At 41.3% G+C, this 72,089-nt stretch overlaps 1 protein-coding gene across 1 annotated transcript; it reads left to right on the forward strand.

Annotated features, from left to right (window-relative positions):
• Positions 1 to 12,206: 12,206 nt before the first annotated feature.
• Positions 12,207 to 39,179, forward strand: LOC126161481 (uncharacterized). Its single transcript, XM_049917380.1, has 4 exons — positions 12,207 to 12,299; positions 25,298 to 25,487; positions 38,501 to 38,652; positions 38,737 to 39,179. The coding sequence occupies exons 1-4, from the start codon at positions 12,297 to 12,299 to the stop codon at positions 38,845 to 38,847; spliced, it is 456 nt and encodes a 151-aa protein (XP_049773337.1). The 5' UTR covers positions 12,207 to 12,296; the 3' UTR covers positions 38,848 to 39,179.
• The last annotated feature ends 32,910 nt before the right edge of the window (positions 39,180 to 72,089 follow it).

A 72,089-nucleotide genomic window follows, 5' to 3' on the forward strand; every position in this document is an offset into this window, starting at 1 on the left:
TCCTACGCACATTCCACAACCAGTGAAGTAGCTGCCGCAGATGTTTTTTGGAAGGACTAGCATCATCAGCCACCGTTTTCCTGCAGCCTGATCTTAATCCGCGTTACTTCTGGCTGTGGGGTTATCTAAAATATGCTGAGTTCAGTACTACGCTTGGAAAAATAGCTTTACTATAGCCACGCATTGCGCGATGTATTTTGATCGTGACTCCTGAGACACTCCGATCTGTTATGGAACAAGTTGTTTTATCGATTTAAACTTGTGTCTGAAAACAGTGGATAGTACACTGCGTGACAGTCTCGCGACAGTTAAAAACCGACTTCATTGTTGCATTTTATGTGGTTTTTGGCCACAGAACAATTAAAATCGATTTCATTTTTGCTTTTTAAGAGGTTTTAGGCCTCAGAGCAATTAAAAACCGATTGTTTCCATCCGACGTTGTACGACTTGGCTTGGTGAATGGGCTTACATAACTAGCAATGCCGAAACTGTTGAATGTCACATTCTGTGCCTTGGTGTACATTGCACGGTAGGGTTAGTTTAATGTGCAACTTCCACTACAGCCACCGTATTGAGACTCATCTATCACTTGTAGACGAACCCATTTACGTTAATGACGCTTAAAGCGCCATCTAGTGGTAAAATTATCGTTAACCTTTTGTTGTTTCCAAAACTTTTCTCCTTTCTTTGATAATATTCCATTTATACTTGACGTGTTTGCATTTTAAGCAGCTGTCCTTTATACAGCGTTTTGAAACTGTATTTGTTATTTGTTTGTATAATCCGTAGGTGCTAGCAAAGAAAAACAGACTACTCGATTACTGGTTTACAAATAACTTTCATTCTACACCGTTACCGCTCTGAGATTTTGGTAGACGTAGTTTCTATGTTATTTCCTCTTGCCTCTCTGTAAATGAGTGCCTCATACATTCCCAGAAACGAATGTGGTCGTAATGCAATGTATATAATCAAATCTTTCCTGAATCATTTACTTTCAGAGTTTTCAGCATAATTTTCGTTTGAGGAACACCTTATCATTGATGAAGGTGTGTATGGATTTACAGAAAGAGTTATTTTCCGTGTCTATAAGAAAAACAACCCTGACAATTACGATATCAAACTGTTTAAAGACAGGATATGCTTTTGATTTTCTAGGGGAATGTGCTTGCTTAAATATAGAGGACTTCCTAACCAAGGTAAAGACAGCAAAAGACAAAAAGTTGAAAGGTACGTGTACATTTACGACGAAGAAACATTTTTAGTGTCGGTAGTGGAGGGACAGAAAAGATGTTCTACGTTTACGTTTTTCAGGTCTTTATCAGATGATGAGAAACAGAAGCAGAAGTTAACACTAAAATAGGGATGATAAAGAAGATAAAACCTGATGCCATTCTATAGTACAATCTCAATAGGTAAGGTCTACACAGGAATGATCAACTCGTTTCCTATTATCCTTTCAACACAAGGCAAATGAAATTGTGCAAGACACTGTTTTTCCGCCTTTTTGAAATGTCAATCACGAATCCTTTCATCTTGTATAGAAAAACAAAAAATAAACTGGACGAAGACTACCATTTGGCAATTTTTTTTCTGCAATTAGGCGAGAAATTTGCGAAGAATCGGGGTGTACATCAACATCCTGCTGCTTCTCAAAATGTATGTAGCAATGGACTTCTAGGAAGACATTTTGTTGGCAGAATTCCTTCCACAGAAAATAAGGCGCATCCCACAAGAGCGTGAAAAATTTTTTTCGGAAAAGAAGTATGCAGTGAACAGTCTTCAAGAAAAGAACGGTATGGTGGTGCCCCGACTGTACATTCCCCTGTGTGCACTAGAATGTTTCAGATCACACCACACAAGAGCCAATTATTGCTAAATGTGGTAATAAGAATCATCTCTTCTTAATTAAACATATACTGAAATTGTAAAAAAAAATGTGCCAAATTTGTAGTGATTATACTTTGTTTTATAACTTTGTTAAAGAAGAGCCTTCCTACCCCCGAAATGGATATCCATATTTTCTTCTTCTTGCGATTGCGGTTCGTCTAATGCAACAAAATGAAAGGCGGTTTTTATTGTTTCATACATGTTTCGCTTCTTTATATTTGTGAAGCATTCCAGTGGCCTGTAATGCAATTCGTTTTTGTATGTAATATTTGCGTTACACAATAATTACATAGATGTTACCACATAAGTTTTTCGTTTTTCTTTTGCTATTACATGAGGAACAAATTAACAACCTTTTGTAGCATGTTGTGAAGTCTGAAGAATTCATTGAGGCCTTGGAAGAATTGCAGCGATAGTTTTATAAAGGTTTTTAGGACACCGTCAGTCTTACATCTGTTCTCGTGCTGTTTTCGAGACTTTTTGCCGTTTCAGTTGAAAGTGCCCCTGCGCATCTGTAGATGTAACTGACTGACCTGCAGCGTAATTTCAGTTTTAATTAAAACTCGTGTTACGTTAAAACAGTACAGGAAGTCTATAACGTTTTTCTAATGTAGATTTTCCAAGTCTCCATAATGAGGTTGCAAAAGTACTACAATATTTCTATCGACCATATTTCTGTGAAAGAGTTTTTTCGATTATGAAACTAAATAACTCACGATTACGTGGCAACTTGAGTCCGAAACTCGATGAAACTGTCTGAATCTGTCCGTGTGCCGACAGTTTGAACCAGATAAAAAATGATATTGTGCCTTCAGCGCATTAAAAATCATTTATTAATACTGAAAATTTATTTTATTTGTAATCTGTGTTGTTGATTTATGTGCAATATAAAACCGAGTCATATGCACTATGACAGTACTGCCATGCAGATGCAGCGCTTTCACTGTTTGCCCCTCTTTCCCCTCCTCTTTCTCAGATAGCGCGACGTGGCGTTGGGGGAAACGTAAAGCGAGGAGGACTGCTGTGGCGCTCGCGCCCGCCCATCACCTGCGAGTCGAAATCTTGGCCACCGCTGTTGTGGACGGAAACTGTAGAAATATGTGACATCTATAAAAAGGCCATGTTTTCAAACTTTGTCGTTAAATGCTTTCTAATCAACTGAATACAGTAACAATCAGAACCACTGTGCCTACAGTTGCGGGCAGAGTTGTGAGGATCACGGTGTGCCGCTCACTAGAGTAATGCGGATGCTAACGGTTTCACAATGTGAACATTGTTAAGAATCAGAATGTTGAGAAACTGGGACATTTAATAGTCCCGAAAGATGTAGCTGGGACACGGGAACTTCAGATTCAAAACCAGGCAATCCCAATTAATCGAGACACCTGGCAACCCTCGTTAAGATAAAACTATTGGATCAGACTTTGGGATAAGTTCCGTAGCTAGATGAATGTTTCAGGAGTGGTCCTGGAAAGTAAAAGCAAGGCATGGAGACAATCGTGCTGAACTTCGAATGCTACGAAGTGTTTTAGTTAATGCAAATACTTGCTCCTAGGTACCATTGCTTCACTGAATGTTTGAATTCACTACAATGTATAGTCCTTACAGCGGCTCATTTATTGTTACCGAAGTATCAACCGCTGCTGATGTCATATTCCCAGTTTTCTGCTGCAAGGAGAGTCAGAGAGATATTGCTTCCCAATTAAACTATACATTTTTCATGAGTATGAAGATTTAGATGTTGTGTACTAAAAATGTGCCTGTTGATTAAATTACATCTACCCTAATTTATACTGTTGTTTGTCACAGATGTTTACGATCAATAGTATTAATTTTTATCTTTCGCTATCAACATTTTCGTTGTCATAATATAAAGAATTTGTTGATAATATCACTGGCACCCTAACTTTAATGAGAAATTTTTATACGGTTACACATATCCAGCATGAATAGCTTAAAGATCTTAACGTAATACGCACCAAACGGTCGTGCTATAACTTCTTAAAGCGACAGTCATGGAAGCGATTGATAAATAATCTAACAATCTTCACATTACGTGATAGACTTAAAGCCTTACAGGAAAACAAGGAGGTTACCACGAAACTTATTTTAGGAAATAATACGTTGTTTCCGAGAACAATCAGTGATCAACAAGAAACTGTGTTGTCCAATAGTGTTGAAAATTTGGATAGCCAGATTATACCTTAGAGTAAAGATGAGTTCGTAAATCTAATGTACAAATATGCAGAGCAAATGAAAATGAAGTATCGGTTCAATAAACATAAGTGATAGCGGATAAAAGCTTTTGCTATGACTTAATGACAAGACATGACGACATAAGGTTGCGGAGAGCTGGCAGCGAGAAGCGTGTTGCAGCAAGGAACAAGTTGACAAATTCTTCGACAAACGATTGCAATTAATGGACAATTTCATGTTCTTAACCATTTGTGATCCAATTAAAACTTTTTGCAACAAAGATGACTTTTTTATAAACAATACAATTTTTTGTCTGATACATCCCTCTAAAAATGTAAATGTCCAAAGTCAAAGGGTGGAAAAAATATTAAAAATTCAGCGACATAGAGTTTTATTATCCTGCTGAGTAACGTATCACAGTATTGTCCTCTGTGAATGATGTTCCACAAGAAAACTTTCATGAAATACAATTATTTTAAAAATATTCCGTGTCGGATACTACCAAATGTCCCTCTAATAAATGAAGATGTCCTATAAACAATCAACGAGGAAAGATGGCTCAAAGGACATAATGAACTGAAAAGCTTGAATGCTTGGATGCAGAATACGGTATGAACCACTGCTGAAAATTTTAGTTGAAGGGATGATGCATGGAAGGACTGACAGGAACGGGACGAAATGTAAGAATATATGTTTGCTAACGTAGGGTACCGAGGCTATGCTGAAATAAGGATGGCTGACAAGTGACTTAAATTGAAAACTCTACCAAAGCAACTTTATGAGTGATGATGGAAACAACTATAGTTTTAATTCAAAGACCGCAAAATCTGGCGAGTAACGTGAATATTCTACAAGTTCGTAGTCCATATACCGCAGCTATTCGTTGCCAACGTACGTTTGTGGGTTGTAAAATTGTCCCGATGAATGACGAACTTTTGTTTTGCAATCCAGACACATCTCACGTAAATTTTCGATTAATTCTCCCAGGTTAGTGTTGCCATACGACTCGGAAAACCGGGACCGTTCCGGATTTGAGTGGAGCAAATAACGTTCCGTCTGGTTGACTACGGGTCCACGACTTTTAAAAAGTGATCCCTTTACGTAGATATCGAGTAAACACAATTTAAACGCTCGCTTGATCTTTCAAACTTCGCTTAAGCTGAATGGTCGAGTTTCAAAAGTTATCGATTACACTTTCCCTTATCTATGAAGCAAGTAAACAGTCGAACTATCACCTCTTTCTACGTCATTCAGGTGGTACAATTTTCTTTCCAACTCGAATACTGGAAAGAATCTTATTCAACGTTCCGTGATTTAAGTAGAAGGTGAATGCATATCATTTCGTGAAACAACTATTGACTCTCTGATGAAATGCAGTGAGTTTCTTCACCCGTCTCTTCCTCGGGTCCCTGCCCATGCACCCACATGGATGTCTCCTTCTCTTGTTAAATTGGTATACGTGTTTTCACGTCTTTATTGCATCTCATGAGGTACGTAATTATGATTCCCAAATGTCTGAAAGCACTGATTTGTTCTATATCTTCCCGTCCCAACTTTGTAAGTCGTTAAGTCTTTCATGAAAGTTGTAATTCATTTATGAAAAAATGTAATTCATATGCAGAATTCAGTAGTTTGTTAAGTAACAGAAACTCTTATTCAAAAGCAGTGTGTCAGAAGAGCAAGCTTCGAGCCGCTGATAATGGTCCAGTTTTATTTCTCTCTTTCCAGGCCAGAGTGCTAATGTAGAGAGAGTGTTCTCACATAATGAATGATCACTTGACTGAAGAATGAAATATGTTTAATTTGGCATCAAATAGAGCCATTCTTCAAATCCAGAATAATATGATGGATGTCAGCTATTCTGCATTCTATAAAATAACCTCCAGTGGCGAAATATTAAAATACCTTGATTCTCTACACTAATCACAAAAATACAGTTGCCATAATAAAAATAATATACATTGCAATTTACTGCAAAGAATTCCATGTTAAAACTGCGTCAAATAAATTTGTAATACTTATTGCACCGACAGTGCGCTATATTTCATCGTTAATAGTCATTTGTACCTGTTTTTTGGAAGAGAATTATAGTAACCTTACTCCAGGTGACTTTCTTCATATTCTCCAGTCATTGTTTTCCAAGGTAATCAATTAGAGGAGTCCCTTCCGCATCCCTGAAAGCACAAAACGAAACCTTTCCAGTAGTTGAATTTTACTTCACCTTTCTTGGTACTTTGTTTTTGCAGTCATAGGACTACCACCTCATTCATAGTAAGAAATCGATATAAAAACTCAGTTGGATTCGTTCTAAAACAAACATTCCTGATTCGTTACCGCATTTGTTCGAGGTCATCATTCAGTAAATGTGGCACTTGGATTACGTAGCGCTTTCTCACAGATCATTCTTTACGTAAAGTAAGTGATTTGTCTCTGAGCACTATGCGACTTAACTTCTGAGGTCATCAGTCGCCTAGAACTTAGAACTAATTAAACCTAAGTAACCTAAGGACACCACACACACATCCATGCCCGAGGCAGGATTCGAACCTGCGACCGTAGCGGTCGCTCGGCTTCAGACTGTAGCGCCTAGAACAGCGCGGCCACTCCGGCCGGCAGTAAGTGATTTCACAAACCTATCACCGCCTATCGCCCAGTTCTATATTGCGCACCTTATAAACTGTTTCGGTTGTGGCCGCAGTATCAGGATATCCCTCAAGTGGATCAACTTCAGAAATAACGACCACTTTTGAAGACATCAATTCATTTCTTAACTAACCGTATGGCTTTTTCCTAATCGTGTCAGAAGCATAATTACAGATACATACATATTTATACTCCGCAAGCCGACTCACTATGTGTAGCGAAGGGTATTTTGTGTACCACAGACACTCTTCCCCCAACCTCCCTTTTAATATTCCAATCGAGTGTGGCTGACGGGCAGAAAAAATGCTGGTAAGCGTCCGTATGAGTTCGAATCTGCCTAATTTTTCCACCTCGGTCTTTTCGTGTGGTATACGTATGAGAAATGTACGATATCTCAATTTTTAAAATACACCGTGACCCGCACCTCTTATAGCGCCTGTCTCTGGAGTTGAGCGAACTCTTTGACACTTTCCCGATTACTAAACGTCCATGTCAGGAAATGCGCTGTTCTTGTTTGGATATTCTCTATTTTATCTCTCCTATCTTTTAAGGGTCTCAAATACCAATGGAACATGTACATTGTAAGCTGTCTCCTTCGTAGGTAGGCTACGCTTCCTCCGGATTCATGCAACGAATCGTTCTCTGGCATCTGTCTTTCCTAAAATTAGTTTTATGCGATCGTTCCACTTTACGTCGCTCCGTGCATGAACACCAGATATTTTATGGCTATGACTGCTCCAAGTGAATTTTCCGGAATCGTGCGATCATATAATATTGGATTCTGCCAGCTATTTACGCGCAGTAAGTTACGTTTGTATATGTTGAGCGTCAAGTGACAGACCCCTGCACCAAATGTCTTTCCATTGGAGGTATGAAATGAACAACGCCTTCAGTCACAACTTTTCCGTGTTTTATTAACTACACGATGCATTTCGGATCCTGTGGGTTTATCGTTAGGTGTAATTTATCTTAATACATGTTTTATTTCTTCTTCTGAACGAGGTGAAATGCATATTCCAGTCAAGAAAAGGTTTACTGTTAGGTAATGAATTTCGTAAGTCGAACGTGGAAAATATGTAAAAAATAGTGGAAAATGAACAGTGTAAACTTACCACATAATCCAAGGAAAGCATTTTTAACGTTTTAGTACCGGCAAACATTCTTTTCTCCGTCGTTTTAGTACATGTCACTTCATTCAAGTGTTTATAAAGATGTGTGTGCAAATCTGCATCTTGTTCATTTTCCACTATTTTGCACATATTTTCCGCGTTCGACTTACGAAATTCATAACCTAACATTAAACCTTTTCGTGACAGGAATATGCATTTCACCTCATTCAGGAGAAGAAATAAAGTATGTACCGTATTAAGACAAATTACACCTGACGATGGACCCAGAGGGTCCGAAATGCATCGTGTAGTTAATAAAACACAAAAAAGTTGTGACTGAAGGCGTTGTTTAATTCATACCTCCAATGTTTTGAATACAGTCACTTTTTAAGCTGCAAAATATGGATAAAATTAAAATGTCCTTCCTCTGCATGACCTCCTGCATTTCACCACAAATTCTCTAGCGTTGCCGCGTCTCTATCCACAACAGCATCAAAATGTAAGAGTCACATGCAGATTCAGACGTAATGCAGTAGGTCACAGAAAACTTAAACAAAAGAAAGAACAGAACAAATAAATCAAGATGAACATATGGAGGTACGTATGCATAGAATATTACACAACAGATTACCAAAAACGGCCAGCCTCCACAGTATTTTCCGCTTCATTAAATGAATCTTCCTTGGTGTAGGACGCTGGAGAGAATCCACAGCAAAGTAAATAGACTGAAGCGACAAAGAAACTGGCATAAGCATGCGTATTCAAAACAGAAATATGTAAACAGGCAGAATACGGCGCTGCGGTCGGCAACGCCTATAGAAGAAAGTGTCTGGCGCAGTTGTTAGGTCGGTTACTGCTGCCACAATGGCAGGTTATCATTTTAAGTGAGTTCCAACTTCGTGTTATAGTCGGTGCACGAGCGATGGGACACAGCATCCCCGAGGTAGTGATGAAGTGGAGATTTTCCCGTACGACCATTTCACGGGTGTACCGTGAATATCAGGAAACTGGTAAAACATCAAATCTCCCACATCGCTGCGGCCGGGAAAAGATCCTGCAAGAACGGGACCAACGACGACTGAAGAGAATCGTTCAACGTGACGGAAGTGCAACCCTTCCGCAAATTGCTGCGGGTTTCAATACTGGGCCATCACCAAGTGTCAGCTTGCGAAAAATTCAACGAAACATCATCGACTCGTGTACCCTTCATGACTGCACCACACGAAGCTTTACGCTTCGCATGGTCCCGTCAACACCGACATTGAACTGTTGATGACTGAAAACATATTGCCTGGTCGGATAAGTCTCGTTTCAAATAGTATCGAGTGGATGGACGTGTATGGAGACAACCTCATGAATTCATGGACCCTTCATGTCAGCAGAGGACTATTAAAGCTAGTGGAAGCACTGTAATGGTACTGGGCGTTTGCACTGTGAATCCTAAGGACTTGGTCAATTCCAGCAGGTCAATGCGTCATCCAACACGTCCAGAATTGCTACAGAATGGCTCCAAGAAAACTGTTCTGAGTTTAAATACTTCCGCTGGCCACCGAACTCCCCAAACATGAACGTTATTGAGCACATCTGGCGTGCCTTGCAACGTGCTATTCAGAAGAAATCTCCACCATCTCGTACTCTTGCGGATTTATGGACAGCCCTGCAGGATTCGTGGTGTCAATTCCCTCCAGCACTACTTCAGGCATTAGTCGAATCCATGCCACGTCGTATTGCGGGACATATGCGTACACGCAATGGCCCTACACGATATTAAGCAGCTGTACCCATTTCCTTGGCTCTTCAGTGTAGATGGTTTGCGCTCCTCCGCAGTCGCAGGCAGTACTGACAACTGGAAATGCCCATTTTTGGAAATTGCATCTGGATTCTCGTGCTATTGACAGACCGCCACATATGAGTTCATATTTCCTTCCAGCCATCCATATTAAGGTGTCACGTGTTTTCTGTAAGTCACTTAAACGCATGCTCGGATAGCTCTTAAGAAAACAACACCTTTCTCATCCTTGCTAAGCCCGAGCTTGCAATCCGCTTCTAACGACTTCATCGTCGTTGAGATATGAAACTGTAACCTTACTTACTTCATGGTTGATGCTGAGCGAGCAGTGCCATCTCAAACATACGAGAACTACGTGTAAATTTACGTTGGTTATAAACCGCCCGAAACAACACGCTATTCACTGGAGTTGGTTCAGTTCCTTGGCTGATCTTCCATGTTCAGGTTTTTCGTGGTTTCCGTAAAGCGATCGATATTCTTCTCCATCCTTGTGAAATCACAGCTTTTGCTGCATATCCAGCGAACTCGTCATCGATGAGACATTGAACCCTATGACAGCCACCTGTTACAGCCATCTTTCGTAATGTGTATTCATATGCACATAGATAAGCACTCGTATCTCTCAGAGAACGTACAGTCATTCATCTGTCTGTTGGAGTAGCTGAAAAGGCATGTCCTAACCAAGCGATTTAAACTCTGAGATTGTCCAGCCAAGTAGCATTGCTTGGCGCGGAGAATTAGAATACGAGGCCCTACAAGGCTTGTGGTCAAAGGGAACTTTCGCTTCCGCCTGCTACTGTGAAAACACTCTGCTTTCGTGCTTGCGCGTGGTGAAATATTTAGTGTAGAAGCCAGTCTTATCATTTTGAAATGGCCACACTGGAACGACATCGTCTAGGATTATGGAGAGATGGTTGCTTGCTTAGGTGGCCTTAGTGCAGCTATATGTTACGCGGATTTCCACATTTATTCACATGATATAATTTTTAATTCATGGGAGAAATATTAGTTTATTTGTTCCGTTTCACAACATTATTGGAACATTTGGGAATCACTTCATTCATCCGCGTCTGTAATCTGTCTTTCCCACTGGTTTTCCACTCATTAAATAATATTATGCGCGCAAATATGAATACCGAAATGGGTGGTCATGTAAAATCACACTGTCCATTGAGGGGCAGTTGTATGTAGGATATGATACTTTGTATTCATTGTCTGTACAATATATACATGTTTACTCAGTATTCATATAACTTGCGAATCTTACGAAGTCATTATCCACTCCTCGGATCTTTGTTTAAATCCTCACTTGTGGTCACTTAAGAACCTCGTTCACAAGAGAATCACATTCAGTTTCATTATGTCTCAAGACGGAATAGAATAATCTGCCTTCCGCAGAGAGAGTATTTTTAAATGGAATTATCAGTTAACATGGTAAGTGGGTGTAGCAGTGGAACTATAAAGCACTTGTTTGCAGTGACGGAGACGATATTTAGCTACAGTACGAGGACGCTTCACTTCATTAGGTGTTGTGGTATACCACGTGTACTTCCATTTTCACTGGACGAATTACTCTTACAAGGAGTGATTCATTAACTACTATAAGGATTAGCTATAGCAAATTGGTTGCAAAGATTATGGTTTCAAGTTATGTTGATTTAGCCTATGTTAAATCGCCTTTCATTATTCTGTTGCACTGTCAGAAAGTTCCTTGTCGCTACAGTATATAAGGTAGAAGTCAGATCGCGTTGTTCATCACTTATAGGTCGGATTTCATTAAAAGCGCAGTCTTTCAGAAAACTGAAACTGGGGTCAAAATATTAGCTCACAGGCCTGAAGTTTAGATGAAGTGACTGCCATTCATGTAATCACCCCTTTCTACCCAATTACCAAAGATACACTTAGTGCGTCATGCTATGTAGCAAACACATCGAAGATTATTCGATTACATTTATATCAGTCATTGGTACCATTTGAATGTAACATACTATATGGCAATCTTTGACAACGTTGGCGGTTTCCAGCAGGGCAGTGAGACTTCATGGCTCCCGAAAAGTCTTACGTGATCGTTCCTAGGGTAGTATAGAGCTTCGCATTTACTCTTTGAGTAGGCTCTGTACTGTTTTACGTCTTCCGCAATGCTCATTTTATTATCATTTCTTCTTCTTAGTCCAGTTTTCGGAATCACCTAAATAAAAATAAGCAGGAAACAAATGGACAATATTATGATAATACTACTTTGCTTACATCTGAATTTTTTCCAGTTATGTGGTAATGTATCTTCGTATTCTTATCTTTGTGTACATAATTCATCTAATGCAATAATTATTTTCGCCAGACGGTTTCAGCAGGATTCAGAAGTGCTGCACTACTGACTTCTCAAGTTTCGATCATCCATTTAAATTAAAACGAAATTATCTGGAACAGCATCCTGAGACTTTGATGCATCTCTGCCGTCAGTGTGGAAAACACAACAAAAAATGATTCATAGCAGTTGCGACAAAGTGAGACAATTTATCATCACCCGCTCGAGGATAACAGTAACAGAGTGCATTCGTTTTGTTTTTGCTCTTTTGTGCGAGAGATAACGTAGTGGGGCAGTCCGATGAGAATATGCGTCGCATCGAAACGTCAGTCGCTGAAGTAGCAGAAAGCGGACGGGCCAGTGCATCATGGTGAGTTCTGCACTACATCTTCCCACTGTCTCTCTTTCCAGTCTGGAGAACAGACACTGTACGAGAATATTTTGGCGATACTGAGACTGTCACACCTAGCAAGAAAGTCTGTTTATGTAATGAAATATTAGTGAATAACATCTAAATGTAGGCAGCCTCCCGCTGTTTCCAGTTACTTAGAAATCAGCTTCTTTACACACTAATTTGTTTCTAAGTAGTTAATTTAGAGTTGCACAATCTGGATAGGTAGGCACTGTAATGATTTCTTTGCTGTAACAATGACTAATGGAATTAGAGATAAAATTTGCCTAGCCGTCTTCTACACGGTCCACTCACGTTAATGTGACCACTGCCTGTGTTCGACGTCAACCGCAATAACCACTTACAGATGACAGGTGGCAGCACTAGCAGTGGAGGGTATATAAAGCGTCTCGGGTGGACGCGACGCAGTACGCCGATGACACCGCCTTCCTTGCCCTCGCCCCCACCCTGCAACGCTCCCAACACCTTCCCCAATCCCACCTTTACCGGTTCACGGCTTGGTGTAACCAATGGTTGCTCAAGGTCAATCCTTCCAGGCGATCATTGTAGGCAAAACCACCCCTTCCTTCCGTCTCCTAGATTTCTATATCACCATTTATGGCCGTCCTATCACCCTCACGGCCACCCTCAAGTACCTTGGCGTCACCCTTGACCTTTGCCTCTCCTGGACCCCCATCTCCGGGCTATCCAAGCCAAGGCACACTCCCAACTCCCAACTCCGTCTCCTCAAGCTCCTTTCTGGCCGCACATCGGGTCTGGACCCCTCCACCATCCTCCACACCTATAAATCCATCCTCCCAATTCTCTGCTACACCCATCCTGCCTGGATCTCTGGCCCTCCTTCCTTTTATAAATCCCTTCAAGCCCTGGAACATCATGCGACCCGCCTCGCCTATCACATCCGCCTCCCCTCCCCCATGCGGATCCTTTATGACCTCATTCCATTCCCACACCTCCTCCTTTTCTTCGAACGGATACAGATCCTCTACATCTCCCGTAAACTTGATTCCCCTCACCCGCTTGTCTCTCCCATTCTCTCCCACCCCCGTCTGCTGCCACTCCTGTATTTCCAGGTCCCACCTGCTCTCCATCTCTCCACTCTCCATACCCTCACCTCGCCCCAAGGTGGCTTCCGCCAACTCCCCCTAACTGATGATGCCTTCATCCCCTCCACCTACCCCTCCTACCAACTTTGATCCTCTCCTACCAACCCTGGGTCTTTTCCCAAGGGCACCCTCTCTCCCTTCTCTCCCTCCTCCCTTCCTCCCTCCCTCCTCTCCCTCGGACTTCCTCTACCCCCTACCTTCTTTCCTCCCCCTCCCATCTCCTCTGCCACTGGCATCTACACCCTCCCCTCTCCCTCCTCCACCACCTTTTCCACTTTGGCAGGTCAGTGAAAATTCGCGCGCCGGAGGTCGTCGCCAGTGTTTGTGTGTGCCATCGTGTTAGTGATTCAGTGTTTCGTCGTTTGTGCTCCTTCGTTCATATGTGTCATTTCTGTCGTCTCTGTTTCGTATCCGAGTGCTGAACGTTTTTTATTTGGACACTGCACCTGTGAACAGCTTTATGTATTTTAATTTTGTCTGTCTACTGTTGTTTATCCACTGTGGTTGTTTCGTTTTTCGATGTCTCCTCTTGTACTAAATGTATTACCTGTGGTCGAAGAGCGACGTAGTTTTGCCGCTTCCAGCCTACCTTGTATGAGGTTTCAAAATGACAATAAAGAAAAAAAAAAGACGCTGACACAGTGCAGTTGTTGTCGTAATATAGAAACGGAGTGGTTTATCTGACGTCCAAAAGGACATGATCTTTGGCCTTTGGGCCAAGGAGGGAGACATTTCCGAAACGGCGAAGTTTATAAACTGTTCGCGTGCCGCCATGGTTAAAGTATCTCGTGCATGCCAAAATGGCGCTATCCAGAACCGGCGCCTAGGCAACTGTGGCGCAGCACATGCAGCAGACGACATGGTAGGACGACGGCTGTGGAGATGTGTACGGGGGAAGCGGCGTGCAGTCATAGAGCAACTAACCACCAGATGAACCAAAGGAAACACCTCATCCACCGTTCAGCAACGCCGCCGCCTATGGGTCTCCGCAGCAGATGCCTGGTTCACACACTCGTACTGACGTGTTCACCGGCGACGAAGGCTCGAGTTTGCATACCAGTACTGCAACTGAGTTTTATGCAGGTGGCTGGTGGCGTGTATGGCGTGAAATATATGAATGCAAACACCCTGCATGGGTTATGGTCTGGAGAATGTTTGCGTTGCATTCATTGGGTGATCTCGTCGTTCTGGAAGACTTAATGGGTCCGCTGCAAAACGTGGCTATTCATGTTTCTGACAGGTCGTCACATTAACGTGACTGGACAGTTTATGTCTTCCACTTCTGGGATATATTCACTAATGGCCATTAAAATTGCTACACCACGAAGATATCGTGCTACAAACGCGAAATTTAACCGACAGGAAGAAGATGCTGTGATATGCAAATCATTAGCTTTTCAGAGCATTCACACAAGGTTGATGCCGGTGGCGACAACCTACAACGTGCTGACATGAGGAAAGTTTCCAACCGATTTTTCATACACAAACAGCAGTTGACCGGCGTTGCCTGGTGAAACGTTGTTGTGATGCCTCGTGTAAGGAGGAGAAATGCGTACCATCACGTTTCCGACTTTGATAAAGGTCGGATTGTAGCCTCTCGCGATCGCGGTTTATCCTATCGCGACATTGTTGCTCGCGTTGGTCGAGATCCAATCAACTGTTAGCAGAATATGGAAACGGTGGCTTCAAGAGGGTAATACGGAACGCCGTGCTGGATCCCAACGGCCTCGTATCACTAACAGTCGAGATGACAAGCATCTTATCCGCATGGCTGTAACGGATCGTGAAGCCACGTCTCGATCCCTGAGTCAACAGATGGGGACGTTTGCAAGACAACAACCATCTGTACGAACAGTTCGACGACGTTTTCAGAAGCATGGACTGTCAGCTCGGAGACAATGGCTGCTGTTCCCCTTGACGCTGCATTACAGACAGGAGCGTCTGTAATGGTGTACTAAACGACGAAGCTGGGTGCACGAATGGCAAAACGTCATTTTTTGGGATGAATCCAGGTTCTGTTTACAACCTCGTGATGGTCGCATCCGTGTTTGGCGACATCGCGGTGAACGCACATTGGAAGCATGTATTCGTCATCGCCATACTGGCGTATCACCCGGCGTGATGGTATGGGGTGCCATTGGTTACACGTCTCTGTCACCTCTTGCTCGCATTGACGGCGCTTTGAACAGTGGACGCTACATTTCAGATCCGTTACGATCCGTGGCTCTACCCCTCATTCGATCCCTGCGAACCCTACATTTCAGCAGGATAATGCACGACCGCATGTTGCAGGTCCTGTACGGTCACTACTCTTGATGAACTGTGGATTCGTGTTGAAGCTGCATGGGCAGTACCTGTACACGCCATCCAAGCTCTGTTTGACTCAATGCCCAGGCGTATCAAGGCCGTTATTACAGCCATAGGCTGGGTACTGATTTCTCAGGATCTATGCATCCAAACTGCGTGAAAATGTAATCACATGTCAGTTCTAGTATAATATATTTGTCCAATCAATACCCGTTTATCATCTGCATTTCTTCTTGGTGTAGCAATTTTAATGGCCAGTAGTGTAGTAAATTAATGTTAGCTGTGATGGGTATGCCCTATTTATCTGACTTCTCAAGCATAAAAAATCGTAATTCCTTGTTAAAATGAGGAGATAAATAATATCATAAGGTAATTAAGCTGGAAGACCAGTTACTTGACGAAATTCTACTGAAAATATAAATCAACTTAAAAAGATAATGCTCGCCTGAGAGTATAATTTAGTGTAAGTCAGGATATTGTAACAATTATGTAAGATGTGCGCGTCAAGCCGCCGAACCTCATGTGTATCGTGAATAAAACTCAGTACTGTCCTAACAGCCTGCCTAACAACACAGAGTATACAAGCATATTTCAATGCCAATCAGCGGTTCTAGATTTTCTTACAAGTTTTGCTCTGTCGTTTATCATTACGGTCATGTTGACCACAGTCATATAATGTCGGCTCCTGAACACACACCTCCTCTATAGTTTTTCACGCACCATGATCTTCAGCATGCTTTCTGTTGCCATCCATCCGTCCTCCATTAGGTCGTCGTACGGTCTTGGCTTATCTTTTGGAATCCAGCAAAGAATTTGGTAAATCTATCTAGCATTCATATGCCTGGTTAGACTTTCCGGACACATGATTAACTTTTCATTCCAATATGATCACTCAGCAACGTATTTCTTTTCTTGCCTCACCTAGTACGTAAATCCTAACACACTTGTCAACATTGCTCGCAGCCCCCTCTCCTTTGAGAGGTTTTAGCATTAAATATTAATCACGCAATAAAAGATTTCGTGACCAGTTGTTTCGGTTGCCAGTGAATCGTCCGGGTAACCGAAACCAAGAAACAGCGGAACATGGAGATATTCTGAAGATGTCCAACGCAGCTCTGTGCTAAAAGTAAGGAACGAAAAAGTCCACGTTTCACGACAAAACGACATAAATGATAGAAGGAGGAGGAGATTAGTGTTTAACGTCCCGTCGACAACGAGGTCATTAGAGACGGAGCGCAAGCTCGGGGTAGGGAAGGATGGGAAAGGAAATCGGCCGCGCCCTTTCAAAGGAACTATCCCGGCATTTGCCTGTAGCGATTTAGGGAAATCACGGAAAACCTAAATCAGGATAGCTGGAGACGGGATTGAACCGTCGTCCTCCCGAATGCGACTCCAGTGTGCTAACCACTGCGCCACATAACTGATAGTACTCTCCGATTGCAAACTTTCAATTTCAGACATATAGACATCATCATTTTTTAAATCCTGTTTAACTTGCGCAATAACAATCTACAACTACATCCATACTCCGAAAGCCACCTGACGGTGTGTGGCGGAGGGTACCTTGAGTACCTCTGCCGGTTCTCCCTTCTGTTCCAGTCTCGTATTGTTCGTGGAAAGAAAGATTGTCGGTATGCCTCTGTGTGGGCTCTAATCTCTCTGATTTTATCCTCAGGGTCTCTTCGCGAGATATACGTAGGAGGGAGCAATATACTGCTTGACTCCTCGGTGAAGGTATGTTCTCGAAACTTCATCAAAAGCCCGCACCGAGCTACTGAGCGTCTCTCTTCCAGAGTCTTCCACTGGAGTTTATCTGTCATCTCCGTAACGCTTTCGCGATTACTAAATGATCCTGTAACGAAGCGCGCTGCTCTCCGTTGGTCTTCTCTATCTCTTCTATTAACCCTATCTGGTACGGATCCCACACTGGTGATCAGTATTCAAGCAGTGGGCGAACAAGTGTACTGTAACCTATTTTCTTTGTTTTCGGACTGCATTTCCTTAGGATTCTTCCAATGAATCTCAGTCTGGCATCTGATTTACCGACGATTAATTTTATATGGTCATTCCATTTTAAATCACTCCTAATGCCTACTCCCAGATAATTTATGGAATTAACTGCTTCCAGTTGCTGACCGGCTATATTGTAGATAAATGATAAAGGATCTTTCTTTCCATGTATTCGCAGCACATTACACTTGTCTACATTGAGATTCAGTTGCCATTCCCTGCACCATGCGTCAATTCTTTGCTGATCCTCCTGCATTTCAGTATAATTTTCCATTGTTACAACCTCTCGATATACTACAGCATCATCCGAAAAAAGCCTCAGTGAACTTCCGATGTTATCCACAAGGTCATTTATATATATTGCCAATAGCAACGGTCCTACGACACTTCCCTGCGGCACACTCTCACTTCGGAAGACTTCTCTCCATTGAGAATGACATGCTGCCTTCTGTTATCTAGGAACTCTTCAATCCAATCACACAATTGGTCTGATAGTCCATATGCTCTTACTTTGTTCATTAAACAACTGTGGGGAACTGTATCAAACGCCTTGCGGAAGTCAAGAAGCACGGCATCTACCTGGGAACCAGTGTCTATGGCTGTCTGAGTCTCGTGGACGAATAGCGCCAGCTGGGTTTCACACGATCGTCTTTTTCGAAATCCATGCTGATTTCTACACAGTAGACTTCTAGTCTTCAGGAAGGTCATTATACTCGAACATAATACGTGTTCCAAAATTCTACAACTGATAGACCTTAGTGATATCGGTCTATAGTTCTGCACATCTGTTCGACGTCCCTTCTTGAAAACGATGATGACCTGTGCACTTTTCCAATCTTTTGGAACGCTACGCTCTTCTAGAGACCTACGGTACACCGCTGCACGAAGAGGGGGCAAGTTCCTTCGAGTACTCTGTGTAAAATCGAACTGGTATCACGTCAGGTCCAGCTGCCATGCCAGTTTTGCTCTTAAGTTTATTTTTTTCCTGTTAATCAGGTTTTTGTCTTCAGCTGCTGGTTTCAGTTAAGAAATTCTCATCGTCCTAATGAAGTCTAATGCGTTGATATATATATACTGTCTGATCAAAAGTGTCCGGACAATCCTGTGTACTGCGGAAATGACCACTAGAGGCGCACCCACCAGTATAAAAGGTGAATTTTGTAAGCACAGAGGCAGCCACAGAAGAATGGGTCGATCAGTAGAGCTCATTGACATCGAACGTGGACTAGTCATCACTCTATCTCACATGAGTAACAAACGCGTTAGCGACATTTCAACCCTTCTAAAGCTGTGCAAGTTGACTGCTGATGACGTCATTGTGAAGTGGAAATTCGAAGAAACAATCACATCTGAACCAAGCCCAGACATTTCTCATGTTCTGATGTACAGGTGCCGTCGAGTAGTGTGGAGGGAAATGTAAAGAACCGCGCGAAGCCAGCGGAGGGAATCACTCGAGTTAAGAAGTACGACCATAGTGCATCTAGCACAATGACTGTGTGAAGGGAGATAAAAAGAATGGGGTACAGTGGTGGAGCAGCTACTCATAAACCGTTCAGTTGATATATGGAACATGTAACTATAACTAACAAATTAACAAAAAGTTTTTTTTCTTTTTCAACTTAGTCACGTTTTCATTGTTGACCTGTGTTATTCGTTAAGTATACTTCAGTCTCTGCCTTTCCCTACAGTTAATTCCATTACATTGTTTCATCAAGTACCATGGAAGTTTTTTCTTGACTTCTTAACGCATGACGTATCATCACGTCTCTTCTTCTTGTGTAGATTATGTCTTCCACGTGTCCCTATCGTCGCCAGTTTGGCAAAGAGTTTTCTCGTTTCTTATCTTGTCACCCCACCTAACTTCCAACATCGTTCACAGCTTCTGTCTACACACAATAAAGGTGCGAGAGTAAACAGGAAATTTGGCAACTCTGAAATTAATACGTTAGGAATCAAAAAACGGAAGTGGTGCCATCTGGACAACAAAGCTCTGCCATTGATCTTGATATCGATGTTCAATCGAGATGTCGCAGTGTGTATTTCGTGTTCGTTATAATCTCGCACGCCATGCTCCAGTCCCGTCGATACATACTATCAAAGTGTGGGTGCGGAATTTCGAAGAAACGGGTGATACGGTGCGAAAGAGGGTTCGAAGTGCAAAGCTCATGTGCACACCGGAGACTGGAAGATGCCTTCCGCAGAAGTCCCAGGCGGTCTGCAGGCAAGCAGGCGCTGCAATCTGATGTGTTGGATCGCAGTGAACGGTGAAAATTGCGTAAGGAACTGCAATACCACACATACAAAATTCAGAAAGTGCAGAAACTGAATGCGGACGACCTCCCAAAGATACTATGATTTGCTGGGAATTGTTGGACCTCATGACGGCATCTCAAGCCTGTTCGGCAATCTGATCTTGAGCGTTTAGGCCAATTCTTATGTGTCAGGCTTTACTAACAAGCAAAACCTTGGACACTGGTCACGCGAAAATCCCGAAATGATTCATAAAACACCACTCCAGAGTCGGAGAATTGTAGTGTGGTGCGGCGTATCACCGTTTGGAATCATAGGGCCTTACTTTTTTTTAAGACGATCGCAGCAACGCTCTTACAGTGAATACAGAATGTTATGTTCACATGTTGCACCATTTCCTAGTGCGACAGCTTGCTGACTTCCCTGTAACTGCAAACATGTGCTTCCAAAAAGTATGGAACCACACGCCATACCTAGCAGCATTCCATTAACGCGCTACAGAGCATATTTCCCGTCATCTCATTTCAAAAAACGGGTACATTTCCTGGCTTCCAAGATCCTCTGATCTCTCAGCCTGCGATTTCTGCCTTTGGCGTCACTTGAAATGTCAATCGGCATCTACATCTACATGATTACTGTCCAATTCTCAATTACACGCCTGGCAGAGGCTTCATCGGACCACCTTCAAGCTATTTCTCTACCGTTCAATTCTCGAACAGCGCGTGGGACAAACCAAATCTTAAATCTTTCCGTGCGAGATGTGATTTATTTTGTTATGATAATTATTTCTCCCTACGTAGCTGGGCGCCAACAAAATATTTTCACATTCTAATGAGAAAGTTGTTGATTGAAACTTCATGAGAAGTTCCTGCCGTTAAAAAGAACGCATTTGTTTTCATGGCTGCCACCCCAATTCGAGTATCAGATTGTAACACTCTCCCGTATTTCGTGATAATACAAAACGAGCTGCCCTTCTTTGAACTTTTTCGTTGTCCTCCGTCAGTCCACTCTGATGTGGATCCCTCACCGCATAGCGGTACTCCAGCAGAGGGAGGACAAACGTAGTGTAAGCACTCTCTTTAGTAGACCTGTTACAGTTTCTAAGTCTTTTGCCAATAAATCGCAGTCTTTGGATTGCTTTCCCTACAACATTGCCTTTGTGATCGGTCTAATTTAAGTTATTCGTACTTGTAGTCACTAATCATTTAGTCGAGTTTAAAGTCTTTGAGTTGTGTGATTCATCGTCTAAATTAAATTTAGATGATTGGTTTTAGTGCTCATGTGGACGACATCACGCATTTCATTATTTAGAGTCAATTTGCACTTTTTTCACCACGCAGATATCGTGTCCAAATAATTTTGCAATTCTTTTTGACCATCTGGTGACTTTTCATGACGGTAAATAACAGCATCATGTGCAAGAAATATAAGAGGATTTCTCAAATTGTCTCCTAAATCGTTCACGTAAATCAGGAACAACACAGGCCCTTTAACACTCCCTTGAGGAACGACAGATATTGCTTCTGCTTTATTCGATGAGTTTCTGTCAATTATTACGAACTGTGAGCTTCCTGATAGGAAATAACGAATCCAGTCACACAACTGAGACGACACCTATGCAATTTAATTAAAAGTCGCTTGTGAGAAGTGGTGTCAAAAGCTTTCTGGGAATATTTTCTGAATTCGTGTTATTCGAGGTGAATTCGTTTTATTCGAGGTGATTCATAATGTTGGAGCACAGTATATGTTCCAAAATCCTACTGCAAATCAACGTCAGTGATATGGGCCTGATATTCAGCGGACTACTTCTGTTTCCTTTCTTGGGTATTGGTATGTTTTGTGCAACTTTCCAATCTTTGGGTACGGATCTTTCGCTGAGCGAGCGGTCACATATGACACTTAAGTATGGAGCTATTTTATCAGCATACTCTGGAAGGAACGTAACTGGTATGCTGTCTGGAACGGAAGCCTTGTCTCTTCTGTCTTAAGCTCCTTCGCTATACCGAGGGCATTTAGTTCTAAGTAACTCATGTTGCCAATTCCTCTTCATTCGAATCCTGGAGTATATACTTTGTCTTCTTTTGTGGAGAATTTAAGGAAAACCAGGTTTAGAAAATCTGTTTTAGTGGCATTGTCATCAACAACATCACCATTGTTATCGCACAGTGAAGATACTGATTGCGTCTTGCCATTGATGTACTTTACATGGGTTTTCTGCCAGATTTAGACACAACTTTTAAAAGCATCTCGTGTTGAAGTTCACACTAAATTTCAAGCTTCTGTAAAACTTCGCCACTCTTCCGATGTGACCCACCGCACACCATCCAAGAACTCCAGTGCCAGTACTGTTAGATCTGTTGAGTAACTTCCGTAGAAGACTTGAAATATGCGTAAAGGGAATTGTAGGCTACCTACTACACTCCTGGAAATTGAAATAAGAACACCGTGAATTCATTGTCCCAGGAAGGGGAAACTTTATTGACACATTCCTGGGGTCAGATACATCACATGATCACACTGACAGAACCACAGGCACATAGACACAGGCAACAGAGCATGCACAATGTCGGCACTAGTACAGTGTATATCCACCTTTCGCAGCAATGCAGGCTGCTATTCTCCCATGGAGACGATCGTAGAGATGCTGGATGTAGTCCTGTGGAACGGCTTGCCATGCCATTTCCACCTGGCGCCTCAGTTGGACCAGCGTTCGTGCTGGACGTGCAGACCGCGTGAGACGACGCTTCATCCAGTCCCAAACATGCTCAATGGGGGACAGATCCGGAGATCTTGCTGGCCAGGGTAGTTGACTTACACCTTCTAGAGCACGTTGGGTGGCACGGGATACATGCGGACGTGCATTGTCCTGTTGGAACAGCAAGTTCCCTTGCCGGTCTAGGAATGGTAGAACGATGGGTTCGATGACGGTTTGGATGTACCGTGCACTATTCAGTGTCCCCTCGACGATCACCAGTGGTGTACGGCCAGTGTAGGAGATCGCTCCCCACACCATGATGCCGGGTGTTGGCCCTGTGTGCCTCGGTCGTATGCAGTCCTGATTGTGGCGCTCACCTGCACGGCGCCAAACACGCATACGACCATCATTGGCACCAAGGCAGAAGCGACTCTCATCGCTGAAGACGACACGTCTCCATTCGTCCCTCCATTCACGCCTGTCGCGACACCACTGGAGGCGGGCTGCACGATGTTGGGGCGTGAGCGGAAGACGGCCTAACGGTGTGCGGGACCGTAGCCCAGCTTCATGGAAACGGTTGCGAATGGTCCTCGCCGATACTCCAGGAGCAACAGTGTCCCTAATTTGCTGGGAAGTGGCGGTGCGGTCCCCTACGGCACTGCGTAGGATCCTACGGTCTTGGCGTGCATCCGTGCGTCGCTGCGGTCCGGTCCCAGGTCGACGGGCACGTGCACCTTCCGCCGACCACTGGCGACAACATCGATGTACTGTGGAGACCTCACGCCCCACGTGTTGAGCAATTCGGCGGTACGTCCACCCGGCCTCCCGCATGCCCACTATACGCCCTCGCTCAAAGTCCGTCAACTGCACATACGGTTCACGTCCACGCTGTCGAGGCATGCTACCAGTGTTAAAGACTGCGATGGAGCTCCGTATGCCATGGCAAACTGGCTGACACTGACGGCGGCGGTGCACAAATGCTGCGCAGCTAGCGCCACTCGACGGCCAACACCGCGGTTCCTGGTGTGTCCGCTGTGCCGTGCGTGTGATCATTGCTTGTACAGCCCTCTCGCAGTGTCCGGAGCAAGTATGGTGGGTCTGACACATCGGTGTCAATGTGTTCTTTTTTCCATTTCCAGGAGTGTAGATATCACTTTCAAGTGCTGGGCACTGTCAATTGCAAGCATTGCAGATTAATTTTGTATTTCTTTCATATAGCTCTGATGGAGGTTTCAGAATCGCCCGTTTCACTGTCAGTCGTGCTATACGCAGTGTGTTCATTGTTTATGTGACGACTTTAGAATGAGAATGGGAGCCTCCTTTCCATAACCTACATAGAATCACACGACGGAAGATCTGAAAGTAACGCACAATAATTTTACTACCAAAAAGTTTAATAGATAATAAAAAAGAATCGCAAATGAGCTTCATTTGTGCCGTCGTGGTACCTTGTTCGTACAAGACCGTTTGGTGGGCATATTTCCACCTCTGACTGCTTATTTCACTTCCGCCAACTGTCACAAAGCGTCAATTGGCCAGGAATTGCTTGATTGGACCAAAGAGATGGTTCAAATGGCTCTGAGCACTATGGGACTTAACATCTATGGTCATCAGTTCCCTATAACTTAGAACTACTTAAACCTAACTAACCTAAGGACATCACACACATCCATGCCCGAGGCAGGATTCGAACGTGCCACCGTAGCGGTCACGCGGTTCCAGACTGAAGCGCCAAGAACCGCACGGCCACACCAGCCGGCCCCAAAGAGATGAAAGTCCAACGGTGCTAGGTCCGGACTATATGGTAGATGGTGGCACACGTCCCACCCAAATTTGGCGCTACTCTCGCGAACATGGGGGCAAGCATTGTGATGACGAAGTCTGACATCGTCAGCATTAATGTTGTTGAGTACGCCACGAACGTCGCGACGTAACTTAACCAAAGATTTAATGTAGTCTGCAGCATTCAGAGTGGTCCTATTTTTATCGAAATCCACCAATAACACACCATGCCTATCCCAAAACACTGTCACAAACACTTTGTTAGCAGAGCGAGCCACTTTCAGTTCTTTACCAGGGAACCAACATGTTTCCACCCCGTTGTAGGGGCCTGCTTGGTTTCATCTATATAGTGGTACGCCCTGTGACGATTCCTTTCAGAAAGTCATGCCCTTCGGCGGCGTAACGAGTTAAGTGATCCTAGCTTGTCATCATTCGCTGGCCCTTGTGGTTTTCTGTCAGTTTGTTCGGCAACCTGTGAGCGCTAACTTTACGAAATTTCAAAGTGTCATGAACAGTAGCGTACACTCCACCATAGGATATTCTGAACTGCTGCGATAACGTTCGCAGTTGCACACGCCTGTTGTTCGGAATTCATGCCAGTAACATGAGCGCCATGTTTGTTTTGTAGTCCAGGCTTCTCTCGTAAGAGCTGCACATGAAAAAAAAAGAAGAAACAAAACTTCTGTGAATCGTTGTGAAATTTCAACATTCCAGCTGCAATACCAAGCGAGGAAAAAAAATAATGCTTTACTTTCCTATCCTCCCTGGTACAAATATGTGTTTGGTGTGTGTTTTTCTCATTGCAGAGGCTGCACGTGTTAACTTTGGTGCTGGCGGCGGCATGCGTCGCCGCCCTTGTCCAGATGCCACGAGGTGCGTGCCGCCGCGGCTGGAACAGCAGGCGGTGCCTCTCCAGTCTGTGTAGGCGGAGGGGCGGCGTGTTCCTGCCCAACACTAGCGGTTGTCGCGGCTGCGGCGCCTGCGTCAAGTTCTTAGGCAAGTCCTTCAGAGTTCCACCTACTGGAAGTGCCAAAGTCAAGAGAGCTGCCTCGTGGGGTACGGGCACTCGCGAGCGCCCATGGCAGGTGCAAGTACAGTCCGACTGAACTTACTAGTTAGTCGTCGTTTGTCGCTTGCCGCTACAGTGTTGCCACAGTGGCTGCCACGTACCGCTCGAATACATGGTGGATCACCTAAACTTGCACCGGAAATATCGCGGAAATGGAAAGTGCTATTGAGGTGCGGTTTTTTCAGAATGGGCTGGTAGTCAGGGCTCGTATTGTTAGCCAACTAACACACAGTAATACTACTGAGAAAGTATATTTTTTGTGCAGACATACATTATTTAAATGGAACATTACCTACTGCCGGCCTGTGTGACCGAGCGGTTCTAGGCGCTTCAGTCTGGAACTGCGCGACCTCTACGGTCGCAGGTTCGAATCCTGCCTCGGGTATGGATGTGTGTGATGTCCTTAAGCTAGTTAGGTTTGAGTAGATCTAAGTTCTAGGTGACTGATGACCTCAGCAGTTAAGTCTCATAGCGCTCAGAGCGATTTGAACCATTTGAACAATGCCTACTAACACTGACAAACTAAAAGTACGGTAAATTAGAACGTGTGTTTGTTCCAGGATTCGGGCACGAGTCGTTTACGAGATACCGGATTCCGAAAGAGTCCCACATCATCATTTGTACAACACAAGTGCATTTTCTAGTTATGTAGATTCTGACTTGTAACGAAACAATTGACCATCACAGGTTGTGTTCCAAATGACTACCAGCAGCTGCAACACAGGCTTCCAGTCTCGTAAAGAACGACTGCTGCACATTTCCTAGCACTTCAGCGAAGATGTCCGAGCAGGCTACAGTAATATGTCGTTGCTTATCACCGGCTGTAGATGGTATGTTCTTGTAGACAGCGTCTTTCAGCTTTCCCCCACAAAAAAAGTTTACAGGCGTCAAATCTGGACAATGGGCCGGCAAAGGTACAGGTCCTCTGCGTCCAGTCCAACAATTTCGAAAAAAAAGTCGTGAAAACATTCTGTAGTACTTCGTGCACAATGGGCTGACAGCAAGGTACCACAGGTTTCTCCTAGGCTGCAGAGGAACGTCTTCTAGCATCCATACATGATGGTCTGTTAGGAGCCAGCGATTCTTGTCGGCATTTAGTGTTCCGTCTATGAAAAACAGCAACAAAAATATAATAAACGTGAGCAGTGATTCAGCAAACATCAGAACGTGCTCCCACGTTGACAAGATGACACCGTGAATTGCGATTACAGTAGGTACAAGATCAAAGAGACTTCACCGAGGATCAACATAAACACGTCGATTGGTCGGATGAATCGAGTTTCTTGTTACACCAGGTCGATGGCTAGGTCCTGAAAAAACGGTGCTCGAAACAAGAGTTATACCTTGGACGCAGGTTGGTGGGGACAGTATTATGCCATGAGATACAGTCACCGGAGTTTCGATGGAACCTGTGGTAATGGACAAAAGCACCACGACAGCTGTAGACAACGTGGACTCTACTGTAGACGCTCCGCATCCCTTTATGCTTGATGTCTCCCCCAACGGCGATGGCATTTTCCAGGATTACTGCCTGTGTCGTAATACCAGAATCGTGCTGCAGTGGTTTCAGGAACATGATAGTAAACTCACGTTGATGTTTTGACAACCAAATTAGACTGTTCTGAACCTGGTGGACTACATCGGGCGCCAGCTCCATGCCTACAAACTACCAGTCTGTAAATTACGGGAACTAAGTGACTTTTGCGTATAGACATCGGGTACCACATACCGCTGGAATACCTACCTAGTACTTGTCGTTACAGGCTACACAGAATCGCTTTTGTACTTCGTTTTAAAGGTTGACCAGTACCAAGCAAGTAGTGACAATGTTTTTGCTCATATGTAAACACAGAGGCGGCCTGTTATGTGTAAATGTACTACAGCACACTAACAATCGCACAACAATTATGCCATTTCTCTTCAAATGAGAGCCAAAAATTTCATTAAAAGTAATCCATTTTTCTTCAAATGTTTGCTACTATGCAAGGAAAATGGACGAAAACATCTTTCGAAGCGCTCTCTCTCTGGTAACTAGCAACCAGTGTCGAGTGTTGAAATGATGATTAGTCGCTCTACCATCAACACAGAGAAGGAACATACATGTTTGTTTTCAACTGCACTTGCTCTGATGTGACGTCATCCCTTCTGGCACTATAAGCGCTTCGTTCCTCATAGCTCCAGGCCAATATTTTTCTTTGAAAGTGCATGTAAGTATGAGGAATTTTCAAGGAGAAGTTGACACAATCTTGCTGTTGCACAGTATTTCACGCCACAGTTGAACGAATGCCATACTACTGCCGTCAATTTGCTAATTACTTACGCAGTGTAATTTATGACTTCCTCTCACGACAACCGTTTTCAGAACGGTACCGTGTGACAGCCTAGCCTTGACTAGAGAGCGTGAGATGCGCTCGAAGAGGTGCAGGCTACATCTCCCAAACAACCCTTGTTTTCTGCTTTAATCCTCCTTTATTTGTTTCTATTTCCTGTCATGTCCTCATTTTTGGTGGGTCTTGAGCAGTTAGGGAAGACTTACTGAGCACAATCAGGACAAAAAAGTTATTTTTATATAATTAAAAAAGAAAAAACATTCTAAAACAAAAAACAATATTCTATACATTTCCTAGCTTGACACAGCGCTCGCCGCTGGTGATGAGGACTTCGTGGCCAGTTCTCGGGTTGCGACACCTGTCCCTCTACCGCCTAACAATCGTCGTGCCTCCTCTTACTTAAAACATAATAAATAATAATGCGGACTTGCTAGTCTCCTATCGGGCGCCCTCCCCAGGTGGATAGGGGAATGCTCACCAAATATGGTGGGTACCGGGGAAATAAAATACCCGGGGTGGACCAAGACTAGCAACTGCTGCTTTGTAGTGTGATACTGGTTTATCAAAGGCTAAAGGAAGAAAATCTTGAGAAGAAAAAACCACACAGACGCCAGAAAACATCTTGAAGCAATCTCTAGGGCTAACAACTCTAGTTGCAACCAGTATGTGGATGCGTCCTAAACAAGTCAAGAAGCATGATGGCACAAAATTTCAAGAAAATTACCCCAGTGGGTAAGTCTTCGGATGAATCCCTCGTCGTGAAAGCCACGGCACACGAGTCTGATTCGGATACTGGGGGAGACCCGGCATCATGTATGAGACGAATTGGAGAGTCTTGGTGTATTCCGCGCAATCAAAAACTCAGAACTAAATCAAAAACCTTTCTCACATAAACTGCCAAGCTGAAAACCCTCATCAAAGCCCTACACGAAAATCAGATGTCCATCATTGCCCTACAAGAAACAAGGTAACCAGATGAAGAGATTTTTGAATCCGACGGTTACCGATTTTTCAAGACTGGAGTTCAAAAACGGATCCTCAATTGAGCTGTGATGCATTTACCGTGAGAACCACAATCGGTCACAATTTTTGAACCAGTGAATGACAGAAGTATCCATACTGACAGTCAAATGTGCCAACAAAACATATGCCCTAGTAAAAGTGCATGCCCCTACCAATGAAAAAACAGATCTGACCCAGAAGAAGTGGATAACTTCTGGGACCTACTGGATGAAAACCTATCTAAAATTCCTAAACACCATGTGAAACTCCTTATGGGTGACTGCAATGTTCGACTTGGCCGAAAACGAAAATGCAAGAAAATTATAGGAAATTACCCTGCGCATAAGAAAACCAACCAAAACGGCAAAATATTTGTATCCATCTGTGAAAATCACAACGTGCAAGTAATGTCGATCCACTTTCACCATATACTCAGAAAGCAGACCACTTGGCGATCTCCCGTCCAAACCCTCTAAAAGTTCCGAATAGATCACGTCGCGATCTCCAGGAGGAACAGCCCTAAAATTATGGATGTTAAAGTAAAGAAAAAGATAAATGTGGCTTTAGATCTTTACATGCCCATAATTAAATTCAAATCTATACCCACAAACACCAGAAAGACCACGAAAAAATTATACTCATTGACAATGATGAACAAAGGGTCATAAGTTCCAAGAAAAGGCAAGACCAAGCGACCCTGACTTCAATACCACCAAAGAGCGCCTTATCGAGGCTGCCAAAAAAGTTGCAGAAATTAAAAGAAGCAAAAAGCATGCCCGGTGGAATGATACATGCGAGTCAGTCGCGAAGGAAAGGCTCAGTGCATCAGTGCATGCAAACAGTATTACTCAACTACATTGGAAACTGACTGGGAAACTAACAAAATCCAACGTGCCCAAACGGCCAGGGCAATCAGAACTGAGAAACGTAAATACGAAAAATCACTCATTGAAATGACAGAACAAAATTTTAGAAAGAATGAAACCTCCGTCACTATGCTTTCAGCGAAAGAACGGTACACTAGCGACTTCAAATGAAGAAAATTGTCAGATTCCAGCAGACTACTTTCGAGACCTACTGAACTGTAATAAACCCCCAAACCCCACTGAGACCAAAGAACCACTGTTCAGGTGCCCAGAGTCCATACCTCCTGACAAAGATGGAATCAAGCGCCACATTTCCCATTTCAAAAACAACAAAGCACCTGGAGAAGACTCAGTCGTAGCATAACTGTGAAAATATGCCCCAAAGGAATCACTTGAAATCTTTCAAAAACAAATAGAAAAAAATTGGAATGAGGAAACACAACCCGAAGATTGGAAAACGGCCCTGATCCATCCCTTGCACAAGAAAGACAGCATGAAAGACATTATCAACTACCGAGGAATATCCCTGCTTCCGGTAACCTATAAAATTCTCTCACTCGCCATTCTGGAGCGTTTAGAAGCCCAAGTCGCACAAAAAATAAATGAATACCAAGGGTCTTCATAAAAAGTCGCTCAACAGCCGATCAGACCTACAACCTCAAAACAATAATCAGATGCTATACTCTAAGATTTAAACATTACCTGTCAGTATTTGTGGACTTCCACGGACCGGGAGGTCCTGCTGAACATCCTAAATGAGCTTGGAGTTGACCTTAAACTGCAGTTATTAATTAGTGAACCGTAAAATTACTACTGGTTCACTAAAGGTTATTAATCAGAATTAATAAACAAAATGTAAAGTGGAAGTAGGTGCCAAGGAATAACTTGTGAAATTACAGACAATTTTCAGTAACACTCTTTATTCAAATTTGGTGCAAGACTTTACGATATAAAAAAAAAACATTTAACGAATAAGTCACAATTTACGATAGGAAAGACTTTTAAATTATTAAACTATTATAAAAAATTTCACGCCAGTAAAAGGCAAGTACAAGCAAGCAATTTAACATACTCAACGTGACACTGTATAGTATTTCAAGCTCAGCTAAATTACAGGTGGACTTCACTCCATTAATAAATTAATACAATTTGAATATATAACTTCACTTTTGGGCAGACAAACAGCCGTAGCTATGGCCGCCCGCAACAGCCTCACTTAGGCTTACTAAATGGCGCAGAATCTAACTTGTCTGCAACATAAAAAGACAATCCTGTTTACAAAAGTTCTTAAAATAGAAAAACCAAAACGCATGAGTTATGCACACGGCGGGGGAACACTCACAGTTAATAACATTAACATTTCCAAAATATATAAAAACAAATTTTACAAATTTCTGCCAGTTAACTTGCTGCAAACACACACGCTCGCCAGGTAGGACTTGCGAACTTTTACAATATTCTCCTTTCAAGGCAACAATTTCTACCCGTAGTGAAATGGCGAATTTTTGCATGGCAAGTAAACACACTGATAAACAACTACCTGTATAAAACACATAAGCACGTTGAGTAAAAGCCTTAAAAGGTATTGAATTGGAAAAACACACAACAGTTTTTGCTGACTAGAAACAATATAAAAAATCAACTACAGCGTACGTTAACAACCTTGATTAATTATAGTCAAATATACATAAACACAAATTTAATTCAGTTACAGCTTCCAGATGAGCAGGAATTCGTTATGCAATTGACTAGTTCTTACCACGAGGCAAAAGGGATTTTTCTTCTTTCTTAGAGTACCTTTTACACGTGAGTCTGATAATACTAGTTATGGCACGCGAGAGAATGGGTCAGGCCTTAGTGCCTTGCATTTTAAACACTACAGTCATTGGTGCCTTAGACTTTCACAGACATGGCAGAGGCTAACAGTCGAATAAACCCGTAGGTAAGCTGGAAGGGGAAAGAAGCAATCCGAACCACAGATTTGCTCTGACTCCCCCTCCCTTTCGTCCTCAAAAGGGGACAAACGGACCACCCTTCCTAATATTACCACCTTCCCGCGGGTGGGCAGACGAGAATGAATGGCGGGAAACCCCCCAAAATATACGGCTGGTATAATTAACAAGAATAAGTAAATTGAATTCAATTAAACTTCATAAAATTTGTTAACAGACAATACTCAATTTCTGGTGCATTACGATTACCAGGACTGAACCAACGCAGCACCTCCAAATGCTCTGCCGAGCCGCCCGCTGCCAGCCATTTCAACGGACGCAGGAAGGCGCGCCGATTTTCGGAACCTCCTCGCCGGTCGACAGCATACGGCCGAACTGCAAATTAGGCCCTTGCGGACCCACACTCAGGAAGATTCCTTTCGCGACGAGCAGTTAACGCCCCATACCACGGAGCCGCTGCTCGCGTCGCTTACGCTGATGCCACGGTCTGCGTGCTGTCACTCTGGCACCGGCAGAGAAGTCGCTTCTTGATGCCCCGACTGCGAACTCTCCACGAGAGCCCATACAGCCACTTCTTAATTCATCTGTCCATTCACCCAACATACAGCCTGTTTCCACAGTATCTTTACCATCATCAACATGTACTACAGAATCAGTATCAAAATATATAACAGATTCTTCTAGTTTATCTAATATATCATGTAATTTGAGTCTTGCATTTGATGTAGTGAATGCAACTATGAAAATATTTGCAGCCACATTATTTTCCACATAATAATCCCTGAAATTATATTTCATCTGAACTATCTGCTCTGTCATAAAATTTACATCTAAATTATCTAATCGGTCATCCAGCAGTATCTCATAAAAGCACTGTAAATTGGTTACATATTCTGTTTGACTCATATTTTGCCTTTGTTCAAATTTGACCCATAATGAATTAAGACAAATGTTAGCAACAGCTCGTTTTTCTAGATTTTCCTTTATTCTGCAGCGATCTAAGTCAATATCCATCTTCTCTTTAACTGTTTTGATATATTCTTCATCACTTTCGAAATTATGCGCACTGGTCTCTAATTTTATCTTCAGAAAGTCTTTTACACAATTTTTGAACAACTTGTTGCTTTTGTTTCTGAACTCCCATACTTAATTGACATTTAAAACTTTATATCCTTTTTCCACAGCCAACTTTACTTCATATGTCACCAAAGTTTGAATAAAACTTCTTTCTTCACCACTGTGATTGTATTTACTTATTTGTTCTTCTGCACATTTGACACACAAAGGAAACAACAATTTTTCATTTTTATCGTTTTCCATATGTACAGGCAAAACAGGGTGATACAATCCTCTAGGAGCCAAAACTTTACATTTTATTAAACCATACCAATTTTTAGAATAATATCTTGGTCTATATATTTTTCTCGGATGTTGTTCAGTATAAAAGTCATGAAATTGCACAGTAGGATAAAGACTACATACGTCAATATATTTTATTTTTGAGCTAACACCATCTGCTTTAGCTCTTAATTTTATTGCATTTGTTCGACCACCATAAAAAGCATCTCTTGGATTCAATGGTTCAACAATTTCAGGGAATTGCTTTAATTTCTTAAGCCTTTTATACTCTGCTGAGCTCAGCCAATCACATTCCCACATCTCCACCAGATTATATCCGGCATTTCGTATTTCTGCACTTCTTCTCAAAGTCTTTTAATAAAGTTCATCCATTGTCTCCTTATTCACTTTTGAAACATTTTTTACACCCATGCCAATAACAACCTTGGTATTGATAGACAGTATTACTTTCTTTATCAAATCCATCTACTTTTGCACCAGATATTCTTACTTCAGCGCCATTAAGAGCGTGCAAGATGTTGTTACTCTTAACCAAGCTACGGATTCTTTACTATAACTATCTCTCAATTCTTTATCCAATACAGCGATAGTTAAATAACAGATTGGATCAATGTTAGCTATCTCTAGAAATTGTTTTCTTTATTCCAAAGAGCCTCTTCTTAATATATCTACATCAGAATTACAGTAGTCGTTAACTTCTTTCTTCATGTTGAACACATAATTTCCTTTGACTCTGGAGCTATGCCATTTCAGAAATGCTTCTCTATCTTTTGGCTTCATAGTGTCAACATAGCAATATTCAGTATAAGGAATCGGTCCTATGTAGTTTTCATTTTCTGGCGTATTGAATAAACGTGGGAAGAAGCCTTTCTTCAATTCTTTCAAATCAAAAGTTTTTTGAAAGTTGCTAAGCGGACCTTGTACAAAATTACTGCTATCTATAATTTTTATGTCCATTTTCTTGATCTCCAACAACATCAGTTTAGTTCCTGTGTAGATGGTTTATGGCCTTATTGTATTTTCAACACAGTACTTCAAAAAGAATTGGGAATCGTAACCTTTACCATAGTGAGCTATGAATGTGTGATAACTGTTCTATTCAGGTATCATCCACCTACAGACTTCATTTGTCTTAAATTTATAAACAGTATCGCCTTTAAAATTATAAACAACTATAAGATTTGGAATATGTATGGCTGTTTATTGGAACTGGTGGTACAGATTATCCAACTTACGATGAAAAATCCAATAAAAAATTAATCGATAATTATGTAGCAAAACTGTTCAATGTTATCACCATAAAGAAAGGTAACAATATTTTGCCTACAGAGGAATTTCCATTTATTTCTTCATTGGCACTTATTTGATTGACTTCGACTCTAGCCAATGAGGTATCCATGGAAGGCCATATTCTTAATAATGGGAAGATAAAAAGTAAGAAAAATAAAATATTTTAACCATTAAAATTATTCAGTCGATTTTTTAAAGATTATAAGGAAACCCTGTGGGAAGGGGACTTACCAGTAATTTTTACATGGTCATCTAGTGCTGGAGATTCTATTTTTCGTTGGTCAGAACATAACCAAGCTGGAGTTGAAGATGTGACCACGCTTCCAAAAGAGGGAAAAATTGTTGTAGAATAGATGGAAATTCGTGTTCCTGTTGTTAAATTTGAACCAGAATATTCGTTTGAATTAGAACAGGATAGACTTAAAAATCCAAAAATTCCCATATCTTTCTTTGAACCATAAACTGTAGAGGACGAGAGACTGACCCAGACTGACCGAATGGCGCGCTAATAGCGCCCCTTAAATGCACGTGAACAGGCAACCTTTCCCCTTTCCCACCAGAGGGGAACACCAAAGCTGCGACTGTCACAGCGGCGCCACCGCCAGAAACGGAGGGCGACCGCTTCACACTACGCGCTGCTGCGCGCTCTTCAAAACAGGAATTTTACCACGGCACTTAAATTACAGCTACCAGTCACAAACTTTGTCAACTATTGTATTACTTATTTATTTGGCGATATGTTTCGAGGATTATACCTCATATTCAGGCTAAATGGCGTTACATAATCAAGTTTACAATAAGGTCATGCTGATATTACATAGTCTTTTCGTAAATGCTTTTTCTCTTCTTCCACAGGATGACCACAGCATTTACGAAAAGACTATGTAACATCAGCATGACATTATTGTAGAGTTATTTTTGTAATGCCATTTAGCCTGAAGATGAGGTTTAATCCTCGAAACATGTCGCTAAATAAATAAGTGATACAATAGTTGACAAAGTTTGTGACTGGTAGCGGTAATTTAAAAAAAGCCTTTACATATTAAACATCAATTCACGTCGTCCAAGATCAAAGGTAACTAGCGTCCACAACCGTTACAGCGTGTATTTAAAGCCAGCCTGATATGCATCCTCACAGTAACGGTAATAGCTCCACTCACATGCGACTGGCGCGAAATTTGAGTAGACATCATCTTTCAGATGTAAAAAGAGGCCTACAGTCTTTCGTTTATGCCGCACAATTCCTGCTTAGTGTTGAGATTTTTTTACCTTCTATGTTGATAGACCTATTTATGAGGAAGATTTTTGCATAACTTTCGGCTGCTACCGCTAAGATGCTGGTGCAGACTGCTAGTTAGAATAACAAATTTAAGAATGGAGTCGTTTTTAATACAGTGGGTTTTGTTTAAATTTATATAATGGTGAATATTTATAGATGATTGCAGTTTTTCAGTTACACTTGGAGAGTTATGTCCTTGATCACATGGACAAATGTGGGGAGAGTGAAGGGAAGGTAGATTTGTTTGAGTTTGGAAAGTTGTAATAATAGGAGCTCGAAACTTTCTGGACAGATCTGAAAGCAAATGTCTCCTTGCAGATATGACTGCTTCAGAGGAAGATTATTTGTGAGGTGTGTAGAATATTTTAGGTGAGTGGGGTAATATGTAAGTGGTAAAGTGTGGTAAAAAAAGTATGCTTGATTACGCGTGCCTAGGAGAGTGAAAAGCGTCACGTAACGTCCAAAACAGTAAGCTAAGCCGAAGCAGATTTGTTCCATGTTTCAACGAATACGCATGCAATGTTAGTACAAGTGCATCAACTGGCGTTCGTTGAGAAAATTAAAATGTGTTAATGACTGGTCAGAACACGTTCGGAACAAATCAGAAACTGTTCGTGATGTCACGTTTCTCTTGCTGTATGTGCTCCTCTATTGCACTGACCACACTTTACCACTTACATATTACCCCACTCACCTAAAATATTCTACACACCTCACAAATAATCTTCCACTGAAGCAGTCATATCTGCAAGGAGACATTTGCTTTCAGATCTGTCCAGAAAGTTTCGAGCTCCCATTATTACAACTTTCCAAACTCAAACAAATCTACCTTCCCTTCACTCTCCCCACATTTGTCCATGTGATCAAGGACATAACTCTCCAAGTGTAACTGAAAAACTGCAATCATCTATAAATATCCACCATTATATAAATTTAAACAATAAGAAAAAAAGGCACTGTGAAGAACAGACAAGGTCATCTGTCTTGTTTTCACCCGAGAATTCGAGAAGAGGTCTCCCAGCGTCACAAGTCTAAGGTGTCATCTGCTACGTGAGTAAATGTCTGCTGATATGGCTGCGAAGTTGCTGTAGTGGCCCTCAGGTATCTAGGCGGGTCAGAGTTATCTCTGCAACTTACATCACTGCCAGCCAGTGATAATTTCAAATGTTGGTAAAAATTCCGAAGATATATCTCTATTTTTATTCTGGAATATGGTGGAGTGTTTACCAAAAGAACATTCTTGCTGGGCGTTATGTAAAAACTAGAAACTAACGATACAAGGTAGTCCCAAGAAAAAAAAATATTTACTTCAGTCTGTGAAAAAAGCCAGAACACTGACATATTTGGACTGAAAAAAACTATGAACATTATCAAAATTTATAGGTGAATGCGATACCAATTTTACTGTGAAAAAATAAAATTCTTAAGTGATAAAAAATAAAATACCATGAGAGGTATGAAACTGCTTCTCGTTCGTACTGAAAAATTTCGCAGGTAATGAATTTGGTTTCTGTTGGACCTTATAGACAGTGGTCAAGTTGTTAAGAAAACCATACATTTAATTTTAGCGACATCATTGTATCATGCCACGTAAGAATACAGGTTATTTACGAAAGGTTCCGTGCGCGACAACGTGGATGGACCTACACGCCGCCAGAAAGATTTGTGTTTCGACTGCTCGCCTTAAAAGGATCGAGAATATTCCTTACCTCACGAAATGATTATATTGTCAGCTGTTAAAGGCTCTTCATAACTGTACTAATTATCCAAAACAACGATGAACACTAGAAGAGATACAATAACCATTACAGGACAAGTTAGGCAATGGTATCGAGACTTTAAAAGTGACTGTATAAATGAAAAGCTGAGTGTCAGGTCTAGCATCTAAACCTATGAAGCGATATAATTCAAACAGTGGTCGAAGGGTAGAAAATTTTTGTGATTAGGAGAAAAGCACAAAGGAAGCCCCGCAGGGTTCAATTTTGCATACATTCCTATTCCTTATACACGTGAATGAGCATCCATGTAACATTCAACAACCGGAATTGGTAGTTTCAGCAGGTGAAACTAGGTTTATAAGAATCCTATTAGATTGAAAGCAACGGAAGCCATTATTATTATGGCCCAGTATTAATGCTGTAGGTGGATGAGAAATGAGTTCAATTTGTAACAACGAAAATCTTTGGTCATTTCTCCAATAACATAAAATGTCTGACAGTTAGAAGAGTAAATTTGAAATACAATGTAAAATCATTTCTCCTGGACTACTCCTCTTATTCCATGGACGAGTTTCTACGTAAAGGTGATAGCCTGTAAACAAAAAAATAGAAAAGAAACTTTTTTAAGTTCTGTTGCACGGGAAGGATTAAAAAAACTACTGTGCTCTTTAATGTTAACACTAATGATGTATCCATATCCTGTAAACTGATATTTCGATACATTATTAGCACAAATTATCTGTGTAACATGTGACTGTCTAACTAATGTGAAAGAATTAACTTTCTATTTATATTCTTATCATATCCATATTAATCGATGTGGAAGACCTATTTCCCACAGTTTAAGGGTAATATTGTTTTTTTTTATTTCTGTGGGAAGTCGCAACATGAACAATTTCGGAGGAAATGAAGTTTCATTTTCTTTTGTGGCGAATTTCGTGCTTTCAAAGTGCTTTGTTTGTTTCGTGGTTTGAGGAGCACATTTCACTTTGCGTACGATGTACATCTGTACATGTGTCTCACTGCAAACTTTCCCATGACATTATTATTTGCGAAGTAAGACACAAGGATGTTACAGAGAATGATATGTGTGCACAACCGCTGTTGTTTTATACATGTTTTCCTCGCTTCCCACTTGTTGCAGGTCTGGGCGAGTCCTGTGCTGAACGAGGAAAGTCAACTACATTTCCACAGCTCGTGTGCAGCAGACGCCTACAATGCGACCCGGAGACCAAGAAATGCGTTCCCCTTCCTGTCTCTACCGCTGCCAGAAACTCTACGGTACTACCAATGAAGGTAAAACCGTAATCTCAAATGATCAGGTTGTTGCAATCGGCACACAGTTGGCAGTTCTCTATATCTGACTGTCTCTTCTTACAGATCAAACCCAGATGTGGAAGGCGGAGGACGTGCTTCAGATGCTTCTGCCAGAGATCCCGAAGGCCAAAACTTAATCTGTCTAATTCCACCCTCCACAGGCAGTACCGTTAAAATAAGCACAAGTGTTTACTTTCTCGATCGTTCTCTGAACATTCAATGAGTCGTCTTTTTGGAGGCCAATCATCGAAATTTGACGCATCTACAGCCATCCTATAAGAAAAAAAGGTTGTTGATACAGAGTTGAAGATATCTGCCAGTCATTCTTGCTAACGTTTAATTTCCTTTGGTAAATGATATGCAGATTTACTGACATTTATATCGTTCTACATTAGACTCCTAAGTGGAAATAAAGCGTTAGTTTCGCCACTACCAAAATGGTGCACTTCGATATGTTACTATTTTAGTGGTATGTTCCTTCGCAATAAATCGGAAATATTAATATACCAATGACTAATTAGCATTTTTATTGTGAGAAGTGTGATGTCATCAAATAAAGTGACACAGAAGTAAATGCTTATGCGTGAGGGGTAGTGTTATGAAAACATAATTATTGCGTTGGTGCATAAGTTCGTAGCGCTTTTCCAACACACACACATACACATACACACACACACGAGACATCAGTCATCGATAATATGTTCTACTTAACTATTTACAACAGCCTGCCAACGCTGGGGTAACTTTGCGATTCCGAGACTGTAGAAATCACATGGTTTTGAGGCGAGCCACATTCGTAGCGCATTTCATCCGGATATGAAGTTCCTTGAAGATTGTTCGATAGAGAGCGGAAAAGGTGAAAATCTGAGGGAGTATGATCAGGGGAATGAGGTGGGAGTGTGGTGACTTCCCAACCCAACTCCTGTGTAGTGTTTTTTTGTCAGAATGCAGTTAGGTGCTATCGTGGAGTAGCATCACGAAGTCTTCCTCGTCGTTGTTGTTGAACTGGGTCAGCAAGACGACTCAGTTGTTGACAAGACATGTCAGCAGTGATCATTACACCTCGGTGAAGCAAGAGTCACTGTTCTACGAGAAGCGTAACATTTTCTTTTGTAGACTCGTGCAGGTCTTTGTACGGCGAGTTGCTGCTTTGTCTGGGTTCAACCGTTTCCTATGTTAGCGTAAAGACACCATTCCTCGTCACCAGGAACGATAAAGCATAGGAATGGTCAGTATTGTTCACTAGCCAATTGATGACGAGCAAGCAGAGACAGACCACCCAGATACACATATAGCCAACCACAGATTTTTGTGATTTTGGCTTCGAGCATGCAGAGCCCATACACCCAATTTTTTAAACTTCCCCACTGCATGCAAATGTCGCACGATGGTGGAATAATCACAGTTCATTACATTTTCCAGTTCTCGGGAACATTGTGGATTAATGCTTTTAAACGATCTTCATCAAATCCCCAAGGTCTTACTGAACTTGGAGAGTCACTAACGTCGAAACGGCCCTCCTCAAAGATTGGAAACTATTTTTTTGCTCTGCTCCAACCAATAGCATTATCCCCATATACGAAGCAAATGTTTCTGGCTACCTCCGCACCTGTCACCCCTTTATAGAACTCAGACAGAAGAATATGTCGTTTCTCTGCCTCGTGATGACTGGGTGTTGTGTTATGTCCTTATGTTAGTTAGGTTTAAGTAGTTCTAAGTTCTAGGGGACTGATGACCATAGATGTTAAGTCCCATAGTGCTCAGAGCCAAGAATATGTCGAAAATGTTCCGATTTCTCCACTTGGCATTCCATTTTCTAGCGTCAACAGGTCCATTCACTATCTCCAAATGACAAAATGACAATATGTAAACTCAAATAGGAACAGTGAACAACTAAAAAGCTCGTAGTAACCGGAATATCAAGATACAAAACAAAAACTCTACGAACTTACGTACCAACCTAATAAAAATCAGCGCAATAATAAATTAAATTTGAAGTATTTTGTAAAAAAAACCATTTCTGCCACTAACAGATACCATGTGATTTATTTATTAGGAAACTTTTGGTACATCCACAGCCCTACATAATCAGTAAACAAGTAACTGGTTCCAGCCACGAGTGTCCTCTAGATCTATGTTAATAAAAATCAATTACCGCATGTATGAAAAATCACCACCTGTGAACGACTGACCTATTTCGTTTATTTATTTATTTTTTGTTTTGCACTGTTCATTATTGTCAGGACAAAGTTTGTGTGAAAGAAAATTTTTGGATAATCCAACGTAAAATTCGGAAATTAATATCCAAAATCGCATGTATGAAATACCATCAATTAAGAACTGCTCGACAGATTTAGTTGACTTTTTGACTTTGTTGTGTTGATAACTGTCAGGAGAAGGTTTGCATGAAAAAAAAATTTTGAAAAATCGACCGGAAAAGTTGGAAATTAAAATAAATGTTGGAAGTTCATCTCTTGAGAACTGCTCGGCTGATTTGGTTGATTTTTTTTCCCATTTTCTTCTTTTTTCGTAATTGTAGATGTTAATATTACTTTTGGTATGAAAAAGAAAATACAGAAATTGCATTAAGTTTGACATTTCTGCTGTCACATGTTTTCATAGCAAAAAAAGTTTGACAGTTGTACATATAATATATTAATATATATGTAATGTATGAAGGGGAGAAGTTGCTACAGAGAAACTCGAAAAGTTCTTGACCAATCTACTACAAATTTTATACGACACTAATGAACGTTCGTACATACATGGGTTATGTGTTTTTGCAATATATACATCTACATCTACATCTACATCCATACTCCGCAAGCCACCTGACGGTGTGTGGCGGAGGGTACCTTGAGTACCTCTATCGGTTCTCCCTTCTATTCCAGTCTCGTATTATTCGTGGAAAGAAGGATTGTCGGTATGCCTCTGTGTGGGCTCTAATCTCTCTGCTTTTATCCTCATGGCCTCTTCGCGAGATATACGTAGGAGGGAGCAATATACTGCTTGACTTTTCGGTGAAGGTATGTTCTCGAAACTTTGACAAAAGCCCGTACCGAGCTACTGAGCGTCTCTCCTGCAGAGTCTTCCACTGGAGTTTATCTATCATCTCCGTAACGCTTTCGCGATTACTAAATGATCGTGTAACGAAGCGCGCTGCTCTCCGTTGGATCTTCTCTATATCTTCTATCAACCCTATCTGGTCGGGATCCCACACTGCTGAGCAGTATTCAAGCAGTGGGCGAACAAGCGTACTGTAACCTACTTCCTTTGTTTTCGGATTGCATTTCCTTAGGATTCTTCCAATGAATCTCAGTCTGGCATCTGCTTTACCGACGATCAACATTATATGATCATTCCATTTTAAATCACTCCTAATGCGTACTCCCAGATAATTTATGGTATTAACTGCTTCCAGTTGCTGACCTGCTATTTTGTAGCTAAATGATAAAGGATCTATCTTTCTGTGTATTCTCAGCACATTACACTTGTCTACATTGAGATTCAATTGCCATTCCCTGCACCATGCGTCAATTCGCTGCAGATCCCCCTGCATTTCAGTCCAATTTTCCATTGTTACAACCTCTCGATACACCACAGCATCATCTGCAAAAAGCCTCAGTGAACTTCCGATGTCATCCACCAGGTCATTTATGTATATTGTGAATAGCAACGGTCCTATGACTCTCCCCTGCGGCACACCTGAAATCACTCTTACTTCGGAAGACTTCTCTCCATTGAGAATGACATGCTGCGTCCTGTTATCTAAGAACTCCTCAATCCAATCACACAATTGGTCTGATAGTCCATATGCTCTTACTTTGTTCACTAAGCAACTGTGAGGAACTGTATCGAACGCCTTGCGGAAGTCAAGAAACACGGCATCTACCTGTGAACCCGTGTCTATGGCCCTCTGAGTCTCGTGGACGAATAGCGCGAGCTGGGTTTCACATGACCGTCTTCTTCGAAGCCCATGCTGATTCTTACAGAGTAGATTTCTAGTCTCCAGAAAAGTCATTATACTCGAACACAATACGCGTTCCAAAATTCTACAACTGATCGACGTTAGAGATATAGGCCTATAGTTCTGCACATCTGTTCGACGTCCCTTCTTGAAAACGGGGATGACCTGTGCGCTTTTCCAATCCTTTGGAACGCTACGCTCTTCTAGAGACCTACGGTACACCGCTGCAAGAAGGGGGGCAAGTTCCTTCGCGTACTCTGTGTAAAATTGAACTGGTATCCCATCAGGTCCAGAGGCCTTTCCTCTTTTGAGCGATTTTAATTGTTTCTCTATCCCTCTGTCGTCTATTTCGATATCTACCATTTTGTCATCTGTGCGACAATCTAGAGAAGGAACTACAGTGCAATCTTCCTCTGTGAAACAACTTTGGAAAAAGACATTTAGTATTTCGGCCTTTAGTTTGTCATCCTCTGTTTCAGTACCATTTTGGTCACAGAGTGTCTGGACATTTTGTTTTGATCCACCTACCGCTTTGACATAAGACCAAAATTTCTTAGGATTTTCTGCCAAGTCCGTACATAGAACTTTACTTTCGAATTCATTGAACGCCTCTCGCATAGCCCTCCTCACACTACATTTCGCTTCGCGTAATTTTTGTTTGTCTGCAAGGCTTTGGCTATGTTTATGTTTGCTGTGAAGCTCCCTTTGCTTCCGCAGCAGTTTTCTAACTCGGTTGTTGTACCACGGTGGCTCTTTTCCATCTCTTACGATCTTACTTGGCACATACTCATCTAACGCATTATGTACGACGGTTTTGAACTTTGTCCACTGATCCTCAACACTATCTGCACTTGAGACAAAACTTTTGTGTTGAGCCAACAGGTACTCTGAAATCTGCTTTTTGTCACTTTTTCTAAACAGAAAAATCTTCCTACCCTTTTTAATATTCCTATTTACGGCTGAAATCATCGATGCCGTAACCGCTTTATGATCGCTGATTCCCTGTTCTGCGTTAACTTTTTCAAATAGTTCGGGTCTGTTTGTCGCCAGAAGGTCTAATATGTTATCGCCACGAGTCGGTTCTCTGTTTAACTGCTCAAGGTAGTTTTCAGATAAAGCACTTAAAAAAATTTCACTGGATTCTTTGTCCCTGCCACCCGTTATGAACGTTTGAGTCTCCCAGTCTATATCCGGAAAATTAAAATCTCCACCCAGAACTATAACATGGTGGGGAAATCTACTCGAAATATTTTCCAAATTATCCTTCAGGTGCTCAGCCACAACAGCTGCTGAGCCAGGGGGCCTATAGAGACATCCAATTACCATGTCTGAGCCTGCTTTAACCGTGACCTTCATCCAAATCATTTCACATTTCGGATCTCCGTCAATTTCCTTCGATACTATTGTACTTCTTATCGCTATAAACACGCCTCCCCCTTCACTGTCCAGCCTGTCTCTGCGGTATACATTCCAATCTGAGTTTAGGATTTCATTACTGTTTACGTCTGGTTTCAGCCAACTTTCTGTCCCTAGTACTATATGGGCGTTGTGACCGTTTATTAATGAGAGCAGTTCTGGGACCTTTCTGTAGACGCTCCTGCAGTTTACTATTAGCACATTAATATTGTTATTCTCTGTTGCATTTTGCCTACTCCTACCTTGCCGCGTCTCAGGAGGCGTTTTGTCGGGCCTAGAGAGGGGATTCTCTAACCTAAAAAACCCCCATGTGCACTCCACACGTACTCCGCTACCCTTGTAGCCGCTTCCGGCGTGTAGTGCACGCCTGACCTATTCAGGGGGACCCTACATTTCTCCAGCCGATAGCGGAGGTCGAGAAATTTGCACCCCAGATCTCCGCAGAATCGTCTGAGCCTCTGGTTTAAGCCTTCCACTCGGCTCCAAACCAGAGGACCGCGATCGGTTCTGGCAACGATACTACAAATAATTAGCTCTGATTTCACCCCGCGAGCGAGGCTTTCCGCCTTCACCAATTCCGCCAACCGCCTGTACGAACTGAGGATGACCTCTGAACCCAGACGGCAGGAGTCATTGGTGCCGACATGAGCAACAATTTGCAGTCGGGTGCACCCAGTGCTCTCTATCGCCGCCGGTAGGGCCTCCTCCACATCTCGGATGAGACCCCCCGGCAAGCAGACAGAGTGAACACTGGCCCTCTTCCCCGACCTTCCCGCTATTTCCCTAAGGGGCTCCATCACCCGCCTAACGTTGGAGCTCCCAATAACTAATAAACCCCTCCCCCCGTGTGCCTGCTCGGACCTTGCTGAAGGAGCAGCCACATGTCCACTCACAGGCAGAGCGGGCGATGCCACACGGCCAGCCTCCACATTGACCCTCCGCCTCGTGCGCCGCGAACGCCGCTGAACCCGCCACTCCCCTTGGGGACAGGGTGGCCCAACCGCGCCCAGTACCCGCGAAGATGTCTCGACAGCAGGGACAGTGGGTGAAGCATGTAACACCTGGGGTGCACCTTGCGACGCACCAGACTCCCCACTGCCGCTACACTCCGAGGCAGCAGCCTGAAGACGGCTGACCGCGGCCATCAGCACGCTCAGCTGTTCGCGAACAGTGGCCAGCTCCTCCTGCGTCCGTACACAGCAGTCACACATCCCATCCATCCTAAGGAATCAATTTACTGAAGAGAGTTAATCAACCTTTAACTAGACTGCCAATTCACTAAAGGCGGCTGTTTATTCACTAAACTGTGGTTGCTAGCCACTTCTTGTAGAAAACAATGAAAATAGCACTACCTGTCTCTGGACTGTATTGAAAACAAACACTAGCACTACTGGCACTATGGTTGACTAAAGGGACTCTCTCTGACTGTATTCAAAACAAACACGAAATCTATGGAACACTATTAATAGCACCCGACAATTAAAGCTTCCTAAAAGCAAATACACACGGAAGAAGAAGTGACAAGTAAGAAAAATACAGTTAATACTTAAATTAAGGTAGCTCGCTGCACAGCAGACGTGAAGCAGACGGCAGTTACGACGACACTGACTCTACTGGCACTATGGCTGACTAAAGGGACTCTCTCTGACTGTATTCAAAACAAACACGAAATCTATGGAACACAATTAATAGCACCCGACAATTAAAGCTTCCTAAAAGCAAATACACACGGAAGAAGAGGTACGCATACATACGTAATATATAAACGGGAAGTGTAGTTACCACAAATCTCGATAAGTCCTTGACCTATTTACATCCAGTTTTACACGACACTCTTAACATTCGGACAGACATAGCAATTAGGCTATATATGTTTGTAATATATACATATTTATGTAATATATAAAGGAGGATGTGTTGTTACCACAAATCTCAAAAAGTTCTAGACATATTTATTTACGGTTTTTTCCCGATACTCTAATGAAAATTCGGACGGAAATAGGCTATATATTTTTGTGGTATATTTCGTATATAAATATATATGTAATATACGAAGGGGAGTCGTTTTTACGAAAAATCTCGAAAAAGTATTGACGGATTTACTTCAAATTCTGCATCCCTATAATATTGCAGCAGAATAGTTGGATAAAGTATTTAAAACCTCAGATTGTCATATACAGCAGTGTAAATGAATATGTAGACAAAATTCTACTCCACACTTATCTCGCGTCGCCAGATTCAATGAGTATGAGGGGTAATCATAATGTTTACCTATCTTTGCAAAAAATGTAACGTTTTGTTTTTTTTGCAGGTACGTAACGGCTTTCGTATTGCACAACGAAATACCTGCACCGCACTTAAGATAGTACGCCATCAGAGGATCTAAAATAAGATGATGCGGACCATTGATAAGAGTGTAGAAAGGTTGCTTCATTTTGTTTCGGATCGTATGGAGGAGTGCTGCGGTATAATTGCGTGGGAATTTCAATATATACCTATATGGACTTGAAACAAGTACCAGCAAATAAGTAAATAAAAAATGAATTAACTTTTTTTGGAGGTGATATTTAAAATTTTATTACTACACTCGCATGTACTTCACTTTACCAGTAGGGTGCGCCATTTTGTTTAGACTTGTCTAGTACAATTTCCATGATACTGTGGCCCAGAATTTTCCCAAAGATTTCCGCACGATATGTTAACAGTTATCCGGGGTACCCATAAAACATCATCCGAAATTATGCTAAATGCATTCTCTTATAATTATTTCGAGTAATTAGTTCATGAGACCACTCGAATAGTTAACGGTTGTGAAAAAGACACTTGACCTCTTAGCAACAAATAATCCTCATCCAACAAAGAGCATCAAAACGGATTAGTGAACACAGGGATGTCGTAGCGAGACTGAATACCCAACTCCCAAATCCACGAAAAATAAACGAAAAGTTCACCTATTCAAAAAAAGCAGATAAAAATTCATTTGACGCCTTCCAAATTAATTCAGAGAAATATTATCGACAGCATTTGAGAGATTTGTACCAAATTAACAAAAGACGGAACAGACCCCCCATGGTACATAAACCAGCTCAGAACACCGTTCTAGAAACAGCGAAAAAACATGACTATTTAAACGAACGCAGACCCATACCACTAAAGTCGATTTACCGTAGGATTTTGGAACATGTACTGTGATCGAACATTGTGAATCATCTCCAATAAAACGACTTATTGAAAAATAGTCAACACGGATTCACAAAATATCGTTTTTGTGAAACACAAGTAGCTTTTTACTCTCACGAACTAATGACTCCTCTCGCCAGGGGACGTCAAATTAATTCCATATTTTTATAGTTCCAGAAGGCTTTTCTTACCATTCCTTACAAGCGACTTCTAATTGAACTGTCTGCCTATGGAGTCAGTTGTGTGACTGATTTCCTGTCAGAAAGGTCAGAGTTCGTTATAACTGATGGAAAGTCATCGAGTGAAATGTTACAGGCGCTTTGTTGTTACTGATCTACATAAACCATTTATGAGACAATCTGAACAGTTCTCTTAGATTTATTGCAGATGCTGCTGTCATTTTCCGTCATGTAACGCCATCAGATGATCAAAACGGATAGCAAAATTATTTAGATAAGATATCTGAATGGCGCAAAGAATGCCAATTGACTCCAAATCATGACAAGTGTGAAGTAATCCACATGAGCACCAAAAAGAGTCCGCTAAACTTTTGTTACACGATGAAGAGCAGAAATCTAAAGACCATAAATTCAACTAAATACTTAGAGATTACAATTACAAATTAATTAAGTTGGAAGGATCGTATAGATAATGTTGTGTGTAAAGCAAACCAGATACTACGATATATTGGCAGAACACTTAGAAAACGCCATAGGTCTGCTACAGAGGCTGCCTACACTATGCTTGCACTTCCTTTTCTGGAGTATTTGTATGCGGTGTGATACCCTCATCAGATAGGATCGACAGAGGACATCGAAAAGGTTCAAAGAAGGGCAGCTCATTTTGTATTATCGCTAAATAGGGGAACAGTGCCACGGATATAATACGCGAACTGAGGTGGCAATCATTAGAACAAAGACGTTTCCCGTTGTGGCAAGCTCTCGTGAAATGTCAATCACCAACTCTCTCTCAGAGTGTGGAAACATATTGTTGGCACCCACTTACATAGGGAGAATGATCATCATTTTAAAATGAGAAAAATCAGAGCTCGCACGGAAAGATTTAAGTGTTCGCTCTTCCCGTGCGCTCTTCGAGAGTTAATGGTAGAGAAGAAGCTTGAAGGTGGTTCTATGAACCCCCTGCCACGCACTTAATTGTGATTTGCAGACTGATCATGTAGATGTAGACATAGATGTACTACCCTCGTACGTACTCCACGTTATTAGTAGGGTGCTCCATTTTGTTTTGGATTATCTAGTGCCGCGCTACGCTATTGCGGAGCGGATATTTTCCCAAAACTTGACGCACGGCATGTTAATAATGATTATAAAGTCTGGTGGCAGGTTGTATTTCCATCAATATTATCACGAAAACCTCGTATAATAAGGCTGAAGCAATTCAACTTTGTTAAAGTTTACTACTAACATGTTGTACTGATACTGCTGCAAAAATTTTGGGTTTGAAACAGTAACGTATGTAATTTGCTCACTCCTTTGCGTGCCGACATTTGTTTTGGTATACCGAAGCGCTCGTGGAATGGTAAGGATGTCGATATTAGGTGAGACGTTCTGTGTAAAGGATAATGTACATTTTGCCTCCTAGAAAGGGAAAGAGTGCAGGCATGCACAGTACGTGTATGAAATCGAAATATTTGTATGCAAATATAACATGAAACCATCTCCTTACGATAGAACATGCTGAGCTATCATTTGTCTGTATGGTCAACCATCACAACTTTTTTATCTTCACACAGATTGAAACAGCTGCAACTAAATACTTTTTCTAATGCTACATCCTCGTACAGTACGTCCATGTACAGAAACCAGATGGCATGAAAGGGAAGCAGTGGTTGAGAAGGAAGTGAGACTGGTTTGTACACTGTCCCCAATATTCAATCTGTATATTGAACAAACAGTAAAGGAAGCAAACGAAAAATTTGGAGCAAGCACTGAAGTTCAGGGAGAAGAGATAAAACTTCAGGTTTGTCGATGACATTGTAATTCCGTCAGAGACAGCAAAGGACTTGGAAGAGCAGTTGAACGGAATGGACAGTGTCTTGAAAAGAGGATAAAAGATGAACATCAACAAAAGCAAAGCAAGGATAATGGAAGGTAGTCGAATTAAATCAAGCGATGCTGAGGGAATTAAATTCGGAAGCGAGACACTTAAAGTAGTAGACGAGTTTCGTTACTTGGGCAGCAAAAGAACTGATGATGGCCGAGGTAGAGACGGTATAAAATGTAGACTGGTAATGCCAAGAAATGCGTTTCTGAAAAAAAGTCTTTTCTGAAAGTATTTGTACGGAGTGGAGCCATTTATGGAAGTGAAATACGGACAATAAACAGTTAAGATATGAAGAAAGCTGATGCTACAGAATAATGCTGAAGGTTAGGTGGGTAGATCACGTAACTAATGAGGAGGCACTGAACAGAGCTGGGGATAAAAGAAATTTGTGGTAAAACCTGACTAGAAGAAGAGATCCGTTGATATGACGCATTCTAAGACATCAAGGGATCACTAATTTAGTATTGTTTCGTATTATAGTAATATGTGTATGTGTGGGATGGGGGGCGCGGGGGGGGGGGGGGGGGGGGAATTGTAAAGACGGACCAAGAGATGAATCAGTAAGCAGATCCAGGGGGATGTAAGTTGCTGTAGTTATTCGGAGATGAAGAAATCTGCACAGAACAATAGAGTACTATTGAGAGATGTATCAACCCAGTCTTCGTACTGAAGAACACAACACCTACTTCCTAGTTTATGGAGAGCAAGAATTTGAGCTATGTGAGCCATAACGAAAGAAACTCATAATCGTAAAACGGCCCTCTGAAGTCGTCTTTTACTTTGTGCTGCTTTCCAAAATGTTTCACTGGTTGACGCTGCCCGTTCCTTATACACATCTAGGACCAGTTCATTTTCTCATCCTGGTGCCTTCGATCTCGTGCTCCACTCAAGGAACTCTGTATTCTAAACTTTCTTCCTCCTTTTCGCGCCTTTGATATGAAGTAGTGCCGAAAGGGACGACCTCGGCACGGCGTCACGTATAGTGCGCCAACTTGTGTACAACCTACACAAAGGCAAGCGGTTACGTCACGGTGTTTTCCACTCCACAGTGTAACAGACAGCGTCATTCAGCGAGACAGGCTGTGAGACTCCCAACTAGTTTGCGAGACCATACTACTCATTGTTTGCTTCGTCAGCAGGAAGACAAGGAAACAGCGGAATGCAGCCGAGAAAGAACAGTGCTGAACGAGAAATCTTTTATGACGATAACTTCAGCGGTACTAGTAGGTACCGTACAGATCTGAGGCCCATTCAGTTCCCCGTCGTGCTCCGTCTCCACTCAAAGTAGGCTGACCTCTAACCTTTCTTTCTCCTTGTTATTCCTCTGACGTAAGGTCAAGAGTGCCGCCAGCGATAACCTCGCTACACCACCATGTGCAGCGCGCCCGCTTCTGTATATCCCCGCACAAGGTCAAGTTCTTACAGTGTTCCCCGCTCCACAACGTAACAGATGGCGTCACCTGACTAACGCTCTCCCAGCCCTACCACGTCCTGTTAGCTTTGTCACTAGTCAGAAACGAATAAGTAAGAGGGACTCAGTCAGATTATGACGGCGTACAATCGAAGCGTCTTCCGGGAAATCATGACAAACGACTCTTCCATTCGTGACCCGTTACAGTGTTTTGTTGCTCAAGAGCACCTTTGTTTGGATGGAGCAATTGCCTGGAAAACATGACATACTTGTTCCAGCCAAACACACTGTGTTCTCAAGTACTAAAACAACATAGAGGGTCACCTGCTAGAGCTACATTGCGTGGCTGAAACTACTCAAAAGGGTTTTAAAGTCTTACAGTCGCTTACGTAAACATTGCACTCTTCTTTCTTTTACTTTTTTTATTTACTTATTTTGGAGGGAGGGGAGAGAGAGGGGTGGACAAGGTAAAGTGAGTTGGGCTGGCTGTGATCAATAATATCATAGGTGGAGAACGTCTGTCACAACTATAAGCTTTGCTAACGCCAAGTAATTCAAGTCGATGGTTTATCTTACTCTTTGCTCAGAATTATTTTATATGGCAGTCATTGAGCGTCGCTCTTTACGCAACGTGAAACTTCCCCTTAGAATGTAAAGAAAGACTGTACTGGTAAACCTCTACGTTATTTTATACTGAAACAGCTGAGTAAAACTGAACGTACTCAGACAGTTTTCTCTTTACTTATTCTGATCATTTCTAAACTGACACACAATATTTTAGCGCAACGCATTCTGACTTTTAATAATCCCTACAAAAGAATAGCCCTGATTAACAATAACCTATCCTTCATGAATCACTTACCTAACCAAAATCTTCGTTACTCGAACTACTGCAATACAGCGAGCGCCAATACTACCAGCTAAATAAAAGATTCTACCTACTAAAGGTACTAACTACTGATAGGCATATATTTTGAAAATGAAAGATTTTGATAGAGAACAAACAAACAAACAATGTATTTACCTTAATAATATATATATGACATATATATATATATATATATATATATATATATATACCTTAATAATGTTCAATATATATAAGTCATATATATATATATATATATATATATATATATATATATATATATATATATATATATACCTTAATAATGCTCAATATATATAAGTCATATATATATATATATATGTGTGTGTGTGTGTGTGTGTGTGTGTGTGTGTGTGTGTGTGTGTGTATTCGTGACATCCAGTGTGACAAATTTCCTTTTTCTCACAAACACACGTCCAGATCGTCCGGTTATATTAACATCTCCAAAGTCTGGCATATCTCTCCGCACATCCACCACTGCTGGCGCCTCACCTCCAACTCCACAACGCTACGCGCTGTTCACATCCAACTGCCCAACACTACAATAGTGATTAATCCAAGAATGAGTCCAACCAGCCACAGACTGTACACAGCGCAGTCAGCGATTTTAATACAGAGCGCTACGTGGCGCCACCAACATAAAAACTTAAACAGCCTACTTACAAACGTCAGGTTCAACACCTCAAGCTTCGCTCGGCATTCACTACAGAAATGTGTGGTTTATGAGGCGCAGCTTTAATGTTGTATCCCATTATCTTTAACTCCCTGCACACACTCATTGCGCCGTCTGGACTGCTGGTAGCACTTTGAAATTCACCAGTGATTCCTCCAATTGATTCCACGCAATCTCTTACAACCACCCTCTGCGATGCTCGGCGGTCTCTGTGAGATCTGCCTGAGGTCTTCGTTTGGCTCTGGTTGTTTCTGCGTAACAATCACCACCAGTTTCAGAGAGACGCTAATGCACCATGACAGTATCCTGTGGTGGCCACAAGGGGGAATCCTAAGTGCGTGTGTGCAAAAAGAGCAGCTACAGGAGAAGTATATGTTTTCTACAGCAGTGCTCGACTGGAATACTATTCTTTCTTAGGGTAAGAAATTACTACAGTCTTACTATTGTAGAGCGAATGAACTCTTAGTTAAGAAGAGTAGAGTTATTTATTTGAAACAATTATGCTTTGACTCCTCATGAATGATTGGCGCCGTTTCAGTGGTTTAGCGTGCAATTATGGTGTGGTTTCTTAGAGAGGGTGTGAAGATCACTGCGTTATTTGTAGTTTCCTTATCTTAAGAGAAAATGACTCAGGTCACCGATGACAAAAGTGATAGTTGCTACTATGAGATTGGAAGCGGCAGTTTAATAAAGAAATCCTTTGCAAGCGCCTTGGAAGAGGATTCCAACGACGTAAAATGTATGGAACTTGATCAAAGAGTAGCAACATGAAAGAGCTGCATATCTCTATCCAGCCGAAATGAGGTACCACAAACGTCTACCCTCTTAAAGTACGTGCAAAAATCAAGGACGCAACTAACTTCCGCATAATGTGTCACTGCCAAGTAATACAGCTCTATGGATGTTGGACCATACACAGAAAGAGCTGCTACAACATAGTACAGAAGACAACCGAAAGAAATATGCAATGAGATGAAGAGAAATGACACTTTTGTTCAAAGACAATAATTACACTGCAGTCACCGTGATTCAGAGTGGTTCCCTGGACATTACAAAAGGCAGTTCCTGGTTGTTAACAGCGTGCTCCCATGCTGACCACAAGGTTTGGTAAGGTGATCTTGTGTTAGAGCATTCTGTTCGTCCTCCAACGCAGACTGCTGGATAGCTCTTGATCAGGTGGACGTGCTGCAATACATCTCCCCGATGCATCCCACACGTACTCGAAGGCATTTAAGTCGCGCGTAACGGGTAGGCCAGAACATTCGCCACATATCATCTTGTTCGAAGAGCTGCTCCATCCATGAAAACGAAGTCACAGCCGAAAGCATCCAATGGGGACGGATGTCACAGTAGCGTTGACCGGTGATGGTATGCCCATCCCTTATTACGCCTCTCCACACCGCAATGAATGTAACACCAAAACGATCATGTCCGACAGTGTTCCCGGGTACATTACGTGTTTCCATATCTCGCCATATGGGGGCATGTCAGCACACTGCTGGAGGAATGGAATGCCCTGTCACAAGAACTCCGTACCAACGCTGTTGCCAGCATGGGAACACGTTGCAGACCACGCACTGCCGTCCGTGGTGATCACCCTCTCACCCTCTCCATTAGCAACCATGTCCGGCCATCAACTGATGAGAAAAATGCATCTAACATCTTAGCAGTGGTATCATTTAATCAACGTTTGACTGCGAGGCAGCTTAATGTGCGAGTAGGGCAGCCGAAGCAGTGTTACAAGTACTACATTCGAACGCACTTCATCCTTTCAGTATTTCGCTCCAGAAGAAGCTTCATGGCAGGACATCCAAAGCCGTCTACAGATCTCCGTATGGTGTCTGCAAAATAATGCGCCTTTTCTAACAGAGATTTTGCTTGAGCGAATCATCATTTATAAACCATTGCCAAATGTACCTTCCCAATATATGCTACTGGCGAGCCGAAAATCCACACTACTTGAGAGAAGAGGGTAAACTTCAACATGTGATGCGGGCTTTCCTCGACTCACATCACTGATCCATGTTTTATTACTGGGACACTAAATATAGCCACACATATATACAGTTGCTATAATACGTTCACCATAAGAATAAAACTGATGTAAACATTGCATTACGTATTCTTGCGCGTTTGCTGGAACCTCATTGGATTTCCGTTTCACGTGGGGCTGCAGCCAAGCTGTCTCGAATACTGTCAAGTACAACAATAAGGGCACGTTTTGATCTCTGCTTTACTTGAACATCGACTTAGCGATAATACGGGACAACTGCTTTACCAGCGCATTCAACTTGGACAACACTGGCCGGTCAGCTGGTACAGCTAGCCTGCAGTGGCATTTCCAGCTGCAGTTCACACGTAAAAAGAGACGAGCAGAAGAGCAATACAGCTTCGAATGTCATTTAATTTTTAAGCAGAATGAAATAAAACACCACAAATCTTAGACGACAGACGAAAACCGCAGCACGTTATTGTTTTTAGGTAACGTACTATTGTAATTAACCACAGGGTAATTTTTCTGCACAAACTGTGTGTAATGTAAGAGATTATTGAAGGATTTCTCCGTATAGTTAAATATTGAAGCCACTGAAGGTAATACTTACAGTCAGTCGTCTGGTAATCTCTTACCTCCTTCCTTATCCGGAACGGAGAAATACATTTCAGTCCTGAAAGTGTCACCTCCTACGTTGTTAACGAGCCTATCAACAACAGAATCCACTAAGTCAATCAAGCGCAGCATTCTCTCTTCTTCTTTTATGGCGAGCCGTTATATGTCCCGCCAGCATTCGGTAGTGACGTGTGAAAAAGCAGTTCCAGTAATTCTGGCAGCTTAACAGTATTGTTACATCTCGGGTCAGATCCCGCAGCTTGGCTCCAGATCAGTTCTGTTGGGTTCATATTGTAATGGTACAGAAGCAAATGTAAAAATGCAACGTTTCTACGATGTGTTCGATGCTGTGAAAATGATTGTTTTTCATGTTTCTACAGTACGTCTCTACCTCTAAGATATAAAACGATGGACATAGTCAAAATAAAGAGGATATGGTTTTTCATTTCTGCTTTAAAAATTAGATGGTTATGTTTCTTTAATTTCAACAACTTTTATGAACAGTCTTTAATAAAACATCGATAATTAAGAATTTGTATTGGGAATGGAAACAGGAATTTCGCGTCCAATATGTAATTAGAAACAAGAAGTTGTGCATTATTCATAATAAATTATGACGAGTTTTATAATTACGAGATGTAGATATTTAAAATTGAACGAGAAAAAGAAAACGATACCAGGGAGTTTTAAACCATAGCACGTAGCAGCTGAATATGACTCTCAGGCCAAGACGCAAGCGACTACGTTATCCTTCCAGCGTACTGTTAATACAAGCATTATATACAACACTAAGAACACTTCAAACTCGATTATCTTCGTAAATTGATGAAAAACATTAATAACAGCCTATTCCTCGGCACTTTTTAACCGTGTTCCCCATGCGTGTTTCACTACGGAACAGAAATCAGCCTGAGCCATTTTCATACTGCGCATTATCATCGCGACAATCAGAGCATAACGCTGGTGAGGCTGTTACCGTATACGATTTTTGAAATAAAATCTACGTAGCTAAAGTGAGATTAACAAAAACGTTGATGGCTGTTAATACATTTGAATATCTTAAAGTTTTATTTAACGTAACGTAGTAATAAGCTATGTAAAACAAAAGTAGGACCTACTTCCAAGAGTGTAACAACACCAATGTACGTGTGCTACAGCTTCTGACCAATCATTGCGTTTGTGTTTGTTTACATCAGCTTTATTCTTATGCTGAATGGATTATAGCAAATGTGCTGCCGCGGTTATTGGAGGATATCGCAGTCGCTATCAGACGGCCCATGTGATATCAAAGTGACGGCTGTCCCGCCAATTTCGAGGAGGTTTCCTTAACAGAAAATTTCCATCGGTTATTCGTGAAATACAAATTATCTTCTACGCTCACCAAACTTAACGCATTCTTCGAAATGTCATCATTGGGAACTATTAAAAAAATATGTTATTCAAGAAAACATCGACGATTCCTGAAGACAAGAAATACTACAAGCCAAGGTTTGCGCTGAGCTAAGTCCTAATTAAATTCAACGTACTCTATAGTCTGGTTGGAATGACTTTCTACCATACTGTTAAAGTGGGCATCTTCGTGCCTGAGGTACTAATTTGTGACGACAGTGCGCTCCAGTTTTTCATTCTTAAATACTGTAATTCGGGTCAACATTCAACAAATACTGCCGTTACAGTGTGTTCTTGCTTAGTACTGTCATTAGTGTTGCAAGATTTATTTACGCGCAGTACAACAGAGCGGGTCAAAAATTCATTTTGTTGTGAGGTGAAGAACTGTGTCTGTAGATTTCTTGAAAACTTTCTGATATTGTCGATGGGTTTGAAGAGCTTACTAACTGGAGGTAAGCTGATGCAGGTAAGTTGTGTGTGCAATGGCGGATTTACATATAGGTCCACTAGGCACAGACGTAGGGGCGGCACCTGAAGGGGGGCAGCATTTTTTGCTCTGTTCTCATTTTAATCTTTTACGTTTTAAAATGATTGCGCTTAAAAACGACAAAAATTTTTAATACTGTTAAACAACTTGCTAGTTTAAACCAGCCTTAAAAACGAAATTCGACAATACATGCTTGGAAATATGCATAATTTACTTGGTGACTGAATGGAAATTTAACAATGGGATCAGGGCTGCAGTATTGAGGGTGACCTGGTGAAAATAGTCTCTGCAACGACCCATACCAATGTTGGGCTGGTGCCTGGTTTTGTGCGGCATGACCGGCCCCAGTTGAACCACTCTGTCAGGAGGGTAAATAGAGAGTTGGATCGGTTGTGTAGGGCGGCCACCCTGCCAGACATTGGATTGGTTCCTGTCGAGACTATTGATAGGGGGGATTTCACAAGGCATGGCCTACACCTCAGTAGGAAAGGGAAGGGCAAACTGGCAGGGTTGTTAGCGAAATCCATAAGGGGGGACACTAGTACTCATGGATGTAGCTCTTTTTTAGACTAATATCAGTGTCCAATGAGAAGGTCAGGCAGGCAGGTGCTAAAGAGGTCCAAAACTCACAAGATCCTCACAACAGGAAAGTAAATAATGATGTTACCATATTTAACCAAAATATTGGTGGATTAAAGAAAAAAGTAGATTCTCACAAAAGTAAAGTAAAAAATAATGGTACCATTTTTCACCAAAATATTCCAGGATTGAGGGAAAAAGTAGATGAGCTCCTGGTTTGTTTAGAGTACATTGAATCTGATAATGTAATAGATATGCCTGTCTGAGCATCACATTGTGTCTGATATGGAAAAGGTGAATATCAGTGGTTATAAACTAGCTGCACATATGAGTAGAGAGAATAAGGTGAGAGGAGGAGTTGCCATATATGTCAAAAGTTATCACTGTGTGAAAAGCTTAGATACAAAAACGTTTTGTCTCGTGCAACAGATAGAAGCATGTGCCTGTCAACTTAAACTGCTCTTTTATAATTGTAACAGTATATAGGTCCCTTCAGGAAACTTTCATTTATTCCTGGAAAACTTGGATGCCATGTTGTGCTATCTGTCAGATAAGGGAAAGAAAATTATTATTAGTGGGGACTTCATTGTTGATTCACTGAAAGGGGATAATAGGAAGAATGACCTGGAAGTCTTGCTCGGTTCCTTTAATTTGACATCTGTCATTAATTTTCCTACTCAGGTAGTAAAGGACAGCAGCACATTGATAGATAACACTTTTATAGACCAAGATAAGTTTAAAAACATAAATTCCTTTCCTGTTGAGAATGGCCTTTCAGATCCTGGTGCTCAGCTAGTTACAGTATATGACATAGCTCCATTCAGTAATTCAAAACCACCCTCCAAAGTTATGCATTCAGTTAATGACTCAACAATTAGAAATTTCAGAGAAAATCTTCAGCAGTTAGACTGGGATGAGGTGTACAAGGAACCTGATGCTAATATAAACTATAACTTATTTCATGATACACGTGTAAGAGAATTTGAAAACTGTTTCCCTAAGAAAGTAGTTAAATCTAATTATAAGAAACCATGCAGAAAACCCTTGGCTTACTAAAGGATTAAAAAATCTTGTAACCACAAAAGGGAACTACATCTAACAACAAGAAAGAGTAATGACCCAGAAACATCCAAATATTATAAAAACTACTATGCTACATTAAGAAAGGTTATTAAAAAGTCCAGAAGCATGTGCATCATGTCTGAGATTAATACCTCTGATAACAATATCAAAACAATTTGGAATATTATTACAAGGGAGACAGGGCAACAGGATGATAGCATTACCATCAAAGCGAATGGAAACTTGACAAACAACAAGCCTGAAGTCGAAAACATTTTGAGTAATCATTTTTTAAATGTTGTAGAGAAAATAGGAACTAAAAGTTCATTAGAAGAAGCAAGGCAGTTAATGGAAGAGGCCTTACGCACACCATTTAATACAATTGAAATTCCACCCACCTCTCCTTCTGAAATTAGGAAGGTGATAAACTCCGACAAGAATAAAAGCTCACATGGAATTGATGGCATTTCCAGCAGGATAATAAAAGCTTGTTCCCAAGAGATAAGTGGGATACTTAGCCTCATATGTAATAGCTCTCTGAAGCAGGGTATTTTTCCAGATAAACTGAAGTATGTCATTGTTAAACCACTGCATAAAAAAGGGGATACGTCTGATGTCAACAACTACCGCCCAATCTCTCTTCTGACTGCCTTATCAAAAATTCTTGACAAAGTAATGTATTGTAGAGTAGCTTCATACCTTTGTAAAAATAAAGTTTTAACAAAATGTCAGTTTGGTTTCCAGAAACGCTTTTCAATGGAGAATGCTATATATACTTTCACTAATGAAATATTCAATGCTCTGAGTAACTGGAAGTCGCCCGTTGGAATTTTTTGTGATCTCTCAAAGGCTTTTGATTGTGTAAATCATGGAATACTTCTAAATAAGCTCAAGTACTGTGGTATGAATGGGACAGCGCTCAAATGGTTTAAATCATACCTAACTGGAAGAGCGCAGAAAGTTGAAATAAGCAATTCACATAATATGTAAAAAAAACTGGTGATTTCTCAAACTGGGGAACAATCAAGAATGGGGTGCCCCAAGGTTCGGTCTTGAGTCATCTGTTATTCTTAATATATATTGATGACTTACCACTCTATATTCACGAAGATGCAAAGCTGGTACTTTTTTCCGATGATACAAGTATAGCTATCACACCCAACAGACAAGAATTAACTGGTGAAATTGTAAACGATGTTTTTCAGAAAATCATTAAGTGGTTCTCTGCAAATTGGCTCTCATTAAACTTTGACAAACCACAGTACATACAGTTCCACACAGTAAATGGAATGACACCATTAATAAATATCGACTTCAAACAGAAACCGGTAGCTAAGGTAGAATATTCAAAATTTCTAGGTGTATGCATTGATGAGGGATTGAACTGGAAAAAACACACTGAAGATCTGCTGAAACGTTTGAGTTCAGCTACTTATGCTATTAGGGTCATTGCAAATTTTGGCGATATACATCTGAGTAAATTAGCTTACCACACCTATTTTCATTCTCCGCTTTCCTATGGCATCATATTCTGAGGTAACACATCATTGAGGAAAAGTGTGTGCATTGCACAAAATAATCAGAATAATTGCTGGTGCTATCCAAGATCATCCTGCAGACACTTATTTAAAGAGCTAGAGATCTTCACTGTAGCCTCACAATATATATATTCACTTACGAAATTTGTTATTAACAAGTGAAACGAATTCAAAACTAATAGGAGCGTAGATGGCTACAACACTACTCAAGGGTGAATCTAACTTTGGCTCAGAAGAGAGTAAATTATGCTGCTACAAAAGTCTTTAGTCACTTACCTAATAGCATTAAACGTCTGACAGATAGCAATATAGCATTTAAAAGGGAATTAAAAGAATTTCTTAATGGCAACTAATTCTACTCATTAGATGAATTTTTGCATATAGTAAATGGGTAAGTTTCTCAAACCCACAAAAATTTTAAAATATCAAGTGTCATGTAATATTTTGTGTGATGTAATATCTTGTACAGACACCTTTTATTAACCTGACACATTCCACATCATTGCAAAGTGTCATATTCATGATCTATGGAACAAGAATCATAAAAGAAGGTTGTATACATGGAAGAATCCTGGAGATACTAAAAGGTATCAGATAGATTATATAATGGTAGGACCGAGATTTAGGAACCAGGTTTTAAATTGTAAGACATTTCCAGGGGCAGATGTGGACTCTGACCACAATCTATTGGTTATGAACTGCAGATTAAAATTGAAGAAACTGCAAAAAGGTGGGAATTTAAGGAGATGGGACTTGGATAAACTGAAAGAACCAGAGGTTGTACAGAGTTTCAGGGAGAGCAAAAGGGAACAATTGACAGCAGTGGGGGAAAGAAGTACAGTAGAAGAAGAATGGGTAGCTCTGAGGGATGAAGTAGTGAAGGCAGCAGAGGATCAAGTAGGTAAAAAGACGAGGGCTATTAGAAATCCTTGGGTAACAGAAGAAATGTTGAATTTAATTAATGAAAGGAGAAAATATAAAAATGCAGTAAATGAACAGGCAAAAAGGAATACAAACGTCTCAAAAATGAGATAGACAGGAAGTGCAAAACGGCTAAGTAGGGATGGCTAGAGGACAAATGTAAGGATGTAGAGGCTTATCTCACTAGATGTAAGATAGATACTGCCTACAGTAAAATTAAAGAGACCTTTGGAGAAAAGAGAACCACTTGTATGAATATCAAGAGCTCAGATGGAAACCCAGTTCTAACCAAAGAAGGGAAAGCAGAAAGATGGAAGGAGAATATAGAGGGTCTATACAAGGGCGATGTACTTGAGGACAAGAGGACAATATTATAGAAATGGAAGAGAATGTAGATGAAGAGGAAATGGAAGATATGATACTGCATGAAGAGTTTGACAGAGCACTGAAAGACCTGAGTCGAAACAAGGCCCCCGGAGTAGACAACATTCCATTAGAACCACTGACGACCTTGGGAGAGCCAGTCCTGACAAAACTCTATCATCTGGTGAGCAAGATGTATGAGACAGGCGAAGTACCCTCAGACTTCAAGAAGAATATAACAATTCCAATCCCAAAGAAAGCAGGTGTTGACAGATGTGAAAATTACCGAACTATCAGTTTAATAAGTCACAGCTGCAAAATACTAACACGAATTCTTTACAGACGAATGGAAAAACTGGTAGAAGCCGACGTCGGGGAAAATCAGTTTGGATTCCGTAGAAATATTGGAACACGTGAAGCAATACTGACCTTACGACTTATCTTAGAAGAAAGATTAAGGAAAGGCAAACCTACGTTTCTTGCATTTGTAGACTTAGAGAAAGCTTTTGACAATGTTGCTGGAACACTCTCTTTAAAATTCTAAAGGTGGCAGGGGTAAAATACAGGGAGCGAAAGGCTATTTACAATTTGTACAGAAACCAGATGGCAGTTATAAGAGTCGAGGGGCATGAAAGGGAAGCAGTAGTTGGGAAGTGAGTGAGACAGGGTTGTAGCCTCTCCCCAATGTTATTCAATCTGTATATTGAGCAAGCAGTAAAGGAAACAAAAGAAAAATTCGGAGTAGGAATTAAAATCCATGGAGAAGAAATAAAAACTTTGAGGTTCGCCGATGACATTGTAATTCTGTCAGAGACAGCAAAGGACTTGGAAGAGCAGTTGAACGGAATGGACAGTGTCTTGAAAGGAGGATATAAGATGAACATCAACAAAAGCAAAACGAGAATAATGGAATGTAGTCGAATTAAGTCGGATGATGCTGAGGGAATTAGATGAGGAAATGAGACACTTAAAGTAGTAAAGGAGTTTTGCTATTTGGGGAGCAAAATAACTGATGATGGTCGAAGTAGAGAAGATATAAAATGTAGACTGGCAATGGCAAGGAAAGCGTTTCTGAAGAAGAGAAATTTGTTAACATCGAGTATAGATTTAAGTGTCAGGAAGTCATTTCTGAAAGTATTTGTATGGAGTGTAGCCATGGACGATAAATAGTTTGGACAGGAAGAGGATAGAAGCTTTCGAAATGTGGTGCTACAGAAGAATGCTGAAGATTAGATGGGTAGATCACATAACTAATTAGGAGGTACTGAATTGAATTGGGGAGAAGAGGAGTTTGTGGCACAACTTGACGAGAAGAAGAGACCGGTTGGTAGGACATGTTCTGAGGCATCAAGGGATCAAAAATTTAGCATTGGAGGGCAGCGTGGAGGATAAAAATAGTAGAGGGAGACCAAGAGATGAATACACTAAGAAGATTCAGAAGGATGTAGGTTGCAGTAGGTACTGGGAGATGATGAAACTTGCACAGGATAGGGTAGCATGGAGAGCTGCATCAAACCAGTCTCAGGACTGAAGACCACAACAACAACAACAACAACATGGAACAAGTACTAAATTAATCTAATCTAATTGGGTTTCTGTCTGGTATCATCTTCATGATTGTTCAAAATATTCTGAAGTAAGCTGTCAGGACGGCAATCTACAATGCAATGTTCGAAACGTTATTATTCTGAGAATTTTGTCGACTTCTACTTCACCTTGCCATAATTTCCCTGTGAAAATACCGGGACCCCCGAAATCCTGAAATGCTGTGATAAACTAATCAGCAGTTTCCTCAATACTGTAACATGTGTGGGCCTCAGTGTGTAAAACCCGACACTACTTAAATTTCTTGTAGAAATTATGGGGAAGTATCAACTCAGCCCCACATTACTGTAATTAATGTGAAAGCTCTGTGGTCTTCAGTATCCGAGCTTTGAGTTAATGACACCCATTTAACAAAACATGTTGATGCTGGGAATGTTTTACATTTCTAAACACATTTTTATAAGAAAAGAACATATGCAGAATATCTAATAATGTGTAAAATACACTTCACAACAGTTTAAAAATTTTATTTATTTATTTACTTAGTTACTTTTTTTGGCAAAAAAAGAAGAAGAAACCAACTTTCGTTTGTCTCATTCATTGTGCTGCAGCCTGCATGATATCAGAGTTCCCACTCTGTGCAATCGAATAGAACATGGCAGTGCAAATTTTATATTAAACTTCTTAACTAAGTTTCTTTTTTCTTCGGGGAAAGATTATTTTTATTTTATGTTGGAACAAAAGGTGCATTTGCGTGTAGACATAACAGCAGTGTTCACACAAATGGCAACACACCACATCAACTGCCAACAAGACTATTTAAACTTTATAGTCTGTCTTCTCTGCCCACAGAAACCGCTAAAATGTTACAAGAATAAGAGGGAAAGAGTCGATTCAGCACACCTCACTGCAAGAAACTGCAAAAATTATTTGCTTTTTAAATTAGAATGAGAGTGTCAAGAATATTCAGACCATATTTGCGTCTCAGCTAAAATTCCGGCAACGCGAAAACAGAAGCCAAAAAAGGGATTGTCCCATTTTCTTAACGAGACGAATTCCAGCCGGCAGGTATGCTTCTACTGTTCACTGACAACAGAGAAACAGGTGACAATGAAATTAAATTATTCTGCATTGTCGCTCTTTCATAGCACAGTTATGTCGACTAATCCGAGTTGGTCAGTTCATCGCTTTGTGTTTAAAGGAAAACTGTGCTCATGTGCCGCGTTTAAAGTAAAAAGCTGTTGCTCGTGTGCGGTGTACTACGACTGGAACTGGATACAGTCTTTCTTTCTTTTCTTTTACAAGTTTTTTTCTTTTCTTTTGACTGTTGGTTGACAATTTTGTATGTGCCTTAACAAAAATAACAGTGAAAGAAGCGAACTTTCAAAATGAAGTGGGACAGCATTTTGTAAATTATCGAAGGAAAGGCGAGAACGAGAAGCCAATGTTGTAAAAGCGCATAGCAGAGTAGATAAATTTTTCGCAAAAAATGTTGCCGGTTCGACTTCGAGTTCAAGTAGTACCGATTATATTTCTGGCACTGCAGCTGTTGTAAAAGAAGTAAATACAGACGAAACAAAAGTTAAAAATGAAGAAAACCAAAATGTTGCTGATTTCGAGTTTCTCGAAAAGCTAAGTGTCGCGTCAGACATTACAAAAAGAAATAACCTCGATAGTGTTGATCCTGCAGAATGGTGTGTCAATGAATCAACAATCGACATTCTCTTACAACGTGGCATTAATCAAAATTATGACGGTGATTTTTATATTTCAAGAGGATCAATAGGCGGTAAAACCAGATATTTTAACAAAAATTTATTTTACCGTAAACTTTTCAATCGTGAATCAACTTTGCATGATTTTCTAGTATACTCCTGTAGCACAAGTGCTGTTTTTTGTGCACCATGTAAATTGTTCGGAGGTAAGGTATTGCAGATTTGAAAAATATTTCTATTATTTTATTTCATCATGAGAATTCACGTGAACACAAAAATTCTAGAGTTATCACTCTTAACAAGAAAGAAGTCACTTGGAACAATAGATAACCATTTCGAGTCATATGATGAAACAGAAAAAATGTACTGACGCAGTGTGTTGGAAAGGGTGTTTGCATTAGTGAAGAAGCTAACAAGTCGTAGACTTTCCTTACGTGGACACGTTGAAAGATTCAGTTTATTACGTAGTGTTCAATTTAGGATGTCTCTTGAACTTACAGCCGACTGTGATCCTTTTCTCACAGAGCACATTGATGGGTACGGAAATCCAGGGCAGGGACGCACAAGTTATCTTTCTTCAACAATCTGTGATGAGGTTCCTCCTAAACGAATAGAAAGAATTATCGTGAGTGAAATAAAACAGCCCAAATATTTCTCTATAATAGTAGATTCTACTGCGGATATTTCACATATTGATCAATTATCTTTCATATTAAGATATGTGAATGAGTATGGTAAGCCTGTTGTACGTTACCTTCTGTTTTTACCAAACCCTGGACACAAGTCCGAAAACTTACTTGAGGCCATACTAAAGTCCTGTCTACAAATTCCATTGATATTACTGACTGTAGAGGCCAGTCATATGACAACGCAAGCAACATGTCAGGAACCTACACTGGTTTGCAGGCACGCATTAAAGAACGAAATCCGGAAGCGCATTGTGTGTCTTGTGCAGCACATTCTTTGAATGTACTCGGCACTAGAGCTGCAAGCTGTTGTCAGGAATCATGTTCATTTTTCAGTAAAGTGCAAAACTTTCATAATTTTTTCTCTGCTTCTACACTGATACTAAAATAGTGCACGAATTATATGAATCACTTGTAGGATTTATTGCATCTATTCGTGGCATGTTCGACCATTATGAAAAAACATAGAGGTTGTGGCTGATGTAAACTATGAATGCACCTATAAAAGATCACGAAAACGAAAACTTCATGATGACGAAGCAGCAGACTCTGAAGGAGTTTTCCTGGCTGGAAGGCAAAAATTTAGAGTCAAAGTATTTCTTCCAGTAATCGACAACTTATACGCCGAATTAGTGAGGAGAAAGGAAAGCTATGGAACACTGTTTGACTCCTTCAGAGTTTTCAGTAACCTTAAGAACGGTTCATCTGACGATATCGCTGAACGTGCAGCAAAACTCCAAGCATCATATGACACAGATTTAGAACCTTCCTTCCCTAGTGAATGTGTACATATCGTGGAACTTTTGAAATCTTCTGACATTAGTGATACAAAAGTCGAAATGAGTAAATTTTTACGAAAAAAGAGTTTACAGTTCGTGTTTCCGAATGTTGACGTTGCTCTTAGAATATTTCTATGTATGACACTTACAAATTGTTTACCAGAACGCTGGTTTTCGGCTCTTAAAAGACTACGTTCTACGTTGTCTGAAGAGAGATTGAACGCCTTGTCCATTCTTCACATTGAAGCCGACCTCCTAACTGATAACCGTCTGAACTACGAGTTTTCTGCCGTCAGGGCCAGATGCAAACTTTGCTTGTTGGTGAGTTTATTTATTTATTCATATTAGAATTTTAAAAAATGATTCAAATGGCTCTGAGCACTATGGGACTTAACACCTGTGGTCACCAGTCCCCTAGAACTTAGAACTACTTAAACCTAACTAACCTAAGGACATCACACACACCCATGCCCGAGGCAGGAATCGAAATTGCGAGCATAGCGGTCACGCGGTTCCAGACTGAAGCGCCTAGAACCGCACGGCCACAACGGCCGGCTTAAAATTAAAAATTTAAGATTATACTGTGATTTCTATTATAGCTTGCAGCACATTCATTGGATTTACAAATTACGTATTACCTGTTTATTTTACAATTGCCGATGGCAGAACGCGGAACTAAACCTTGTTTACGTGATGACGTGACCGCGGGCGCCCGACAGTACTAAACAATACCCGAATGACCCAGGCCGCTCGGCGCTGTACAGTCAAGTCATACTAATACTGTAGTATATTACAACTGATGCATATTCTTGGCGTCTACTGAAATGTATAATTATCGCAGAAATATACGTTATCGGAGAGTACGCTCAGATGAAAAAGTGTTAATAAATAACGTAGTTCAAAAAAATGTTCAAATATGTGTAAAATTTTATGTGACTTAATTGCTAAGGTCATCAGTCCCTAGCCGGCCGGGGTGGCCGAGCGGTTCTAGGCGCTTCAGTCTGGAACCGCGAGACCGCTACGGTCGCAGGTTCGAATCCTGCCTAGGGCATGGATGTGTGTGATGTCCTTAGGTTAGTTAGGTTTAAGTAGTTCTAAGTTCTAGGGGACTGATGACCTCAAATGTTAAGTCCCATAGTGCTTAGAGCCATTTGAACCATTTCATCAGTCCCTAAGCTTACACACTACTTAGCCTAAATTATCCTAAGGACAAACACACACACCCATGCCCGAGGGAGGACTCGAACCTCCACCGGGACCAGCCGCAAAATAACGTAGTTCAGTTCCGTCGATAAATACGTAAAAGCTTTGCAAATACCGTTTAATGTTACATATAATCCGTCTTGATTGCAAATTTTTTTTATTCATATGACCGTTTTCGGTTCATTCAGAACCATCTTCAGATCTTATATTTCAGTTACAGGAGTAACCCGTCCAAATCCAGCAACTTTCACATGCTGCGTCACATATGTGATTTGGACGGGTTACTTCTGTAACTGAAATATAAGATCTGAAGATGGTTCTGAATGAACCGAAAACGGCCATATGAATAAAAAAAATTTGCAATCAAGACGGATTATATGTAACATTAAACAATCACTGGTTGCTGCTATCCCATCAGACATTATGTCTGTTTTTGCAAAGTTTGTTAATACCGTTACAAAGAGCTATGGTGTGAGGAGTATCTGCGCTACGAAACCTTTCAGCCCTTATATGAATTAAAGGTATTGTATACACTGAAACGTCCCATTAGAAAAATTTATGAATTACTATGCTGATAAACATCTTACGTTATTTGATTTTCAAAACAGCTGAGCAAAACTGAACATACTCAGATATTTCTCTCTTTACTTATTCTGATCATCACTAAAATGACACACAACACTTTTTTTAGGGCAATGCAATCTGACTTTCAATAATCCCTACAAAAGCATGGTCCTAACAATAACCTATACCTTTGATGAATCACTTACCTCACAAAAATCTTCGTTACTCAAACTACTGCAGTACAGCGAGCGCCAATACTGCCAGCTAAATAAAAGATTCTAACTACTGAAGGCACTAACTACTGATAGGCATACTTAGCAAATGAAAGATTCTGATAGAGAACAAACAATGTATTTACCCTAATAGTGTTCAAAATGCTGGCGCCTCACATCCAACTGCGCAACGCTACGCGCTGTTACCAGCCAACTGCCAAACACTACAATAGCAAATTGCAACAATTCAAACCAGCCACAGACTGCACATAGCACAGTCAGTGATTTTCATATAGAGCGCTACGTGGCGTTACCAACGTAAAAACCTAAACAGCCTAGTTACAACACTTATTATGCAGCATCTAGCTAGACGGACCATAATGCTTTACACGTTAACTATTAGAATATAAAACAAATTTGATTTATCCACATTAGTCTGTAAAATTATGTAATAGCAAATCTAGTTCTGTGTGTGTTCGTCTGTATTTAGTTATTCGTTCGTGCACCGAAATCTCTGTTTCATTATCATTTCTTACGCTTTCCTATAGATTCACGTATTAATACCGAACGTGGTTTTTTTATCTGCTACACATTCAAGTTATTATATTGTAAAACGACATTTTTAATTTTAATTTTGAACGCATCTCTGTAAAATTATTTATTAATTTCTAATGTGTGACACGTTCGCTTCAATTTTTTAGATCGTAACAGTTTTTTTTATTTTCATTTTCAACGGTTTCGTGTAAAAGAAAATATTAAAAGTGAATGTATAACAAAAATCCATTGTCTCCTACACGCTCTGGTGTATTTTTAGGCCATAAAAGAAAAGTTATTTTTCTTGTGTTCGTTTCTGTTGTCTTTAGATATAAGAATGTGTCAACAAAATGCAGCTGTAAGTTTGTTTTTTCCGCTGCCGTACACCAACTACAGTTCAGGAAACGTATTACATTTTGACTGAGGGCGACTAGACCCCTGACGCGTCCTTCAGAACAACTAATAGCAGGGTACGGAAACAGCTCACAGCGCTCCCACCCAAAACGACAATTGTGAAATGATCGGCTAATGGTTATTATTTAAAACATGTTTTTGTTTTGGGGCGGTGGGCATGTAATATAGTGTGCCTTGCGGCGCAAAATTTTTAAATCCGTCACTGTGTATGTGCAGATCACCTTTATCAGAATTTAATTTTACAAACAAATTCTTTGGCCATTCGAAAACGTAAAACGTTATTTCTGCAGATTAGAGGGATAATTTTGTAACAGCACATATACACACCTCAAAAGAAGTTTTGCATCACCCCAGTTCCCAGAACTCCTCAAGACAGACATTGACTGTGGATATTATATCACAGTCAGAGTCACTTTGACTGTTCAGAGACCCGCCCAAAAAGGTAAACAACCATACATGAGTAGTGCCTATTAGATGGTGGGGGTCCGACACCCGACCAGTTCCAGTCCTTCCGCCAGGAAGGAGGTGCATGGCTCGTGTTGTCTGTGGTTCAACCATGCCTAGAAGGTCAAAACCGCGATTCGATCGCCTCTGCATTGTTCCTCTGTGCCAGGCAGGGCTCTCAACAAGGGAAGTGTCCAGGCGTCTCGGAGTGAACCAAACCGATGTTGTTCGGACATGGAGGAGATACAGAGACACAGGAACTGTAGATGACATGCCTCGCTCAGGCCCCCCAGGGGCTACTACTGCAGTGGATGACCGCTACCTACGGTCGGCTCGGAGGAACCCTGACAGCAACGCCACCATGTTGAATAATGCTTTTCGTGCAGCCACAGGACGTCGTGTTACGACTCAAACGGTGCGTAACAGGCTGCCTGATGCGCAACTTCACTCCCGACGTCCATGGAGAGGTCTATCTCTGCAACCACAGCACCATGCAGTGTGGTACAGATGGGCCCAAAAACATGCCGAATGGACCGCTGAGGATTGGCATCACGTTGTTTTCACAGATGAGTGTCGCACATGTCTTCAGTCAGACAATCGTCGGAGACGTGTTTGGAGGCAACCCGGTCAGGCTCAACGCCTTAGACACACTGACCAGCGAGTGCAGGAAGCTGGAGGTTCCCTGTTGCTTTGGGGTGGCATTATGTGGGGCCGACGTTCGCTGCTGGCTGTAATGGAAGGCGCCGGAGCAGCTGTACTATACGAGAATGCCATCTTCCGACCGATAGTGCAACCATATCGGCAGCATATTGGTGAGGCATTCGTCTTCATGAACCCCCATCGTGCATATGTTGTGAATGACTTCCTTCAGGATAACTACATCGCTCGACTAGAGTGGCCAGCAAGTTCTCCAGACCTGAACCCCATCGAACATGCCTGCGATAGTTTGAAAAGGGCTGTTTATGGACGACGTGACCCACCAACCACTCTGTGGGATCTACGCCGAATCGCCATTGAGGAGTGGCACAATCTGAACCAACAGTGCCTTGATGAACTTGTGGATAGTATGCCACGATGAATACAGGCATGCATCAATGCAAGACGACGTGCTACTGGGTATTAGAGGTACTGGTGTGTACAGAAATCTGGACTACTACCTCTGAAAGTCTTGCTGTATGCTGGTACAACATGCAATGTGTGGTTTTCATGGGCAATAAAAAGGGCGGAAATGATGTTTATGTTGATCTCTATTCCACTTATCTGTACATGTGCCGGAACTCTCTGAACCGAGGTGATGCAAAACTTTTTGATGTGTGTATGTTCAGAAACATGTGTGACAATTGAAATTGTAGAAAACAAGAGAAATTAATGAAACTAGAGCCTTTCATGAACGATTTATTAAAAAACACAAAGTTTTATTTCACCTTTGAAGTTTGTTTCTAAATATAACATACAGTTGCCCAGACTATTGTACTGAATGTGTTACGACTGTTCTTCCCATACCACTGAACTAGTAAGTAAGAGTAAGTAAGGTTTTTATTCTCATTCAGTTCCACTGATCAGACACGTTGTAAAAGTTTTTTAAGTTACCTTCCTTACTGCAGTTTAATTATTTTTAACTGTTATTTCGTTGTAATGGGGATAGGTATATAATTATTTGGATTTTAAGAACATTGGAAAAATAAATCTCACCAAATTGGCGAACTTTGTGATAAATGGTTTCTGCGTATAGATAAAACAAAACTAATAAAACATGGAAAATTTGTAACAAAGTTATAATTGTGTATCAAAAAGGAACACAGTGCATATAAATACTTCATTTCTGCCAAAATTCCTTATAGATGGTAATTAGATGTCGCAGTAGCTAACCTTTATAAATAATTTTATAAAATGTGCCCACTTTTTCGAACCTATATCAAAGACTAAAACTTCAGCATTTAATGAGACAGTAATAATAATAAACATACGAGCTGTATCTGAGTCTTTGCTAGGATTTAGTGCTGGAGAACAGACGTTGGTGGCACTTCTTCTCCTGACTGTGGGACAGTGGTTGCGGTGTTACTGTATTGTTAATGTGTGTAGCACATATAAGTGCAGCAGAGCCGTATTTAGGTAGAGATTGTGTTATGGTGGTGTAATAGGCCGGGGTGTGGAGTTTGGTCGCGTGAGGGAAGGCAGGTCGCTGGGTTGTGGTCATGCTCTTCGCTCTTTCATATGTGTGCAAACTGAACGCCGACCAGGGAAATCCCACTCTCTCTTCCGCACCACATCACAAATAGCGATTAAAGGGTGTTACACAGAGTTATATCGACTATTCTCCAGCGCGCTTTATGTCAATGATGATTCAGTTCATAGACGCGCCTGGGAGTGTTTATTATCCACAAAGAGCGTTAGCACTACAAGCAATACAGATATGAGCTACTAATAAATTTAACGCAAGAGACGCATATAGACAGAATCTAGGTAAATCGCTGCGCACCGCTAGACAGGTATTAATTTTTAGTCGTCCTATGTGGCAGTCATAGAGTTCTTCCGCGAAAGGCAGCTTCACCTGTCACGAATGCTCCTCGCTTTTCAGTTTAAAGTGAGACCATACCATAGCAGCATTTCCTGTCCAACTCTCTTCCATGAGTAGACAGAATAACTTCACTGAACACTTGTTTACAGAGTGTGTTCTTGCCTAACCACAAGCGCCCGAACGAAGGTGCGGAATGCAAGACCAGAGTAGGCGGCCAGATAACGTCGGCCAATGATGCGCGGAATTCCGCGCCGT

Source organism: Schistocerca cancellata, chromosome 2 (genome assembly GCF_023864275.1).
Source record: "Schistocerca cancellata isolate TAMUIC-IGC-003103 chromosome 2, iqSchCanc2.1, whole genome shotgun sequence".
NCBI classification, from domain to species: domain Eukaryota; kingdom Metazoa; phylum Arthropoda; class Insecta; order Orthoptera; family Acrididae; genus Schistocerca; species Schistocerca cancellata.

What these genes read in the sequence shown, in the direction of transcription:
- LOC126161481 (XM_049917380.1), top strand. An exon ending in CGCCTGCGTCAAGTTCTTAG is followed by an intron (nt 25,488 to 38,500) that starts GCAAGTCCTTCA and finishes CACTTGTTGCAG; the next exon opens with GTCTGGGCGAGTCCTGTGCT. An exon ending in CTACGGTACTACCAATGAAG is followed by an intron (nt 38,653 to 38,736) that starts GTAAAACCGTAA and finishes CTCTTCTTACAG; the next exon opens with ATCAAACCCAGATGTGGAAG.